This window comes from Camelus dromedarius, chromosome 31 (assembly GCF_036321535.1).
Source record: "Camelus dromedarius isolate mCamDro1 chromosome 31, mCamDro1.pat, whole genome shotgun sequence".
NCBI lineage: Eukaryota > Metazoa > Chordata > Mammalia > Artiodactyla > Camelidae > Camelus > Camelus dromedarius.
Window position 1 is genome coordinate 18,850,130 of NC_087466.1, and position 60,948 is coordinate 18,911,077.

The following is a 60,948-nucleotide window of genomic DNA, read 5'->3' on the forward strand; positions in this document are numbered from 1 at the left end:
AGGCTTACACCCTCCCAGAAGGCAACTGGAGGTCATCTGTGCAGTCGGAACCACCAGAGAGAAAACCTCCAGATTCTGACAGGTAGGAGCCCCCAGCCTAAAAGCTGCCTGGCCACCCACTGACTCACCAGTTGATGACCATGTTCCTGCCATGCTTGCTGATCCTAGCAGTCATCCTAAAGGACATCCAGACCTTTGGGAAAGCGTCCCACGTGAAGAGAGAGCTCAAAACAAACGAATGGAATAGAAGGAGGAAGAGGAGGAGGGGAAGGAGACGAGTAAAGAGAAAAACAACGTGGGCAGCAGCAAACGATAACTTCAAATAAACTCAAAATAATATTCTTGGAGCAATGAGACTATCACATCCATGAAATTAGATGAGATGCTCTCTATATGAAGAAGTAAGACTCATAAAATAAAGACTTCTGAGGAAAAAAAAATTTAATGTGGTATAAGTTTTAAGTTTGGTAAAATGTCCCTAAAAGTAGGTCAAAGAGACAAAGATTGGAAAAAAAAAATTAGAGGGTTGACTCAGCAAGTCCATCATCTAATAGAAGTTCCAGACAGAAAGAACAGGAAAAAAAAATGAAAGGGAGGAAATAATCAATTAGATGATAGAACAAAATGTCCCTCATATGAGGACGTGAACCTCCAGGTTTAAAGAGCTAGCAGAGTACCCAATCTCACCAATTTTAAGAGAATTCCCACAAAGGCACATAATCATAGAATTCAGAACACCAATAATAAAAGCTCCCAGAGAGGAAAACAGGTCACAGAGAAAGGATCCAGTATAAGAACGACTTTGGATGCTTCCAAAGCAATGTCAGAAGCTACAGGAGAGTGGGAACAATACCTTTCAAATTCAAAGGGGAAATGATTTCCAACCTATATATTTCTCTACCTAGCCAAACTATCAAACAAGTGTGCAAGTGAAATAAAATTGCTTTGAGATGTGCAAAGTCTCAAAAAATTCTGTCTCATGACCTTTCTGCAGATGCTACTGGAGGATGTGCTCCTATGAAACAAGGAAGTACACTAAGAAAGACAAAGACAAGGGATCAAGGAAACAGTTTTATATTTGACACAAGAGAAATGAAGCAAATTTCCAAGATGATAAAGAGAGGTCCCAGGACAAGAGCTATGCCTTGAACCTAGACAACAATCAGTTCAGATTGTTAGGGCAAAGACTTTCAGTGCGAAAAATTGAGGCTGATAAGCCCTGACAGGGTTGACCCTATGAAAATTATATTGAGAGAGATTTAACAAAACTATTGGATGGTATGGGAAAACAAACCATAGATTCAAAGAAAGCTAAGTGGGAGAAAAGTAAGGCAATTGTTAACTCCAGGAGAAACAAAAGGTTGAACAATAAAGGAAAAGAAATCATAGTGCGCAGCTTGGCTTGGGAGCACACAAAGTTTTTGTGGCCAAAATAAGAAAAACATTGAGTATGAATTTAACAAAATCAGATTTAACTACATTGGTAGAATGGTGGAGGAAAGAGGTGCATGAGAAAATAAAGTAAAATCATTCTAACATTATAAGTCAATATCTGAAACTGATGAGTCTAGAATATACATATATATGAGTATTTTTTAAGATTTGGAGATAAATACTAAGAATAATAACTTAAAAAATTGAAAGTGGTTACCTCTGGGGAGGAATTGGGTAGGGCTGTAAAACCAGTTCTGGTCAGTAAATAAGGGATGTGGGTGTATATGGTCCAGGTAGGGGACTGCTATTTTTAATAAGCCTCCTAACATGATTTAATTTTTTAAACTCTATAGATTATTTTGATTAAAAAAATTTTAAAAATCATAATTTTACAAATTCAGTTTTAAGTTTTATTTTATTTTTTGCTTGACACTGTTTCTTGTGTCCCATATCTTTCTCTTACTTGAATTTATTTTTTGTTTTGCTGGAGAACAACCTCCAGTCATTCTTTCAAACATGGTCTAATGAGTGAAGTGGCCATTTAGCCTTTTATTCTCCAAGATTTATGGAGGTATTATTTACATATAGTAGAATTTACCCTTTTTAGGTATACATTTTTATGAATTTTGAGATACTTAACAGTCATATAATCACCACCACCATAATCCAGAGAGTATTTTTATCACCCCAAATTGTTCCCTTGTTCCTCTTTGTGGTTAGTCCTCTCCCGTCCAGCTCCTGGCAACCACCAACCTAGTTTCTTTTCCTATCATTTTGCCTTTTCTAGATGTCATACAAATAAAAACAAACAATATATGGCTTTTTAAATCTGGTTTCTTTTACTTAGCATAATGGTTTTGAGAGTCATTTACGGGAATCTTTGAAATCCAGAGATATAGTCATCATCGGTCATCAGTGCTACTCACCAAATATTTCTAGCTGACTGTTTTCCAGTCATATGATGGGATTGTACTTCCCAGCTTCCTTGTACTTGGGTGGGGCCATGTGATTAGTTCTGGCCCCTGAGTTGTGAGTCCATGTCACTTCTGGGTCAGACCATTTAATTGACCCCATTTAGCTCTCTCTTCCTCCTGCCACAGTGATGGGCAGCATTTGCCATGGTGGCTGTTCTGTCAGCCTGAATCTGGGAGTGACTCTGACCAGCAGAGCCCACTCCCAACCTGTAACAGACAATCGCCAATAGACAGGTTGCTTGAACCAGAAGCACACCTTTGTGGTTTTAAGCCATCGAGATGTGGGTGTGGTTTGTTACCACAGCACAATCAGCTTATGTTGACCCACATAGAAGGTTTGCTTTTTTGCACCAGGAAATTTTCTTTTATTGCTACTTTAATTACTTACTCTCTCCAATTTTCCCTCTCTCCTTTACTTTCTTCTTCTTTTCTGGAACTGTTAGGCAGGTGCTGGAACTTTTGGAAGAATCCTCCATGTCACTTAAGTTCCCTTTGTCCTTTTGGCAGTTTTCTGGGAGAAAGTCTCAGATTCATCTTTTAGTTGACAACTGTGTTTTCTAGGCTTATTTATTTAGCTGTTCAACTCAGCTTTTTAAAAAATCATTATTTTATATTTATATTTATTTTCCAGGGCTCTGTTTATTTTCCATAGTGAGTTGTTGCTTAATGTGTGCAGAATCTTCCATATTCTTTCTAGGCTATTAATTATTTTTACAGTCTTCTCTTTTTTCTGTTAACTTTTCCCCCTCACTTGTTCTTAGGCAGCTTTCTTCCAGAGTGCTGCCTTCCTTAATTGTTTGCTGAATTTTGCTGATCTGTAATACTTTGTATTTGGGAACTGCTATTTGCCTGGTTGCTCATTTGATTACCATGGGGCGCTGCTTCTGATTTTTGGAGAGCAGATGGTTAGCCTATGAGAGTCTGTGTTCTTGTGGTTTGTTGGATGTGGAAGCTCTTTGTCTCTCATGGGAGTTGTTGGCCCTCCTGGGGCAGTGTCCTCCATGTCCCTCTGTGCACTACTCAGTAGGAATGAAGATGGTGGGGACAGCAGGTTGTCAGCCTCTGCAAGCATTTCCAAGCATTTTCCTCCTTCTAGCCATTGATTGTGAGCTTGGAGCAACTTCCAGATCTCATCCTTGGTGGTCCTCTGCTTCCTGCACTTGTAACTGTGCTTTTTCTCAAGTCTTGTTTCTCCCTTAATACAATCTTTAGGAACTTAGGTGAGGATTAAATAAAGCATGTTGGTGGACAGCTGCATGTAAATCAATGAAATCAGAACACCCCCTCACACCATATACAAAAATAAACTCCAAATGGCTTAAAGACTTAAATATAAGACACGACAACATAAAACTCCTAGAAGAGACCATAGACAAAACATTCTCTGATATAAATCCTAGGAACGTTTTCTTTAGGCCAGTCTCCCAAGGCAACAGAAATAAAAGAAAAAATAAACAAATCGGACCTAATCAAACTTATAAGATTTGCTCAGCAAAGGAAACCATAAACAAAATGAAAAAACCCATGGACTGGGAGAAAATATTTGCAAACAATGTGACCAACAAGGGATTAATTTCCAAAACATACAAATAGCTCATACAATTCAATAATGAAAAAACCCAAACAACGCAATCAAAAAATGGGGAGAAGACCTAAATAGACATTTCCCAAAGAAGACATACAGATGACCAATAGGCTCATGAAAAGATGCTCAACATCGCTAATTACTAGAGAAATGCAAATCAAAACAACGAGATAGCACCACACATGAGTCAGAATGGCTACCATTAAAAAGTCTACAACTAACAAATGCTGCAGAGGGTGTGGAGAAAAGGGAACCCTCCTACACTGTTGGTGGCAATGTAAATTGGTGCAGCCACTATGGAAAACAGTATGAAAGTCCCTTAAAAAACTAAAACTAGACTTACCATATGATCCAGTAATCCCACTCCTGGGCATATATCTGGAAAAGATGAAAATGCTAATTCAAAAAGACACATGCACCCCAGTGTTCATAGCAGCACCATTTATAATAGCCAAGACATGAAGCCATAGAAGCAACTTAAATGTCCATCAACAGATGAATGGATAAAGAAGTTGTGTATATAAATACAATGGAATACTACTCAGCCATAAAAAAAGAAAACGCGATTTGCAGCAACATAGATGGAACTAGAAGTTATCATACTAAGTGAAGTAAGTCAGATAGAGAAAGACAAATATATGATATCACTTTTATGTGGAATCTTAAAAAATAATACAAAGGAACTTATTTACAAAACAGAAGTAGATTCACAAACATAGAAAGCAAATGTATGGTACCAAAGGGGAAGGAGTGGGGATAAATTAAGAGTTTGGGATTAGCAGATACAAACTACTATATATAAAGTAGATAACCAACAAGGTCCTGCTGTATAGCACAGGGACCTATGTTCAATATTTTGCAACAAGCTACAATGGAAAAGAATATGAAAAAGAATATATATGTCTACGTACAACTGAGTCACTTGCTCTACACCAGAAACTAACAAAACACTATAAATCAACAATACTTCAACAAAGAATAAAATAATAAAATAAAAAACAAAGCATGTCTGTATGGCTTAGAGGTTGCCAGTTTGCAACACCAGCCTTAAGAGTTTATCTCCTCCCAGGAAATTACTGTTTATTTTTTTAATTAAAAAAAAAGTATACATTCTTCCACATAGATGTCTTTTATGTGAAGAAACCAAAGAGAAATAAAGAATACACTTCAAAAAATATACATATACAAATAATAGTCTCTTTTGGAAATTAGAAAATACAGGTAAGCATAAAGAAGAAAAAATTCACCCACCCAGAGATAAGCAGTGCTAACATTATGGTCCACTTCCTGACATACACACATAAATATATGAGTTTTTTAAGAAATTGTTATCAAACTACTGAGAATTTTTAGAAGTTGTTTTTTCACCCAACACCATCTCATGGACATCTTTCCATGTCAGTAAACATGCATTTCCATCATTTAATACATAGTGTTCCATTATATTCGGGACTAAAATATATTCAATGAATTCCCTCTTGTTAGACATTACGTTGTTTCTAATGTTCACTCTTTATAAATGATGTTGTAATCATCATCCTTGTACACATAGCCTCAGGATAAAATTATAGAAATAGAATTGCTGTGTGAAATGTGTCCAGGCATTTAAGAGTTTACTAAGGACAACAGTCTTCAGACAAAGGAAGGCAACTCAAAGGGTGGACTTTCAGACACTTGCAACCAGATTTGAGAGCAGTGGTTTGGGCCAGGGAGGAGATCTCAAACTCACTCCAGCTGCCATTCCATCTGGCCTTTACCTCCTTAGAGACATCTAGGGAAGGAGTTGGCGCAGACACTTTAGTAAAAGCCCTTTGTCCCTTTCACTCCCGACATGCTCCCCTTCAGGAGGCCCTTATCAGGAGGAAGGTAGGGTAGGGCGCTGAGCCCGCACCCAAATCCGGAAGTGAAACTGTCTTCAAAGCCGAGCACAGGAGCAGCTGTGAAGGACCCTGGAGGCCCTGCTGAGACTAGGGTGGGAGCTGCACTTAGGGGCCTCACTGGCCCTCTTGGTGCCCAGCCACCACCCCAGTTCCCCACATGGCCCCCACCCTAGGCTGGCTTTGAGTCCCCGACACTTTGACAGCTTTCTGTAAGTGTCAACTCTTAGACTGAACCATAGGAAATTGCTGTTTCCATAGGTCAAAAATGGTTGCGTATGGGGCAATTTCTAGGTGTCTCTGGTCTGGCTGATTCAATTCCTTCAGTCTGTAGTACATTTATTTAGTGCTCATTCTTTGCTAGGCACTGTGCTAAGCAGTTCGCAGTCTTTTTGTAATTGTCACAATTCGTTCCCCACTTGACAGAGAAGAAGACTATGGCTCAGCATTTGCCCTTTTGGAATTGTTCAGGGGCTAGCTCGCCCTCCTTACGATCTTAACAATAATGACAATATTTTGAGTCGTAGTTAAAGGAGCTGGTGGCTGGCTCTGCTACTTACTAGTGTGATCTCCTTAATAAGCTTAACTAAAGTGTCAGTTTCCACCTCTGTGGATGTGACAAGTGTTCGTGATCTTGCTTTCGCGTTAGAAAAATCCCTTTACTATTCAGCGACTCAGTCTTCTCACCAATAAAATGGGGACTAAACCCACAGCGCCCAGCAACATCTGGGAAGAGCTGTTAGAACACATTTCCGGGCCCAGCAGGAGAAAGCCGGGCCTGGGAAGGGGGAAGAAGCGCCACCCCCACCCACCACGTGGAGGGCCCGCCTGGCCTGCAGCAAGGCTGCAGAGGATTCCCCGGAGCGCGGGGCGGGGTGGGGTCGGCACAGCCCGCTCGGCCAACGCCTCTCCTAGGCCGAGACACTAGCGAGCGGCACCACCTGGCCACCAAGTCCCGCATCACCCTGGAGGGAAGGGGGCGGCGGGGGCGAACGGGGGGCGGGGCCTGGGCGGGGCCTCCGACTACCCCTCCCCCCTTTTTTTGTCCGCCCAGATATGGAAAGGAGCCCCTGCGCCTTTAAGAGGCCGACGCGGGCACCCGATTGGTCGAGACGCGCGGGTGACGTCACGCCGGGGCTGGCGCCGAGGCGGCCCCGTCGGTCCGCGCCCTCCCCCTCCCGCCCCGCCGCGAGCTCGCGGACAGTCGGCGCGCGGGCCGGGCCGGGCCGGCGCCTAGTCAGCGTAGCTCCTCGCGTCACCCTGAGCTCCGGGGGATGCCCCCGGCGGGGCCCCCCCATGGCCGCCGACGTCTTTATGTGCTCCCCGCGCCGGCCCCGCAGCCGGGGCCGCGCGGTGCTGCTGAAGCCCCAGGTGCCGGAGGACGACGACGACTCGGACACGGATGAGCCGTCTCCGCCGCCCGCCTCCGGCGCGGCCACCCCGGCCCGGGGCCACGCGAGCGCCGCGCCACAGCCGCCCCGGGCCGGGTCGGGCCGCGAGGAGCCTCCGCGCCGCCAGCAGATCATCCACAGCGGCCACTTCATGGTGTCGTCGCCGCACCGCGAGCACCCGCCCAAGAAGGGCTACGATTTCGACACGGTCAACAAGCAGACGTGCCAGACCTACAGCTTCGGCAAGACGAGCTCCTGCCACCTGTCCATCGACGCTTCGCTCACCAAGCTCTTCGAGTGCATGACCCTGGCCTACAGGTAGGGACCGGGCCGGCCCCACCTCTCGAGTGGGGCTCTCTTGGACAAAACAGGCGTGGAGGGCTGGGCCGCCTGGGCACCTCTTGGCTTCACGCGTTACCGCTGGGTCTTCCCCCTTCGGGTCTTACCCTTTCGGGAAGGTTTATGGGTCTGGGGTCCCCAGTGGAGGTGAGAGGGGAGGGGGCCCTGGCCTCTTCCCTGTCAGCAGAGCTTGGGTTCTTCCGGCTTCACGTTCCCCATCCAGGCCCTCCCCTCCAATGTTCCGAGGCCACCGATTTCGATCAAGAAAAAGGTGTAAATACAGGCTGCACCTTGTGTTTCTCGCCTTTACCTACTTCTTTCCCCCAAACGCTTTGTGTGTTTTCAGCAATAGCGCCTAGTGGTTAGGACCACCTGTCCAGGGGTGGCTTAAAGCACTGGTTTCCGTATTTAATGGTTGTGGAAAATCTTGGAGTCTGTTTCTTCCTTTATAAAGAGAGGATGACAGTAGTATCTGCCTCCACTGGCTGCTGTGGGGATGGAACGAGGTAGATTAAGTGCTTATTCCAGTGCCTGGCACATAATTAGTTGCTCCATACATTTTAGCTGCTTTTCTTATTGCCCCAGCAGAGGAAGGCTGGGTCCCCTCACATCCCCTTTATTGGGAAGCCCTCCCCCTACTTGGGAGGGGCCCTAGGTGCCTCCTAGGAAGACTTGGAGCCACAGCTGTTGGAGGCACAGTCGGTCCTCCTGGCAAGTTGGAGGATTCTCAGGCTGGCCCTGAAACACTATATGGAGATGTCAGTGTTCAGGGCAGGCATCCCAGACACCATCCTGACCTGTGGATTCAGCTCTAGGCTGAGATCTCTTTTTTTCTAAGTCACAGAAATGCCTGATCCTAACACGTTAAAATGTGTTTCCACTCTGCCTTTCTCAGTGTGTTTGTTGGGTCTTTGCCTCAGATAACTTCTCCCTCAGCAACAGAACTTCTTTGGACTAGCTGCGATGCAGAGCAGCCCAGCTCTGCACAAAGCTCATGATAGGATCACCGAAGAAGAGTGCAGGTTGTTGCATTAGTAACTGGGCTGGCTGGGGCCCTCTTAGGTCTACTCAGCAGGCAGCCCAGGGAAAGTTTCCTAGGAGACTCCAGAAACAGTGTAAAGCAGAGTAGGAACTCCCCCTCCCCCCCACACACACCCCTTTTTTTTGGAGAGCAGTGAGCCCCAGATATATCCAGGTTAAAACGTTACACATTTACCTGAAGTTGAAACACTAAATATACGTGGCTCCGGGTGGCATTTTCCCCCTCTGGAATAAGTGATCAGTCAACTTGTTCCTTTGTTATGTTCCCGAAACGCACCCCTACTTCCCCTCCTCTGCCCCCATTTCCTCTCTTATGGTTTGTTTGCCACATGGCTGCAGTACAGTACCCAGAGCTCCCCTCCCACTCCCCTTGCCTGGCACATTGGTTAGGCTCTGCTCTGATTCTCTGGTCTTGCCAGTTTGAGCTGGCACTGAGCGTGTGAAGTTTTTGGTTTTTTTTGGTTTTTTTTTTGTTTTTTTTTTCAGAAAACCAAATGGTCTTGAGATTGCAGCCCTCTGCCCTCTTTTAGCCCTGCTTACTCAGTCTCACATTTTGAGCACTTCATTGAAATCAGTCAAGTAGGTTGCAGCATATGCTACAGTGTGAGAAAGCCCTTTCAAACAAAGTAGAGGTGAAAGACGGGAATGTGTTTTATTAAGAGAACTTAATCCTCTTCTTTATTTTAATATAAACTTCTCCATGTACAGGGAATGGATAATTGAGTAGCAGGAGGCATGGGCTAGAAAGTTCTCACCTAAGCTCTGCTAAAGGAAACTAAACCAGTCTCCCCTTTGCCCTCAGTATGGATAACCTAAAGGCTTATTATTAAATAACACCAAAGAATTTGATTAATGGTACTTTTTTTCACTTCTTTCAAGAATATTTTGGCAACAGGCCATTGCTCATTTAACTTTCTTGATTGCAAAATGCATTAGTTTGGTTTGGGGCTCACCTTGCTCTTCAAGACCTTCAGTCCCACTGGCTCTCCTGCTTTGCTGTTGTTTCCTGTACCCAAGTGCTATGACTGCAGGTCCCGGATGTGTGTCCACCTAGTAGTTTCTCACAAAGATGCTCTTTGTCTGTGTGAGGCTGATTCGGATGATCTGGGAGTTTAGTTGGCGGTGTGGAACTTTGGTACAGATTGGCAGAGGAATGACTCAAAACCAGTTGCCTGTGGCCCAGAAAGCAGCATGGGAAGAGGAGTGAGTTCCTTATCTCAGCTGTCCTGTTGTGACTGCTAGCTGGCTTTCAGAGAAGTAGGGTTGGAATATGGGGAGCAGGGAGGGGAGAAGACTTAATCCTCAAAGGTGACCTAACTTCCTTTTCAGTGGGGTGTGAGCCTTCACTGCTATTTTCCAGCTTTTCTCCTCCTCCCAGGGCTGAGAGGAAGGCCAGCGGGGCCTCCTCTTCTGGGTGACTGTTTCTGGCCTAGGCTCTTTCTAACTCCAACTTCCTGTCTGTCCCCTGGCCTCTTCGTTCTAGCCGCCTAACTCTCCCTGGTACACTCTGTGCCTTTTTTTTTTTTTTTTTTTTGGTTTGGTTTCCTGTTAACTGCTGCCTCCCAGCTGTTTCCAGATGAGGTTCAACAGCTCTTTGGGGGAGGAACTAAGTGCAGGGGAAGTTGTGGTTGTTTTTCCCCAGTCGTGTGAAGTGGTCTAAGGATTCTGAATATGTGATCTGTTCCTGAACTTGCAGAATCTTGAACTCCTGAAGGTCTCTGGCAAGACTGACTTTGGGTGGGGGGGCAGGGTCCTTGAGGAATCTGGACTAGGTGTGAGTGTGCCCCACGGCCCACCTGGGTAAGTGGCATTGCAGATGGGATTCCAGCTGCATGCAGCTGGCCTTAAGTCCGTGTCCTCCCTGCTCTGTGAGGCTACGAAGCCCTCTAGTGAACTGTCTTGATTTGGTCTTGCAACGGGTGCTCCATGACTGGGACGTTTGGGGAAGAAGTGACCTTTCCCTGGGGCAGCACTGAGGGGATAGAAGACCGCAAAGAGGTTCCCGGCCTTTACCGAAGCTTCCTGTCTGCCGCTGTGGAATGGGGAGGGTGGAACGCCTCTGCAGGGTGGACGTGAGGGTAACAGACGGTATTTGTGAATGTCTGGTACCTGGCAGATAGGAGGCAAGAGGAGCTTTAACAGACGGAAGCCAGGCCTGCGTCTTCACTCAGCTGACTTTTGTGAGGAGCCTGAGGTTCCCGTCTGCAAACTGAAGGAAATAATGTGTCTGACTGGGGTCTTTAATGTAGCTTTTTGATACCAGCTTGACAAGTGCTAAGTGGACGCGTTCTTGGTTTGCCCAGACTCTCTAAGGCCCCACAATGGAGCTATGTGCTCCAGAATGTAGTTCATGGTTCTTGCCCTGTTAACGTTTTAAGGAATGTCACACATGTAAATCACCCACACAGATTCTGAACACATCCAGGAGATGGCTTTTTGTGTTTAGTTTTGGTTTCACTTCTCTACCTTTGTATGTAACTCTTTATTGGGGAGTCTTGGTGTGAATGTCTAGGGGTGGGCAAGAGATGGTCTTTTTTTGTATTTAGAGATAAGCAATAGCTTTCTGGACAGTGGGTTTCTGCTTAAGTAGATCTTTGAGGGGACCTTTTAATTTGGACCTGTAAGACAGCCTTGGGATACAAGTTTCTAGAATGTAGCTGTGTAGACATATGTACAGTAACCCTCTGTTCCTGACCCAGGGTGGGGGTCTCTGCCAGACTTAAGGGATAGTATGGATTAAAAGTTTGGAGCACCTTGTCCTCCAAATTTTAAGTTTCCAGTAGAGGAACTTTCTAATTCTAGGCATGGTAACTAATTGCAAATGGGAACCATTCACACAAATGACTAGAGTGGGAGGGTATGGCTCAAGTGGTAGAGTGCTTACCTAGCATGCATGAGGTCCTGGGTTCAATCCCCGGTACCTCCTCTGAAAATAAATAAACTTAATTACCTCCCCTTGCTTAAAAAAAAAAGAAGGATCACACATAAATGGCTCAGTTGGTTTTATCCCTCTGCAGCCATGCCGAGGAGAAGCAGCCTCTTCTCTTGTACTTTCTTTAGTCTTTAATCATTGTACAGTGTTGGTGCTCCGAGACGGGAGTGAGGGTGGCAGAGATGAGAAAGACGGCCTCTGTCCCCCAGGAGCTCGCCAACTTGAGTGGGGGGCAGATAAACAGACATCTGTAGGACACCCAGGAAGGGCTGCGATAGGCAGCATGAACCAGGTGTAACGGCAGGACTGGCAGGACCGGCAGGACCAGGGGGCACCCGAGCCAGATGCCTGCGTGTTCACATGGTCCGTGTCAATGTGGACGGCTTCCCCGAACATCAGGCCTTCATACTTCTCTCCCCTTCCCCATGTTGCTGTCAAAAAGTACGGATTCCGTTCCCCAGCAGGAAGCCCCAGGGTCCCTCTCATCTGTCTTCTCCCCCCTAGTAGTCCACGACCAGATTTCCTTTTGATGTAGAGGCTGATTGGCTGGTTGCCATATTGATGGCAGGCTGAAGAAGGGTGATCAAATTGGGAGGAGCCCTTGGGCAAGAGGAGAGAAAAGAACTCACACTAACTGAGCAACTGCTACGTCCTGGATTCTCTCTACATTATCTTAAGTCACAGGAACCCCCCACCCCCCCACCAGGGGATGGTGGAATTTTTATTTTTCAAATTTAAAAAAAAAAGAAAGGAAAGAAAACCTGAGGGTAGAAGTTAATTTGTCTTGTTGCTGAGAGGTGAGGCAGTTTGTCCAAGGTGGAGTCTCTGGAGCTGAAAAGTCACCTCCCTTATTTGCTCACAGAAGCCGGCGGTTCTGTAAGAGGAGGTGGATGTGCTGGTTCCTCCAGGAACCATGGTGGGAAAATGGAAGCCTTTAGGCTGCTCCATGGCTCTCCTCGCACTGCCCTTCCCCGCTGGTGAAACCCCACCGTTCCTCCAGGACTCAACTCAAGAGCCCGTTGCCCTGTGGCCCTTCCCAGAGGCAGTGAACACCACGGCCCTCTGCAGGCCCATGACCCTCACTGCCTCTGCCTGGTGTCCTTACGTAGCCCTGACCTACCAGAATTCCTGCTGCCTTCACCTTGGACTTGCCCACGGAATCTAACAGTGCCTGGCAAATCCTGGGTGATTAGGAAATACACATGGGATTGAAAAGGGCATCTCAGGGACCTAGAAGCCGCACCATAACCTTGCCTCTGGAGAGCCGTGTTTCTCTTCAGCTGTGAAGACAAAGACAACCTCCGGGGATCGGTGCTTCAGGGGTGCCGGAGCGGAGGGGGACAGGAGGCTGAGCGCTCTTGCTGGGTGGTGTTTGTGTGGTGGCCCACACGGATTGGTGCAATAGGCGGATGAACGGCCCCGCGCAGTGTCCACGCCCTACTCCCCAGAACCTGTGACTACGTTAGGTTACATGGCAGAGAGAGGAATTATGGTTGCCGATCAGCTGCTTTTAAAACAGGGAGGCTATTTTGGATTATCTAGGTGGGCTCGGTGTAATCACCAGGGTCCTTAAAAGTAGAAGAGGAACCGGAGAGGGACAGCAGGAGAAGACGTGGCCTGATGCTGCTGGCTGTGGACATGGAGGAAGGGGCCGTGAGGGAGGGAGGGTGGCTGCCTCCGAAAGCGGGAAGAGGCGAGGAAACAGCCTCTCCCCTGGAGTCCTCAGAGGGAACCCAGCCCTGCTGACATCTTGATTTTAGCCCCGAGAGACCCACTTCAGACTTCTGACCTCCAGAGCTGTGAGATAGTAAATGTGTGTTGTTTTAAGCTACTAATTTTGCGGCCATATGTTACAGCAGCAGTAGGAAACTAATACAGGTTGGTTTCAAGTTTCCTAAGGTAATGTTTTTGAGCACACAACTCAGGTACAGAAGTCTTTCTTAACGCATCTTCCCCAACAGGAGTGCACAGCAGCCCGCCCTGAGTGTATCAGGCACCACTTCAGGGGATCAGTGACAGGAGGGCCCTCATTATAGAGGAAAATCTGTAAGGTGGGTCTTACCCTGGTTCCCTAGTACAATTCCTAGAACAGGGTGGAGTAGAAAGTTAATAGTACTTGTCTTTAAGTAAAGATTCATATATGGCTGATGAAGAATTCAGAGTGTGAGCGCCCCTTCCCCAGAGCTGAGTTACTTCTTGAGTATAACATCCACAGTTCAGACAGCAAATGTCTTATGTGGTGTTTTCCATCTTGTTGGAATTCTGTGTGTGGTTAGAATTCCAGACCACAGGCCTGGAGTTTTAGGCAGAGCCCATGTGTCTGTGTGGATCAGCGACCCTCTCGTGCTGGCCCAGGTAATGGGTTTGTTGCAAGGACCAGGAGGGGTGCTGGGACTCCCCTGAAGCCCCAGGATTCCCAGCACCGCCGGAGTCCAGAGGAGACTGGAGCTGGGGTCCAGCCGCTCGGGCCGCAGGGGGAGCTTGCCTTGCCTTCAGGTCCCCGCCGTCAGGTGACTCAGCTCCTCTCCCAGGCTCTGCTTTTCTTTGGGATCTTACTTCTCCTGCTGCCTGCTCGTCTCCGCTTCAAAGCTTCTGCTCCTGGGAGCGTCTGCATCTGCCTGGCTGGAGCTTGCCCGTGGCTTTCACACACGGACCTGCTTCGAGCTGCCTGTTACCATCAGTGCTCTTTGCCAACTGTCTAATTAAATTAGCCCCGTAGCCTCCAATTCAAATATCTGAGAAGGAGAGCAGCAGGCTCCTCCCTCTCTGAGCAGAACCCCGGGGACCCCAGAGCATGAGTCTAGCCGTGGTCTTTGGACTAGATGCCCTTTCCTTCCAGAAGCATTCGTCAGGCCTCTGTTGTGTGCCAGGCACTGTTGTAGCCCTTGGGGACACAGTAGTAAACAAGGCAGATTTGTTATCTCCCTTCATGGCATTTATATTCTTTTTTTTTCCGTTCAGTTTTATTGAGCTGTAAGTGACGTTTAAGGCCTAAAGCACAATGACTTGACTTACAAGTGCTGTAAAGTCACGTGTTTATAGTCAGTGGGGAATCGGTAGGCACATCCGATTTGTGTGGTTAGTGCCGTGGAGAACGTCAGACACAGTGGAAGATGGAAGGTAATGGGGGTGAGGGAGGGTGGGCAGAGAAGTCTTCCGAGGAGGTGACATTTCAGGGTGAACTGAAACCGGAGTGGTGAGTGGGAGCCAGACTTGGATCATTATTCCAGGCGGTGGAAGAGCCTGAGGCAGAGGCCCAAGATGGAGTGGCTTTGGCACACTCTTGGGCCAGGAAGAGCCACCTGGCCAGAACGCAGAGGGCAGGCTAAGTGGTAGGAATGGTAGGAGTGAGGGGGAGCCGGCTTCTTTGGGTGACTGAGGGGACGCTCCAGCCTCAAGGTTGCCAGGTGGGGACCTGTCGATAGGAGGGCATCAGGAGAAGCGGGGTAACCACTGGGAGGCGGTGGCGCCCTTCTCGACCGAGGATGGGAGCGGTGGAGGTGATGAGAAGTGGACGGATGCAAGGTGGGTTTGGGGTTGGGGCTTGCTGATGGATTGGACAGGGGACATGTAAGAAAGAGAAGAATCAACAATGACCTGGGGCTTTGGCCTGAGCTGTGGGGCCGGGACCGAATCAAGGATGCTGAGGCCAGGTCAGTGGCGTGGCTGGCACGTGTTGCGCTGGGGACACTGCTGTGTTGTGCTGTGCGCAAAATTTGGGTGTGGTGGCTGTAGGAGGGCGGCCTCCCCAGGAACGGGCCGACAGGGGCCGGGAGTGCCCAGGGAGCAGTTCTCCACTTGGCCCTGGCCATCCAGGCACCCGGGGTTCTCTCGTCCCTGCTGCTCCATCGCGCCTGGCTGGCTGCTGTTGTGTGTGGGATGGGGGTTTCTGGCGTTTTGAGCTTGTATTTGGGATGTAGTGGTTTTTTCTGTGAAATAAATGCCATCCTATCCTGAGTGACATTTTTACTCACGTGGGTCTGGTTGTGGCTGAGGACTGCTGCCTGGTCTTGAATGCCCTAAGAGGAACCTTCTCCGTATCTAGTGTGCTTAATGTGTTCGGGGTTAGGCTGCACCATCCGAAGAACCTTTTAGAAGGAGGCCGTGTAGAAGGACTTACTCGGTAGCTCCAAAAGGGCATCCAGGATCAAAAATAATTCCAGAAGCAGAATTCCTTGTCGTCAGCTTTTGAGTTTCAGAAGTGGAAGGAAGAGGGAGTGAGGCCAAAGGGTAAAGGCTCATCGAGGGACAGCGGAGAGAGCCAGGCTGCTGGTGGGAGCAGAGATTTGGGGGGGTTAGTTGCACTGGAGAGGGGAACCCTGGGGATTTTGGTAGCACGGCTTCACTGTTGAGGAATATTCTGCGCGTAGGAGGATCTGTTTTGAAAGCTGGTTGCGACTCCTTTCTTCTGTGGCTTGTGGGCATGGGCAGGAAGGTGGCCTCTTTGGGTCTGCCACCATGGGATAAACAGTCATCAAAACAAAAAGTAGCTTCTTATGTTGAAAGTAGGAGAATTAACCTAGTTTCCGGATCGTCACCCAGTATTCTGGCTTTTTAAAAAACAATGTAAGAAACCCCTTCATATGCTCAGGTGGTAACTGGCCCATTTGCAAGTGGAATACCTACCTGCCCAGAGAGCTTGCTACTAAGCTTTCTAGAGAGTTAATTTATAAGTCCTTCTTTTTTTTTTTTTTATTAAAATGAAACACTTTCAACGAATTCTTAAAACAGTAGATGATTGTATTAGCTTGCTGTTTTAAACAGCTATTTTCCAGCTGAACAGTAGCGTCTTGTAAATTGCCTTCTTTGTTCTTTAAAGTATGAAGCGAATCTTCTTCCGCCTTGGAGCAAGACTCTTTCTTCCACTCATACAGACAAGTTGTCGTTGTTAACAGCTTTATCAAGGTATACTTTATGTACCATCAGATGCGTCATTGTAAGTGTACAGTTCGTTGATTTTCGTTGTTGTGCAATCATGATCACAGTCCAGTTTGAGAACATTCTGTCACCCCACTAAGATCCCTCGCACCCTTTTATGTTTAATCCCAGTTCCCACCTTAGCCCCAGACAACTGTTAATCTGCTTTCTGTGTCTATAATCTGCTAGTCTGTGCCTTTCCTGGACATTTTATATAAATGGAATCATATTGTACGTGGCCTTTTGTGTCTGGCTTTTCTCACTTGGCATAATGTTTGCAAGATTCATCCATGTTGTAGTACATACTCACATTTTGTTCCTTTTTATTTCTGGTCGGTATTCTGTTGCCACAATATACCACATTTTGTTTATTTGTTCATTGGCAGGCAGGTTTCTGAGGGACGGCTAATACCTTCATTATTTGAATGTTGACTTTCCATTTTCTGTAATCAAGTTCTCTTGTAGGTTCAGGTGGGAATTCTCTTTCAAAGTGAGAACAGAAAATGGCAGTGGAAGTGGTGGAAAGACGATGGACTAGGCGCCACTGGGCAGCGGGGCCACTGGTTGGCAGCATTTCCTTAGCCCCCCGTAAGTTGGGGTGTCTTTGTAAAAAAAAAAAATTGAGGGGGTGGCTTAGATTAGAATCAGATTTGATTACCAACCTTATTTTTCCTCCATGGACTTTTTGTTTTTGAGAAATACAGCCTTAAAAACAAGTTTCATTGAGCAATAAAGAAGAACAAACTACTGCTGTATGCAGCAACGTGGATGAATCTCAGAAACATTACTCCTAGTGAAATGAGTGTTATCCAAAAGGTTACATACCGATTCCACTTACATGAAGTTCTAGCACAGACGAAGCTAATCTATGGTGGAAGAAAATCAGATCAGCTCTTGCCTATGAGGGTGGTTGAAGAGAAGGCTGACTGGGGAGACGCGCAAGAGAACCTCCTAGGAGGATGGTCTTGTTTTATAACAAGAGGGGATTGTGTATGCATTTGTCAGAATTCGCTGAATGGCACACTTGAGATGTGTGCATTTTATCATTTGTAAATCTCACCAAAAAAAGAGCCATTAACAGATACTGAACTCAGGGACGAAGTGTCTTGGTGTTGGCATCTTAACTTTGAAATGCTTTAAAGCGGTGGCTCTCAAGCTTTTGGTCTCAGAATGCCTTTGCACTCTTAAATATTGAGAACCCCAAAGAGGTTTTGTTTCTGTGAGTTATATTGATGTTTACTATTAGAAATGAAAACTGAGAAAAATTAAAAATATTCATTAAAGCGCTTTAAAAGATAAAACACCCCATATGATATCACTAATATGTGGAATCTAAAAAAAAAAAAGACAAATGAACTTATTTATAAAACAGAAACAATTGGGAGTTCGAGATTTGTAACTACTGACTGGGATATATAAAATAGATACACAAGTTTATACTACATCACACAGGGAACTATATTTGATATCTTGTGGTAGCCTACAGTGAAAAAGAATATGAAAATATGTGTTTTCACGTATGACTGAAGCATTGTGCTGTACACCAGAAATTGACACAACATTGTAAACTAGCTATACTTCAATTAATAAATAAATAAATACACAGAAGTAAACAAAAAATTAATGATTGCTTTTGCATAATTCTAAAAAAATACACCCCATTACATATTAACATAAATAATTTTTTTAATAAAATAACAGTTTTCAAAGACAATGATAAGAGTGACATTGTTTTACACATTTGCATGTCTCTTAGTTAATGCTTAGAAGACGCTGGATGCTCATGTCTGCTTTTGCATTTATCTGTGTCCATATCCCAGGGAAGCCTCACCATACAGTGCTGAGAGAATGAAGTCAAAAGGCAAATAACCTCTTAGTATTGTTTAGAAAATAGCTTTGATATCCTGGACCCAGAAAGGGTCTCAGCGTCCTCAGGGGTCTTCAGATCACACTTTGAGAACCACAGCTTAAACAAAATAAGATGGGTTGATGGCTGGATGGATAGATCAGTAATACAGTAACACCTCAGAGTGTTAGCTGGAGCGTTCAGATGGTAGGGGCATGGGTCTCCACTGCGCAGTTCTTTCAGTTTTTCTGTATTTTTGAAATTGTTCATAATGTTAGAAAAATGAGAAAAAAAATTGCATCATTTAGAGTGGCCACCTGGCTTTATCATGAACAAATACATATGTTTAAAAATAATTAGAAACAGCTTTTGGAATGAGGTGCTGACATGTGCTACAACACAGATGAACCTTGGAAACGTTTTGCTAAATGAAAGAAGCCGGTCACAAAGCACCATGTATTGTGATTCTGTTTATATGAAATGTCCAGATTAGGCAAACCCATCAAATAGAAAGTAGAGGAGTGGTTACTGGGGGAGGAGGAGTGGAGAGCCACGGCTGATGGGTCGGGGTATTTTGAGGGGGTGATTATCTTTTTAGATTACCATAAAATGGTTGCACAGTATTGTGAATGTACTGGACACCGATGAACACTTTTAAAAGGTGAATATCATGGTGTGTAAGTTATGTCTCAATAAAGGTGTTTTTTGTTTTTTTTTTAAGTCCAGGTGTTCAGCATTATCTGTGGGGACTCTTACTTGGAAAGCACTGGATGATATGATCGTAAAGATCCTAAATATGTTAGTGTCTAGAAATTCCGTGATTCTGTGTCTTCCATCTCTTTGGTGTGCAGTAAATGAGAGAATGATTGGTAAAGTGACCTTCCCTGAGCATTTCCCCTAGATTAAAATTGACTTAGGAAAATTGTCTCTCCAGCTCGCCTAATAGCTTGCCAAACCACTCTAAGGTTATCCTGGCAAGACCTTTTTTTCTTTTAACATTGTCTGGGTCGGGGGTCATAAACTCAGATGCCTGCAAGGGCCAGGAAGTAAAGTGGGTCATCGGTAAGGCACAGAGGACATTTGCTATCTTTTGTTTTCTGATTTTTCTTGTTGTTGTTTTGTTTTCTTATCTGATTTTTGATAAAGTCATGGTTACAGAGAAACGTTTCTTTATTATGGAAACCATGCAAACATAAACTGCAATTGACTCGGCCTCCAGGATGGAGAGGCAACAGGGAGTGGTGGGGTCTGTGGTGAACCGGACAGCATTTGCCTGATCTAAACGGGGCAGCCATCACTCAGCTCCAGGTTACTCTTGCTATTTGGAAATGTGAGCCCAGTGTTACAAGATCTGGTATATTTGAAAACTGGAAGAAATCTGAATTTGTCTGTGAGCTCTGCCTTTGCATTTTAGTTCAATTTCTACATAATGTCTGAGTACAGGTGTTAGGAATTCTGGGGGAATGAGTTTAATCTAGGTTGCATCTAGTCTAGAAGTGAGTCTTGGCCCAAGAGGGGAAGGAGTGTGTTGTGCTGTCTGCCATGGGTCAGGCCTGGCACGAGAGAAATCTCGTTAGGTGTTCTCACCTGTAGATGTACCTTTGTGCTCTGTTTAACGTCACAGGAACATAGTCTTCTGAATGTAAAGTCTAAGGTTGTCTGCCTGGTAAATCCCAGAGGTATGCATGCTCCTCACGGACAGTTACTCTGAGTTGTGAGAAACTAGGGCAATTATTTTAAATAATCTTGACGTGGCGGTGGAGGGTTGAGTCTCCGTTTTGTGGAGTTCTTAGTCTGTAGGCTCTGACTGTTGGCCTTTATTCACCACCATACTTGACTGAGGTGGGCTGTTTTCACGGGGTGGTTCAGGGGTGGAGGAAAGGAATAATTATTTGACTTAACTCCAGACAGTTGACTTGGTTGTAGTTGAAACAAAATTATAACTTTAAGGTAGGCTGAGGAGGCCTCTCTCTTGGCCCTTGTTAAAATTTCTAACCTACACATTTGACATTACAGTATGTGCCTCTGGCTTTGCTTCCCCAGTTGAGTGTGTGTGTGTGTATTTGAAATGGTTGGGAAAGGAGTGGGCTTGCTCACTTTGGAACCCTCCCTCCAACACACACTCACACACCCTCGTACAGCCACCTTGCAGACGTTCTTAGAGTTTCCAGCTCTTGGATTTTCTGCCCGTATTTGATCTGATCTATAACAGTGTTGGCAAATAGCATTATGGTTCTTAAATGCCATGACTTTGCTTCTAAGCCAGACTGAAATAGGACTTGTACTTCTCAGGGGTGCAGTGCTTCCTCTGCTGAGCACGCTCCCTGAAAAGTTGAGGAATTATTCTTCTAAGCTTAGGACCTTACTTTTGGGAATTTGACTGTATTTCCAGGCCTCCTTCCAGGAAAAAAAAAAATCCCAGCACGAGAGATAACCACGGCCAATTCCCTGATGTTTATCCTTCCAGACCTTGAGGGGTTTTTTGTTTTTCTTTTCTTTTCCTTTTTATTTTTTTTATTTTTGGCATAGTGAATGTATTTTGTTTTTCTGTTTAATAGATTATGAACACCTTTCCAAGCCCCAAATTCTCATCTGCAGTATTTTCTAGTGGCTGAGTAGTATTTCATTAAGTGGATGTACTATTATTTATTGAGTCCCTCTCTGTTGATTGTTGGGAATATTTCACGATATTTTGGTGTAACCCCTAAGGTGTTTCTGGGCCCCTGTTGCATTTATCTGTTACCATGGCCCTGTTTTCTCTGAGAATGTCCCTCTGCCTACTCCTCGTCTCTGACAGGAAGAACCTTTCAGAGCAGGACTCTTGAAAACAGGCAGCCACACTAGGCACCCCACCAGGCTTGTCACACCTCCCACCTGCACCTATACGGTGTGTCCGGAGGATGGTGGTGAGCGGGTGTGCAGCCCGAGTTCTGTGCCTCAGGCTGCAGACAGGCAGGCCAGCTGCGTTGCAGCGTGCCCGAGGCCTGAGCTTGCCGGTCCAGACCCCAAGGCCAGGGCTCCGCACGGGTGCCAGCAGGTGGCTGCTGTAGCTTGGCTTTTTGTGTTCCAAGGGCAGGGAGAGCATCGGGCTCTGTGCAAGGCTGTGTCTGCCGAGCTCACGTGCGACGTGGTGCCGCAGGAACGCGTGTTCCTGCGAGTTCCCAAACAGAACCCTGCTGTGACTTGGTACATGGAAGGAAGAGCTGACTCACCTCTCTAGAAAACAGTTTAAATGCTTTGTCCACATCGAGCCTGGAGATCTGATCTCTGGCTTCTTGGCAGCCTCGCTCGTCATTGTGATTAGTTGTGGGGTTTCTGTGGTTCCATCTCTCTGACCACCCACACTGGTGACAGAGTGTGTGCCGGAGGGGCTGACTGAAGACAGGAGGACTTTGGTAATGTTTTAAATGCTGGCTCAGGTCGCTGTGACTCCGCAGGCCCAGTGGAGAGGGTAGGCCGCCCCCTGTGGCATCCGTGCCCACCAGCTCCATTCTCGCCCAGAACTCCTTCCTGTGGCCTCCATCTCCCAGCCCAGCGGCGCTGACCCCAGCCTCCTAGGTCTCTCCAAGGCTGGTCCCTTATTTATTGCACCAGTTTCTATTTCCCTTTAGCTTCAAAATTCATGATCTTTTCCCCCCATGGGAAGCCTTGGCCGAGGACTCTGTTCCATAGGAAAAAAGCCTTCTCAGGAAACCAAAGAGCCCAGTTAATCAGCTCAGCCTCTGGCTTGTCCTTGGTGATGTCCTTGCCAGCACCTGAGAGCCAGCAGGCAGGTGGTGCTGGGGAAACTCACCTGTGGTGGGCGCAGCCTCTTCCAGATGCTTCTCAGAGCAGCCTGCCGGAAATCTACTGATTACAGTGGAGCTGGCTTGGCCTGTGTGTAGCAGCTGCTTTTTGCCCAGTAACTTTGTTTGCTTATCTGTTTCTGTGCTGATTGCTGGCTCCTTGGAGGTGGGTGTGTTTGTGCAGTGCTTGAGGTGGCTGCCACCGATCGGTAAAGTGTGGGTGAAGTCAGCAGGGCAGGGTGTGGTGTGAAAAATATGGTCATCTTCTGCTCTCTCCCACTCCCAGCTCTTCCCTGCGGGGAGAATTTCTGACTCCTGCCCTCGAGGGCCCAGGGTAGCAGCTTTCAGGCTCCTGTAAAGCTGAGAGCAGCCCCCTCAGCTTGGGAGCTCTCACTGAGGTCCTGGGTGTGCTGCCTTCCCTAACTGACTGGATCAGCAACCCAGTAGCATGTAGAACAACTTGACAACAGCCCTGTGTTCTTTGTTGGCTGGGGTCACTGGAAATACATCAGTAAGTGAGACTTAAATGTGTACTGGGAGCCCCGGCTCCCAGGTGGGAGATCCATGGCTGCAAAGCTGCCAGCTCCACTGATGTGTCACCATTGAGTGGCAGCTGGCCTGCCTCTGTTGCGTCACATGAGTTGGCTGATGTGGGTTTGTGTGTGTAACTTTTTTTCCCCTCTTTCTAGCATGGTGTCTCCGAGTCATGGAGCCCAGGGGTGGGAGTGAGGAGAGGAGTGCAGGGTTTGTTGGGCTGCCGCAGTCTCTGGACAAAGCCATCATTGTTCAGAATGAAGCACCAGTTGGTTTGGTTTGAATCACTCCATCACTCCGGTGCTCAGAAACTGACTGTTTTTTTCCCACAACAGCAGTGATCCTGGGGGAGGTGGGACAAGGACGGCTGCCCCAGAGAGGAACCTGCTTTGCTTTGCCCTCTCTGCTCATAGCACCTTACGCAGTTAGTTAACCATCCAGAGCAGTCATCTCCTGATCAGAGGGCACCCCAGGCCTCTCTGACCCCAGCTGGGTCTGGCCTGCTGTGGCCTCCTGGAATGGAGCTTTTAGGAGTCAGGCTGCTTGCTTGCGGCCTCGGTCTCCCTTGGCACCCGCCTGTCCCGTGTGGAAGACCACCTCCCCTACCTGCTGTGCTGCTGCGCAGCTGGCCTCCCCGCTGGCCTCTAGCCCGCCGTCCATCCCCCTGGTGTATGATGCTTCAGGCCGCGGAGTTAATCTGAAGAGCGAGTAATTCCTCTGGCTGGACTCCCAAGCACAGTCCCTCAAGACTGACCCTCAGTGTTTGGGTTCTTTCTGATGCTGCTTAGGTCACGTTGTCTTACTCTGCCCCTCGTTCAGTTTCATATTTGTGTGGTCAGAGTAGTCATATCCAGCTGTCTTGGTGGAGAGCCCAGCCTCTCGGGTGAGGACAGCAGGAACTCATGTGGGGCCGAGGTGGCTCACACAGTGGTGAGAAGACTGAGACTCTATAGGAGGAACGCAGAGTAGGAAAACCAGTTTTTTCTTTGTTGTTTTTTTTTTTTTTTCTTTAATGACCCTGGCCCCAGATAGCCAGGTTAAAGGGCTTTTTCTCAAAGATGGAGCTGCAAAGGCAAGAGGAAATTCTACATAGTGGACAGAGCTGGATGGATGGGAGGGTGGTGATGTAAAATGACCTTATCCACGGGGTTAGTTCTTCCTCAGAGATAGTCGTCGGGACCCCCTCCTTGGCGTGGTTGGAGCACAGAGGAATCTATCAATGGATCTAAATTACTTCTTTAGTTCAGTCCTTTGAATTTTGTGGCATTAAAGTTGGGTGGGTTGCTATTAAAGTATGTTGGCAAAAGTGACTCATTTATCTGCCCTTCTCTTACGGACTAGAGCTTCCTTTGGTATAAGCCAGTTTTCCAGATCACCGTTGTTTATTTTGTTAATCATCTCTTTGGTAAAATTAGCCACTTTTAATGGGAAATGGAAATCCCTCCCCAAAGCGTAATAATCTTCACTGCTTTCTTGCACATGTTGAGTCTAACATAACTTGGTTATTTAGAAACCTATTTCTGAATGTTGTTTATTGTATTATTAGCACCATGATAACTTCCTGATGTTCTTACACTGATGAGGTATGTTAGCTTCCCTACTCAGCCATCTCAGGAGCTCGTGTGAGTTCAGTTTTCAAATCTTTAATGATTGTTTCCTGCAGGCTGTTGGCTGCCACTTGCTCTGCAGTGAGTTCGCCGTTTAAGCTCCCTTTTTGTCTGGTGCCTCCCGTTTTCTATTGGTTTGCATAACTTGCTAAATTGAGTGTAAAATGAGAGTAATTAACTTAGTGCGGGTTTAGAGACTCTCCTCTGAGTCAAGTGCGCAGACCTTTATTACCCATCTTGAATTACTTTTACTTACTTCGGCATAACTAAATCAAGCTCCAGATAGTTGTGAGATAATGCTATGCACATAAACTTCCTTTACAGAATAATTTTAAGCCATGATTATCCAGTTATATCACTGAAATTTGTTGACCAGATTGATTTGTTTGTATGAAAGAAATTATGTGGAAATCTTAAGAAAATTAAGCTCTTGAGAAAATTACATTGTATTCTCATTTCTGAAATGTGGCAGATTAAAAAAAAAAAACCTCCAAATCAACATGGAAAATAAACTGTGTCCCCTGGCTAATTAAATATAACTTTCGATTAATTATCAGAAGGAAATTCACGTTTTCCCCTTTTCAAAATGGAAATAGTTTTATGGAGGTTCCTCTCCAGTCCTCCTTCTTGTATAGAAGTGCATACTCATTGTCAAGTGGAGAATTCAGACATTTCAGAAAGATGGAAAGAAAAGAGGAGAGTCCTCTGAAACATTCTTCATGGATTTATTTACTCTGTTTTGTCACTGTGCCCTTTTTGCTTTTTTTTCTGTGCCCATGTAGGTAAAAATAAACCTGTACCATCATTTTCAGTTGTCTTTTGAAGACAATAAATTCCAATAGATTCTTTAATAAATAAATTCTTTAATAGTTTATGCTTTTTGTGTCCTATAAATTCTTTAGTAAATATAATAAATTCTTTAATAGTTTATGCTTTGTGTGTCCTATTTAATAATCTTGCCAAACTCAAGGCCTCTGAGATTTTTTTCCTATATTTTCTTCAAGAAGTTTTATAATTTTAGCTCTTACATTTAGGACTATGCTCCATTTTGAGTTAATTTTTGCATATGGTGTGAGGTAAGGGTTGTGATTCGGTTTAAGTAGTACTTTGATGAATGTTCTTATTTATAGCTCTTCTCATTCCACTTTCTTAATTATTTTCTAAAGATAAACTCTTAAAAGAAAATTGCAAGATCAAAGAGCATTCACACTGAAATCTTTAGTGTATGTTGCCAGACTGGTTTTCAGAAGTTGTAGAAAAGACACCCTCCAGAATGGGAGTAAATATTTTCAAATCATGTATCTAATAAGGGTTGTGTATCTAGAACATATAAAGAACTCTAAAATTCAAAAATAGAGACAACCCAATTAACAACAGGCAAAGGACTTGAATAGACTTCTCTCCAAAGATACACAGAGGACCAAGAAACATATGAAAAGATGTTCAACACCGTTGATCATTAGTGACACGAAAATCAAAGCCACACTCAGACGCTGCTTCACACCCACTGGGATGTGATAAATGTTGGCAAGGAAGTGGAGAGATTGGAACCTTCTGCAGTGCTGGTGGGAGTGTGAAAATAGTGCAGCCGCTGTGGAAAACAGCCTAGTATTTCCTAAAAAAATTAACCATAGAGGTACCATTTGCCCCAGCAATCACACTCCTAGGTACGTACCCAAGATAAATGAGAGCACATGTCCATACAAAAACTTGTGCACAAATGTTCTTAGCATCATTATTCATGGTAACCAAAAGGTGGGAACAACTCAAATGCCCATCAATTAATGAATAGACAAAATATCTATATAATGGAATATTAGCCATGAAATGGAATGAAATATTGCTCCAACATGGAAGAACCTTGAAAACATGCCAAGTGGGAGAAGCCAGTCACAGAGAACCACACAGTATATGATTCCAGTCACATGAGTTGCCCAGAAGGAGCACATATATAGAAACAGAAAGTGGATTAGCAGTTGTTTAGTTTTGGGAGGCGATGACTCAGGGTTACGGCATGTTTTTTGAGGTAGTGAAAATGTTCTAAATTTGTGGTGATAAGTTGCACAACTGTGCAAGTATACAAAACCCATTGAATTGTACACTTTAAATGAGTGAACTGTTATGGTGAACTGTATAATGTGAATTATATTCCAATAAATCTGTTACCTCTCAAAAAAGAAAAAATTGTACCAACTAATATTACCACCAGTAGTGTATAAGAGAGCCTGTTCCCCCACGTCCTCTGCGGTTCTGGGTTGTCCTGACTGTAATTTTAAAATTTAAATCAGTTCTATTGAGGTTTAATATGTAAACAATAAAATTCACGCTTTAAAATGTACAATTATATAGTTTTGATAAATGTGTACACATGTGTAACCACTATAGTCCAGATACAGGACACTTCCATCCCCCAAGAGGTGCCCTGCACCCCTCCCAGGCGTTCCTCCCCATTGCCCTCTCACTGTAGATTAAATTTGTCTTGTGTCCTGTTTAAATGGAACCATATAGTATATACTTTTTGCCTGACTTATTATGTTCGGCATGTTTGGGGGACTCATCCATGTTGCTGCATGTGTCAGTATTAGTATTCTGTTGCATGGATATACCACACCTTGTTTTATCCATTCACCTATTGACAGACGTTTGCCTTGTCTTCATTTCATTGTTTTCAGCTTTATTGTGAATAAAGCTGCTATGAATTTTTATGTATAAGCCTTGATGTGGACGTATGTTTTCATTTCTCTCGGTTAAATGCTGGGTTGTATGTAAGTGTATGTTTAACTTTGTAAGAAACTGCCAAACTGTTTCCCAAAGTGGATGTACCATTACAAAACTTTTTGTACCGTTATTACTGTACATTCAAAAATCTTTGTTAATCTGATAGCCAAAAAAAAAAAAAAAGGCATCTCTGGTGCTTTAATTTACATTTCTTTGATCTCTAGTGTTTTTCGTTTCCTGAATTTGACTACCTATTTTATATTTGTGAATTTTCTTTTAGTTCTTCTGATTTGTTCTTTCTTTTTTAAGTTGGGATGTGATCTTTTTCCAATTTTTTCTGCCAACTTTTTATTATAAAGAATTGTAATAAATATAATAAATTTATTTTTTAATTAAAAAAATTTAAATTAATTTTTTTTAAATTTAAAAATTACTTATTATAAAGAATTTATTATAAAGAATTGAAATGATAGTGCAGTCATCACCTCTCTAACCACCACCTATACCGCCCACATTTGTTACCTTTTGCCATATTTGCTTTATGTATCTGTCTCTCTTCCTTTCAGATGGTTCAGGAAAAAAATGTTCGAGACATCATGCCATTTTATTCCCAGAAATAAAGGCATTCCCTTTCGTAACCATTATGTCATTTTCATACCAAAGAAAATATTAATTCATATAATATACAGTCTATATTAAAATTTCTCCAGTTTTCCTCAAAATGTCCTGTGGTTTTTATGAATCAGAACTCAGTCGAGGCTTATACTTCGCATTTGGTTTTCATCTCTTTAAGTCTCTTCTGATCTAGAAAAATCGTTCTGCCTTTTCCCTCTTGGCACTGGCTTTTGAAAGTGATCAGTCCAGTTGTCTTGAAAAGTGTCCCACATTCTGTCCTTGTTTTTTGTTGTTTAACATGTTCCCCTGGGCCCTGCATTTCCTGTGAACCACTTGTAGGCCCAGAAGGCCTGATTACATGGAGGGTCAGCCTTTTTGGTGAATGAGCTTCCCACTCAAAGACACACAATGTTAGCAGTGCTAAATCTGATCAGAGCTGCCGGATCTCTTCCTTGTAAATTATGTTTTTCTCTCTGCAATTATCAAGTGATTTGGGGAGCTTAACTGATTTTATAGAACTCCTAGGGCAGTAACTTTTTTTCAGTCTCTCCCTCAGTTTGTCACTTATCTTCTAACTTTGCTTGTTGATTTTTTTTATTTAGAAGAGATTTTTCACTTTTATGTGTTTAAACGACCAATAAGGGATATCTTTCCAAAACTTCTCTTTTCTAAGCCCTATTCTCTCCTCCTTCTCTTCTTCCCTCTCTTTCTCTCCCCTCTTTCTTGTTCTGCTTTACTTCAAAAACTAGTATGACAAGCTAGCCCTTCCTCCTGTTCTGTCATCTTTTTGGACTATAGATTCAGAAAATTCCACCGAACCCAGTTGTGAGATACGGACACACTGACTTTCCCATAGCTCTGTCTTCTTTCCCCAGGAATATAAGTGCTGTGGCAGATCCCAGCCCGCTGGTGGGGGTGGGGGGCAGCAACAAGCTTGAGGCTGGTCCTTAAGGCTGCAAACAATCAGTGCTCTTATCTTAACTCCTGTCACCAAAGCTAAGGATGGAAGAGGGAGGGGACCAGAAACCAAAATGTCTGATATTTTGAGAAAGACCTCTTTATTCATCCTGCTTGAAACCCTTTTCTCTACATTTCCTTTCCCTGGTTAACTTCTCCCCATCCTGGAGACTCGGCTCTGGCATCCTACTTGAGGAACCCATCCTGGACCCACTGATGCCGTTGAGCGCGCCACCATGTGCTTCCATACACTTCACACATGTCCTCGCTCCCTCGAAGGAAGGCATTTCTGTCCTCCCTGTTAGCTTGTGAGGTCTGGTCCAAGGGCAAGAGCCCAGGACCGGCTTTGTCTCCCGGTCCTCCTTGCAGAGAGCCTGACACATCGCAGGCTCTTGGTAAACGTTGCCGGGAGGCTTCACTTCCTGGCCCGCAGATGACTCCCTCCACACAGTCAGGGATGCACTTGCTTCCTGGTCGTGAAAGCAAGGTGGGCTCGCAGGCTCTTTTTTATTGAAACACGTTCCTGTCTGTACCTTAGAAAGAGCTGAGGAGTTACAGCTCTGGCCTTTTCCTTCTTAATTGTTCCAACTGCCTTCTCATCATTTCTCACTTGGTGTCTTTCATTATTCTTTATTTTTCTAGAGTCATAGAATTGTGGGCTTTGAACTGAAGGAGTCTTGGCCGTCAGTGGCATTACCAAATATATGAGCCCACAGGCCTGTCCGCTTTCCCCCGGAGCACCTGCAGGGTTAGAACTGCACCCTTGGCCTTCCTCTCCCCCTCCCGCCCTCTCCCAGGTACCCCCTTGCTAGCCTGGCTGCATGGTGCTCGGCCAAGGCCACTGCTGTGAAGGGCGCCTAAGGGCTGAGGTCGGAGGTGAGTAACCAGCCCCTGGAGGCATTTTCTCGTTGAGGAGGCCGGGAGTGCAGGGGATGGGAGGCTTCAGTTTTGTTGAAGAGCTGTTCGGCTTTTCTGCCTGCTGCCACTAGTTCATGGTGGAGAGTGAAATGGTGCTGATAAAAAGAGAAGGACACTGTATCTGTGCCGTCCATATGCTGGGATTCGGTCGCGTTTTCATTGAAGAACCATGTATCTGATCTCTACCTGGTAGCTTTCTCTTGCTCTCCAGGACCTTTGCTCATCACCCAGCCTTCACAGTCATTCTCTCTCTGTCCCCTGAGGTGAGTCGTGGGAGGGTTCACTGCTGTAGCCTTTAATTGTGCTTTGTCACAGCCCAGGGTCAGAACAGCTCTGAACACCATGGGGAATGTCTGCTGGAAGCGTGAGTCCATTTATTGAGAACCTTGTGTCCCAGACCCTGTTAGTTCGTTCTAAGTACCTTCTTTATTTGATTCTTATCACAGCTCTGTGAAATGGGTTGTTTTTCTTTTTCCCAAAGAAAGTGAAGTTCACCAAAGGCCAGATGTGTGCCCAAGGCTGTGTAACTGGCAGGTGGGGACACCAGGAACAGGTAACAGAGTGTTTAGGGGAGCATCTTTCTGAGTAAAAGCTTCTGCTGTGCTTCAGAGTCAGCCCTTCTCGGGAGCACATGGTGAAGCACCGTGAAGGTGGCCTGGCCTGAGATTCTGTTGAAAGACGAATTTTTATGACATCAGGACAGACACAGAAGACAGGATCAGATTTCCTCAGTGAAATCCAGAATTTTGACTTCAGAGGAATCAGATGTTATCCTTCTTTCTTATGCCAAAAAAGTTTGTAGGAGGCCCTTGTAGGAATAAGATTCTGAAACTTTACAGTTAAAAAATCACTTTAAATGGTTGGCATCAAGTCCATTCATAAGTACCTCTCCCCTATCCCGCCCCACCCCCAAAGCACACTGGTCCCCGAAGATCCGTGGAATAAGGAGCACAAAGCTCTCTGCCTGTCGTACCACAGGCTCCTGCCCACCCACTTGTTGACTTTGTGAACATGGAGGGAAAATCTCAGCCTTCCACAGACTTCAGTTTTGAGAAAATAAAATATTCATCACTTTCTGTGTTGACTTTTTCCCCTGCTCTGTGTTTGTTTAATTATTTGCGCCTGAGATATTCTCCTTTTATTTTTGCCTGTTTTCCCGGGAGGCCTGGAAGCTGGGGTAAATGAAAGAGATAAGTTACCCTGACCTTGATTTTTATAGCACTGTGGTAACTAAAGGTGTGTTTACCCTCTCATGGAGCCATAAAAAACATACTTCTCTTTTTCAGCGTTTGCAGCAGCAGTTCAGATGGGAAATAACTGTGTGGCAGGGTTCATAATATATACAAGTCTGAGGTTAGAATTGGGATATGGTAATAAATAGAAACTTCTTTTTCCCTTCCACCAGTGTGTTTAAGTTTGGTTTTATGAGGAATGAGTTGTTGCTTCTGACAGAAAGGGCATAGTGAAAATGAGTGTATTGGAAAGAAAAAATGCAGGTGTTTTGAATGCGATAAAGATGTGAAATGTGCATAAGCATAGGAGACGGTCAGCAGAGGAGCCGCGCGTCTCGGCGGGGTCGTGTGGAGGTGCACAGCGTGTTTAAAACAGAGACGGACCTGCCTGTTACCTCCCTTGTCGCCCGCTCTCCTGCTCACCCACGAAGCCTCTGCCGCGCGGAATGTTAACAGCTCGCATGGGAGGAAGATAGAGGTTTGGGGTGGCAGCTGATTCTCAGCAGCGGATGGGAAGGAAATTCTCTGTAGCAGGCAAAGAAAAAACAGATCTTACTTTGGAATTTCGATTATGTGCGGAGGGTTGTTCAAAGTTTTTTTTATTTGTCTATATGCTTTTTAAAATCCTCCTCCTCAGAGATAAGCCAGAAGTCTGTGGTCACGGTGAGGTGTTATAGATCTTTCTAGTCGCTCTTTTGCTTAATGGTAGCCGGTGTTACCCCAGCACCCCCCTACTACGGGTGCCTCTCCGTTGTATTCTTTAGGGCCAGCCTCTCCCTTTCTGGGACAGAAGGGAGATAGTTTTCACGCTGGCGTTCACTCAGCACGTGCTGTGTGGTGGCACTGTGCCGGGCTCTGGCGGACAAATCAGATGGGGTTCTTCCCTCCTCGTGGAAGATGCAGTCTGGTTGTGGAGACCCCCAGACCCACACGCAGTGGTGGCAGATCGTGGTGGGTGCAGGGTGTGGTGAGGTCAGAGCGGACTCACTTCCACCGAGTGCTGTCCCGGGGAGACAGAGGAAGGTGAATGGGGAGAACCCATTCGGGGGGCGAATTCTCTTCAACAAGACACGTGTTATCCGGGTGGTTCTGCCCTGCCAGGTCGGGGAAGGCCAGAGGGGGAGCCCAGAGAGGACGGCTGGAGGGACCTTGGCTGCCGGCCCTGTGTAGATGGCGCCCCTTCCACCTTGCTTCTGTCGCAGCCACCACGGACTCCCGACCCAGCACGCGTGTGGTCGTGTGCCTGCCCTTCATTCCCTGGAGAACCTGAACTGCATGAGCACAGGGACCTGGTTTTGTTCGCTGCTATGTCCGTGCACCTAGAACAGGGCTAAGTAACCAGGATAGTGTCATGAAGAAAGCAGCGTGTCAGCCACGTTAATCTGGCGACAGCATTCATGCTGTGCGTGGCCCACGTGCAGCCTGAGGAGGGTCCAGTTCTTATCATCAACCATTTTACACAGGACGTTATGGTAGGTGCTACCTAGCATTTACTACTGGCTCCAGCTTCTGGCCCCAGAAAGGTTAGAATTTGATACATGTACCCATACCAACTTCAGTTAATTTGCCAGGAAGTCACTGTGACCCTAGTTGTATTGTCAAAGTTACTGTCAAAGGTTTGGGGTTTCAAATTCAACAGAGAACAGATTCCATGGGTTTTCTGTTTTCTTTTTTCCCCAACTATATCAGCAACCATTTTTTTTTAATTTCTTTTTTTCCTTTTTCAGTTTTATTAGGTAGAATTATTACAGTTCGACTGCAAATACATATTATATTGCATATAAATACTTATATACAGTGTACTGCATTTTTTTTTAGTTTACATATATGTACTGATTATTGCTTCTAAGAACAGATTAGAGCTTTAGCTTTTTAAACTTACATAGTTATCAAAGAAATAAAGCCAACTGTAAAATAAGAATCAACAGAATGTGGTAATCCAATCATAAAGGACAGTCAAATGTGCTGACACATATTCAGGAAATCAATCATCTTAGTTATAAATAATAAGTAGTTCATTTGTTCTTGCTATTATTTTTTAGATTCCTCATAAAAATGATGTCATATGGCATTTTTCTTTCTCTTTCCGGCCCACTTCACTTAGAATGACAATCTTCAGGTCCCTCCATATTGCTGCAAATGGCATTATTTTTATTATTTTTTATGGCTGAGTAGTGTTCCATTGTATATATGTATCACATCTTCTTTATCCGGTCATCTGTTGGTGGACATTTGGGTTGTTTCCATGTCTTGGCTATTGTAAATGGTGCTGCTATGAACATTGGTGTGCATGTGTCTCTTTGAATTTTATTTTTCTCCATGGGCTTTATTTAATAGTCAAAGTTGACTTTTAGAAAAGGAGCCGGTGCTTTTTAAAGCCTATTTATAGGTCTTGGCTACCTGGAGAGTGTTACCTTATCCTTTGAAATGCATCAGACAGTTTCAGATTTCTCTGCCTTTTAAGTAGGTTATGTAGCTGGCAGTGCCTTGAAAATGGCTAATAATGGTGATAATAACAAACTTATTTCTCACCAGTCTTCATAGGAACCCAGGAACATTAGCAGGCATGATCTATTCCTATTACATCTCTGACGGCCAGTTTCTTGACTCCAGGTGTGTGCTTTGGCCAGAGACCTCTGTTAATTTACTTCCTCTTTGCACCAGGTGTCTGCAGTGGGGTGGAGTTTTTTATTCTTTATATAAAAATCGTAACCTTAGTGAATACTTGAACCTACTAATTACCTTTTCCCATAGGTGGATAAAAGTACGAGGGAAAGGCTGTATTCTTTGAGGGTAGTCAGTTATTCCTGGTACTGAATATAATGCAAACGTCTCACTTACATCTGTGGCTTGGCTACGCTGATCAGGGTGAGGGTGGCAGTTACCATATCAGCTAGGTGGGGCTGTACTGAGTACAATAAAATGTGAATAGTGCTTGTGTTTGGGTGTGTAACTATGTGATTTTGTTTTGTTTTGCTTTTTAAGTATTATGATTAGAAATGTGAGGGGCATATAGAATAGCAGACCAGACAGCTTCAGATTTCTTTTTAAATAGGTTAAGTTGCTTGAATAAGTAGAGAAACATTCACCTAGCTAGGATGGAGATGACCCTACCCACAGTAACGTATTTATTAAGTGCAACTCCAGTCAAATAGCAAAATTGTTTTCTTTTGAGATTTGACAATGTGATTGTAAGGTTGGAACATGGAGGAATAAATAGGCAAGGATTCTAAAATTTGTTTTAAAAAATGATGGGAACCATTGCTACCTAGATGTAAAGTGTGTATCGCAAATTTGTAACTGTTAAATCACTGTAATACTAGCACAGGATTCGACATGAATCCGTGGTATGAGGCCCCAGTATGTTATAATTTAATCTATGTTAATAGAAGTGTCATAAATTAGTGAGGGAAGATGTGATAATCAGATAGTGAGCTGGATTTATTTTGGTGAGCAGCGTAAAAAACTAAGTTGATTTTTTTCCCTGGATGAATCCGAGTTACATGTAAAAAGTGCAACCATTTAAAACATATGTGCAAAACACCAAAAGAACCAGGGTATTCAGAAGTGGTCCCAAGTCTTACATATGAGAATGTGGTGTATGATGAAGATGGTATTTTAGTCTAACAGGGGAAAGATGGATTGTTGAGTAAATAGGTGGGAACTGCTGACTGAGCAGGATCCCAGTATCTTCATAACACCATAACAACTTCCAGATGGAGCGAAGAACTGAATGTAAAACATGAAGCTGTGAAAGAACTAGAAGAAAACATAGATAAGTGTTTTCAAAGTCTTAGGGGTGGAAAAACTCTTTTCAGTATGACACGAAAGACGGAAATGCAGAAGACAGGACTTTGAGAAGGGAAGGGTGTCACCCAGTGATGGAGCACATGCATAACACACAGGAGGTCCTGGGTTCAATCCCCAGTACCTCCAATAAAAAATAAGTAAACAAATAAGTAAGTAAACCTAACTACCTACCCCTCCCCAATTTTTTTTAAAAAAGGAGAAAGGACCTTAAAATCTTGATTGCATTAATAAAAATTCCAACTACAATAGTAATAACAAAAACCCACTATACGTTAAAAAGTTAAGTAGAGTGAAAAAGCAAAACAAAAGCCCCTGTAAATAGTCAAGGCAAAGATGATAGCCCGCTCGGGCACACTGACTCTGCTGTGTGTGTTGCAGACATTCCCACCAAATTAAGAGCTCTCTGACAACAGAAAAAGAGCAGAAGACATGCAGACAATTAGCATAAAAAATCCAGTGGCTAATGAACATAAAAAGATACTAAACTAAAAAGTTAGTGAACGAAAATTTTGCTTGTAAGATTAGCAAACATTAATAATAACTAATATGAGTAATGGTTTGGGGAAATAGGCACTGTTCACTGCCATTAAGAATGTAAAGTAGTATAAGCTATGAAAGATTCTTTGACTGTAACAGAATTATAAGTGTACACATACCCTCTGGTTCAGCTTTCCAGTTTCTAGGCATTTATCTCACAGAAACACTCATGCAGCTACACAGACATGGAAGTAGCGTATGTTTATCGCCGCATTGTTTATAACAGTGAAAAACAGAAATAGCCTGTGTCCTTTAACATAAACAAATGCCTATTATGGAGAAGTAGTTAAGTGGATTGTGATAAATATATATAATGGAATATTCTGTAACCAGTAAAGGTGCTATACAACTATATTTATTGGCATCATGAATGCCTGTGACATGTCAGTGGAAAATGGGTTATAGAACAAAGTAACAATCCCATGTATTTAAATACTAGTTTTATTCATGTTTTTATCTGAGTATATATACACATGTATACATAGGTACTTAATCAGATAAATACATATTTCAAGGGCTTAGGGCCACCTGCAGGGTTCGAGGGAACAGTCCGGAAGACTTCTGTCACTTCTAACACCATCTGCAGGTTCCCAGAGCCATCCCCAGGTTCTGTAGTCACTAGGACTCACAGAACTCACTGAAAGCTGTTACACTTTTCCCTGCTTTTCTCAAGGACATGATTCAAATTAAATCAGCCAAGGGAAGAGACGCATAGGACAGAGTCCAGGAAGGGTCCCGGCGTGGTCGTCCTCTCCCAGTGGACAGTGTTCGCTCCCTCTGGCCACAGTGTGTGACAGTGCCCAGGGAGCTGACAGTGCCCAGGGAGCACTGCCCGCCAGGGGCGCCCACCTGAGTCTCAGGTGTTCAGAGTCTCTGTGGAGCTGGATCACTTACTGCCCGTGTGGCTGACCTCTAGTCTCCAGCTCCTCCCAGAGGTGGCTGATTGCTTTAGCCATCGGTCCCTCTGGAGATTGAAACTGATGCCCCTTGGTCCAGAGCCCCCTTCGTAAATCACACTGTGAGGCTGTCCTGGGGCCAAAGCTCCAGGCAAATGGAGATACTCCTGTCAGACGGGACATTCCAGGGGCCTAGAGGTCACCCCCCAGAAGCTGAGGGCAAAGGCGAGGGTAAAGTTGGAGAAGGTTATTTCTTTACTGCACGGTGCTATCACCAGCATGTGAACGGCGGTTATTCCTAGGTGGTGGAATTGCAAGTGACTTTGCTTTTGTTCTTTGTACTGTTCTGTATTGTTTGAATTTTCTTTCGGTGTGGGTATGTAATGTATTTAAAAATCAGTAAGACTAAAAGAAGCTTAAAAAGAGATTAAAATGAAAAGTAACTTAATCTCTGGATGGGGTGGGTGGGCAGGCAGGGAAGCGATAAAAGAAACTCTAAAGACGAGTAGATATGGCTACACAAAAAGATAACCTACTGATTCAAAGACATGCTATAGAAAGAAGTAAAAGCCAAAAACCCCAGGGGAAACGTTTGCAGAAATATCACAGAGTGTTAATATCTTTAGAATTATAGTATTACCAATGTAAAATTATAAAAAAAACAACAACTAACATTTCAACTAGATCTGTCGTCTAGGCACCAGCAGTGTTCTAGAGCTGGCTTCCTGGTGTTGAGATTGTGCCGCAGCTGGGAAGGCTGGGCTGAGGGCACATGTGCCTCTGTACTATTTTTGTGACCTCTTGTGAGTCTATAATTATTTCAAAATAAAAAGTTTTTTAAAAGACAAAAGACACGAAAAGACAGCTCATAAAGTAAGAGAGACACATGGCTAATGCACAGATTTTTTTTTAATTATTAACAAGTGGAGCGAATTGAAGTGAGACACCGCTTTTTCCTGTTGTAAGTCTGGTCCCGTCCTCAGTCTGGAGGAGTCGGGAACAGCCTGGGTTCTGGATTTAAGTTGACTCTGCTGGCAAATAAACACATGATTATGGCTTTGACTGGTGCCCTGCCCCAGTATCCATGCTCCTGCCTGGATGTCTGGTTATGGCTAGAATCTGACAGGGAACTCCAGGCTTTAAAACTCAGCAGCACACCTAAGGTCAGCTTCAGTGTTAGGCTCGGTGCCCTGGAGTCCCTCCGTGCCAGGCCCAGTGCTGTCACACCTATTCTGGCTCTGCTGGGTGTAATGTGGACATTGTCACCATTCTCTCGAATGTGGGCTCAAACAGCTCCATCACCCATGCAGAAGTGGAAACCATTGCTTGAAAGTGGTGTAAGCGTGGTGGTGTCTGTCCCCGGTGGGAGGCCAGAACACAGCCACTGTCCTCCACCGTCGGGGAGTGGAGTCTGCACACCCCCGGCCCAATCTAGCCGGGTTTCAGCTCCGTCACGGTGTTCTCAATTTTGATGGTCATGGAAATGATCAATCCCTGCTTCTTACACGGAACGGATCAGTCCTCACAAACGTGGTCACACTCCTCAGCAGACACATACCTAGACCCACTAGCACACCCACACCCGCAAGAGTGCTCTCTCACACATATAGCCCATGAGTACCATGCACACTGCAGCCAGCCCATACACCGCACACACCGCACACGCCACACACCGGTCATGCGTGCACACATGTCTTCTCACCTTGTCAGGAGGACGGACCTGGAATGAGGACCTCGGGAGCCTGTACCCTGCCTTGCTGCCATCGCCCTCCCAGCCTGCTTCTCCAATAGGACTTTCTTTGAATGTATTTCAAAAAAAAAAAAAAAAAAGATCCCAGGTGCCCAGGAGGAGTATGAGTTTGGGTGCAGGAGAGAGGACCTACGCCTGGGCGCAGGAGCAGGGCATGAAAACCTCCCAGGCTTTCTCTGGGCGGAGGCCCTGCCTGGGCAGGTGGCCCGGGGTGGAGGGCCCATGGCTCCAGGGCGATTCTGCTAAATGCGGCGCCTTCCTCCTGCCATGCCTCTCGCAGGGGCTGCTCCCCACGCCTTGGCTCCTCAATGAACCTTTGTCTGTCTGGAGCCTGTTAGTTTTGGCTCCTAGCAGCCTGTGGAACCAGGCCCAGCTCCCAGGAAAAGCCAATAGAGACCGCTCTTTTGAAGAAAAAGAACTGGAGTCCTGGAAGAGAGACCAGTCTGAACATTATTCATCCACTCACTCATTACAGAAACCACTTAATAACCATTGTCCTCATATTTGGATCTGGTGCACAAAAATGACTTGTGCACAGATTTTATATCTGCTCATGTGATTAATTGTCTTCCCTCAATTAACTAGACACCCTATAAGGTCTTGGACTGTACCTGGTCTTTTTCGCTTTCTTATTTTGAAAAACTAATACATTCCTTTGTTATATTTCAACAGTATAAAATGGTAAATAGTGAAAACGAACTCTCCAGCTGAGCCCCCTTGATTCTCCGATTCAGCTCTCCGAAGGGAAATCACTGTTACCGGTGTCTTGTGTATCTTTCATGAGATTGACTGGTTGTCTCCCTCCCTGCCCCTCCCTCCCTTCCCGTGTGTGTGTCTGTGTGCAAATCTCCCTGTTGGAAACACAAATGGTGGGCATCCCGTGCACGGTGCACCTTGTTTTTTCTCACTTAATATGTCTTGCCGATCTTGCCTGCACATCAGCACGTGTAAACGTGGTGGTTTCCTTTGATGAGCATCCAGGTTGTTTCCAGCCTTTTGCTGTCGCAAACAGCGCTGCAGTTTGATGTCTTTGTGCCCATGTGCAAATGGGTCTGTAGAATCAGCTCCTAACAGTGGAACCGAGAGTCAGAGGGATGTGCCTTTGAAATGTTGATAGACAGCTGTCTGCTTGCCCTGCAACAAAGTTCACAGTTGTTTCTGCCCATCGTTCTGTCCCCAGTGCCAGCGGAGTGACCAGACCTCTCCCCCTCACCTGGCAAATAGAACAGGAGTCGGTTCACAGCAGCACTATTCACGATGGCTCAAAAGTAAACAACTCAAGTGTCCTCAGCAGATGAAACAACAAACAAAATGTGGCCTTTCCAGCCAATGGAATATGACTCAGCCAGAAAAAGGAGTGAGGCACTGATACAGGCTGCTGTGTGGGTGACCCCTGAAGCGGCTGTGCTGAGTGAAAGGAGCCAGACATAAAAGGCCACGTATTTTATCATTCTGTTTATACAAAATGTCTAGAAGAAACCAGTCCATAGAGACAGAAAGTAGATTAGTGGTTTCCAGAGGCCAGGGGAGGAAGCAATGGGGAGTGACTTCTACTGGGCACAGGGCTTGCTTTTGGGGTGATGAGAACGGAACTGCAGGTAGGTGGCAGGGATGGTTGTGCAGCGTTGTGAGTGTACTCTGTGCCTGCAGTGGACACTGGAAAATGGTCAAAATGGTAACTTCTATGTTATATGGATTTTACTACAATAAAAAGGATTCCGCAGATGCTGACTGAAGTATTTCCTTTATTGTAGATCAAGCTGAGGATGTGGCTTGTAAGGGAACCCCAGATTGTCATTCCAGGCAGCTCCAGGTAGCCGCGGACTAGGAGAGTCCTCCCCAACCCCGAGCTCTCTCTGTGGGAGCAGAACAGGGGCGGTGTGGGCCCCCAAGAGGAAAGGAGAGGGCCTGGACCCCGCAGCCCCACGCCAGTCTGTGGCCCACCCACTCCACCTGGCTGGGAGGGAGAAACGGGAGGGTAGGAATGTTTTGCTCGTAGGTTTCCAGGAAGCACCAGGAATAGCCAAGAAACAAGCAAATACAGTTGCATGCCCAGATGAATGGACTCCACCCCCATCTGGGCCCCACCGTGTTAGAACCCAGAGCCCTCGCCTTTCTTAGAATGGTTTGACTGGGAGTTAGGAGCTAACCCTACCTGGGACCCACAGAACCCCAAACCCCCGCCCCAATCCCACCCTACCCTCTTTTTAATTCCAGCTCCTGTCTGTGCAGGGCTCACACTTTAATTTCCACTCCAAGGCAGTCTCTTGCCAGACCTCAAAAGAATTCGGTTTGCAAGTTGAGTCCAGCAGCAGTTTTGAGAGAGACCTTTGTTGTGCTGTAGACTTCCTGCTTCGTGTCACGAACTTGTCTTCTAGGAAGGGCGCCTGTGGCAGGGTGTGTGATGGGTTTTCTTTATGGAAAAGTTTAGCACTCACTTAGTAATTCCGTATTTAAACACACCTCCCACTTGCCAGGCACCGTGCTGGGATGAGTCAGACCCAGACCCTGGCCTTCTCAGAGTCAGGCTGGGAGAGTGGGGGGTGTGGATCGGGTCATTGTTCTGCTGGGGAAGCCCAGAGGGCCTTAGGAGCATGTTGGAGGTGGGTGTCGGGGTGAGGCCAGAGGAGGGCTTTTCATTTGTTGGGAAGCCGGTAGTCTCAGAAATTTTGGCAGTGTGTTTCTGGTTATACTTTAAAGAAGGAATATGGTGTCCCCCTGATTCAGACTAAGAAGCTCCCCAGTCAGCCACGTGTCGGGGGCGAGTTGCGTTGGGCAGGTGGAAGGGAGAGGAGATGCTGTGCTGGGGACACTGCTCTGGGGAGCTCCGCCACCCGCTGCGAGTTCCCACTTAGAACTTCTTAGTTCTAACCTTCCCAGTATGTTCCATGGGAAGCTAGACTTCAGGTACCTCCACAGAGAGTTGTCGGCGGATGTCTGCACAGGGAAGGCCTCCGCTTCTCCTCACTGCGGCCTGACAGTGACATCAGCACATCAGAGGCTCCGAGAAGCGCACCAGTAAGGAAACTGGAACGTGCCCCGCACTTTCCTAACAGCTGTGTGTGCCGTCCTTTCTTCCCTGGAATCCCCGGGTACCAGAGGGCTGCGTGTGCTGCCTTTTCAGACCTTGTCTCCACGCTTCTGTGAGGAAGGGGCAGTCCAGCGCCCCAGAGAGTCTCCGACTCCCTCCTTTCACCCCCTCCCCTCCTGCGGGCTGTTTAGGTTTTGGTTTTGGTTTCGGACCTGCTTCTTTGTGTTGGTTGAGCGCCGCCTGTTGGCTGTATCACAGAAGCCTGGGATGCCGGGTGACAGCTGGACATGAACGTCAAGCAAGAGGGAAGCAGCCCAGCAGCTGAGGAGGAGGAAGACGAGACCCCAGCCCATACCCTGTCAGATCTGGTTCCGAGCCCCCGGGTCTCCTCTCTCTCCACATCCCCCCCCACCCCGGCATGGTGGGTAATCATGCTGTTGCTGTCACCTGGAAGGCGGTCTTGTGCTCACACTGGCCGCTTTGTGTTCAGTGTCGAGCAGCAGTGAGGGTGGGTTTATATCTAAACCAGTGGTTGGTTCCTAACGGGACGTGGCAGCACCAATGGCTCTCCTCCCAGGAGTCGTCATTTGCCGTCCCATCCCTCCTCCTGCTCTGTCCTCCGCAGCCCTCTCTGCAGGTAGAGAAGCCGGGGCAGGATTCTGGTCCTGCTGTGCAGACAGAGAAGGGGCTGTTTGAATCCTGGCCTTCCACCTGAGGAAGCTGTCAGTTACACCTTAAGGGCATAAAAAGATGGGGACAGTTTTCTGTTTTGTTTTTTCCTGGAACCCCCCACCTGGCCAGACATGGGGTTGCTGGAAGATGTGGCGGAGGAGGGGAAAGAGGGTCGGTTTTGCCCAGAGGTGGGACCTGACGTTCTCTGGTGAACGCTCTGCTCTCTAGCCTGGCCTGGAAGCACGTCCCCGCTCCCCTCGCCGCCTCCCCCACCTCCCCGGTCTCCAGCCGTACCGGGTGCTTTCCCTGCCTTCGCTCGGCCTGTTTTGCCAGCATAGGCCTCTCCTTCTCTCCTTGGTGTCGATAAAATTTCCTTATTCTCTAGACCTTAGCTTAGACGTCACCTCCTCCAGAAAGGCTCTCATGACTCCTCAGACAGGGTTGGTCATGGTGGCCGTGTTCCCACAGCCCTTTGCTCTTGTTTGAGACACTCAGCACATAGGCAGGACTGACACGCTGTATGAGGGCCAGAACCTCATCTGCCTCGTCCGTCCCTTTCCTTCGCTTCCAGTGGGGGTACAACACACAGTAGACACTTCACACTTGTTGAATGAGTAATGGACCCAGGCCCTGCCTTCCCAGCATTGAAGCAGGGGCTGCATGGGGTCAGGGCTGCCCTTTGCCCAGGTCTGTGTTTGCTGATACCGTGAGCGGGCACCTGGGTGTCAGCTTTTCCTCCTGGGGAGGAGGAGGAGCCCATGGCAGTGGTGCAAACACAGAAGCAGACACTGCAGGTCAGGGGGTGTTGACCCGGGCCTTTCGGTAATAACTTAAATCCGGATCATTGAGGTGGTTATTAGTATCTTATGTGTATGTTTTACTTTAGGGTTTGCGTGTCCTGTATGTCTAAGAATGTGTGTACCTTTAGTCCTTATTAAGATACCCTGGAGGCGGTGGTGGTACCGTGATTCCACACAGGAAACTGGCATGTCCGAGCAGTTGGGTGACCATAAACGCCCACAGGCAGTGTGCGACCGGGCTGCAGCGGCTCCGGGACACCGGGCCACGGGCCGGGGGGGCGGAGGGAGAACGGAGGGAGAGGTGCCTTTGGACTGGGGAGAGGAGGGGGAAGAGGGTGTGGGGCTGGCTCAACAGCCCTGACCCTTTGAGCTGAGGCGGCTGCTGTCTGTCTGTCCCTCAGGGGCTTAGGGGATTTGCTGTGACATTTTCTCTGTGGGGGTCATGGCCTTCTGGCCTATAATCCAGAGCCTGGCCCGGTGCTGACTTGGGCTGGGGGAGGCATGAGGTTTGCCAGGTGCGCAGCCAGGGGCTTCTGCTTTATACACCAGGTGTTCAAGTTCAGGTAATGTTTATCACTCGGGCGCTGTCTTCGAAGACCCCGGCTGTTGTGAGACTGCTGGCATGTCTCTGCTTGTCCCGTGGGATTTCCGAGTGGGTTTGGAGAAGCGCGGGGCTGTGGCCTGCGGTGATGTAGAGCCCACAGAACCCTTTGGTGTGGACCAGAAATAGTGCCTCGCCCATCTCAAGCCAGCTGCTCAGAGGTGGCTCCTGGCACAACCCTTGGGAAGCTCAGCAGTCTGAGAAGGCTGTGCCCCACGCAACAGGCCTTGCCTGCTGTTAGCTTTGTTTGTAAGAGCCCTTCAACTCATTCCATGAAGAATTACTCCGGGAGCCCCTGCTCTGTGCCAAGCTCTGTGCTGGGTGCTTAGGGAGAGGATGGCTGAGGGGCCCTCCCCTAGAGAGGCTGCGGTCTAACGGCGGGAGGTGTAGGTCTGGGCATGGCTGCTCAGGGTGTGGATGAGCACTGTCCTCGAGGTTTGAACAGTGCTCAGGGGTCCTGAGGGCATTGGCGGCAGCCTGGGAGAGGCGGTGCTGGCTCAGAGGAGGTGGTGTTGGAGTATCATTTTGAAGGATGAGCAGGTGGCCAGGGGCAGAGGGAGCTCCGTGAAGAGTAAGGACCAGGAGTCAGGAGCGGGTCCCGCAGGTTCTAAGGCCACTGGGACACTTGTGTGCCTGGACTGTAAGTGCCTTGTGGGGACTGGTGACAAAAGAGGTGGCCGAGACCAAGTTCAAGGAATTCAGTGGTCAGCAGACTTCTTTCTCTCCCTCCAACTTTATTGAGATCAAGTTGACATATAACGTGTAAGTTTAAGATGTACAACATAATGATTTACTACACGTATGTAATGCAAAATCAACAGATTTGTTTACTTTTAGTTATGGAAAATTTAAAAAATACTCAAAAGTAGAAACAGACTAGGATGGTGAACCCCTGTATCATCACCTGGCTCCGACAGTTACCAACCCAGTCCTGTTTCCTCCGTTCCCGCCCCGGCGCCCTGCCGCCGCCTCCGACCCCATATCACTGGAGAAATCCCAGAGTGCCTTGTGTGTTCTCTCCGTCCTAGCGTGTAGCTTGCAGTGAATTAACCCAGAATTTTGAGTCCTGGGTTCAGGTGGCACTTTTAGATTCCATTTCTTCTTAGGGAAACCACTGAGTGTCCCCTCTTCATTTTACCTTTCAGTGGGAAGTTGGTGTCTCCAAAGTGGAAGAATTTCAAGGGCCTGAAGCTCCAGTGGAGAGACAAGATCCGGCTCAACAACGCCATCTGGCGGGCGTGGTACATGCAGTGTAAGTGCCGCGGGGCTGGGGCCAGAGACCCTCCCTTCTGCCACCCGGAGGCTGTTGCACGTTGGGGCCTGGAGCCCGCAGCCCGCTCCTGGGATGGTGTGGTCAGACAGAAGCCTCTCTCGTGCAGTCTGCAGAGAGAGGAAAACCAAGACAAATCCGGGTGAACTGGACGCTTACTGCCATCAGCAGCATGTGGGCCCAGCCAGGCATCTGTCGTGAAGGTGCCCATGGTCTGCAGGAGGCGATAGCCGGTTGCTCCCACCCTCCTAAAATGATAAAAGGCCCAGTGACGTAAAGGCAGAGGAGGTGGGAGGGCTTAGGTCTTTGCCAGGGAGTCAGGACGGGTGTCTAGCCGAGAGGTGACACGTGGAGAACCAGGGAACAGTTCCCATTTTCTGCAGGTCTAGGAGGATGCAGGCCCAGCCCTTGTTCTGTGTCCAGCTGGCCTGGGTGCTGCTGGACCCAGTGACATCTGCAGGAGATGAGTGGGCTGGGGGTCCCTTGGCTCAGGCTGGTGTTTCTCTTGATCAGCCAGACTCTCTTTCTCGCCCACGTGTCACCAACAGTCTTTCCTTTGACCTGGACCCCTTTACTTCTCTGAAATCTTGTTTTCCAAGGGAAGGAGAAGAAAAGGTCACCTGGAAGGGCCCCACCTGAAGAGGGGGATGTGAGCAGAAGGGGTGGGGTTCCCGCAGGGGTCCCCATCACAGCGATGGCGTCTCATGCTCTCCCCACCCAGATTTGGAGAAGCGCAAGAACCCCGTGTGCCACTTTGTCACTCCGCTAGATGGCTCCGTGGAGGTGGACGAGCACCGCCGGCCAGAGGTACCTGGCACGAGACCCGCCCTCTCTCAGGAGTGACTCCCGAGGGCTGGGACCAAGAGCTGGGCTCCGCAGAGGGAGGCTGCAGGGCAGAGTGCGGGGCTGCACTGTCCTGGCAGCCGTGTGACCCCAAGAAGCGGCGGGCATGTGGGGGGCAGGTGGCCTCTGACACCCCGCAGAGGTTCCCCCCTTCTCAGACCAGACTGACCCAAGGACTGAGGGGTTCTCCAACCGGGACCTACCCTCTGCTTTAACATTGGTGTTTCTCTGGAAGTCAGCAGGGAAGGATATTGACTCCTTACAAGGCATCTGTAACAAAGAATAACCTCAAGAGCTTTATGTACCAAGAGGGAGAGGTTAAAGGAATAGTAAATGAAAAGAAAAGCGAGTTACACAACAGTGTTTTAGGTTAATTTTTTAAAGGGTGTATCTATGTGATCATACCTGCCTAGGAGATGTCTCAGAGGATATACGATAGCTTTTCCCTCGTGGGTACCTCTGGGGGTAGGATTAGGGCGAAGAGGAGCATCTTCACTTTCTGCCCTTCTGCATTGTTTTGGTTTTCTCCAAGCATGTCTTACTGTTACGATGAAAGGGGAAAACCTGGAAAGCAACCTAATGAAAGGCAGTTTGGAGCCGTGGGACTTGCTCTGGTTGTGATGGTATTCAGAGGCATCCCTTTTTTAGGTCTGGTAATAATATTGCATTGTTCACTGTGAGGATTCTTCACTGTCAGAGACACACAGTGAAGTATTTACAGGAAAAGTTATATGGCATTTATGATATCATATCTGGAACTTGCTTTAATATACCCCAGCCATAAAAAAAAAAAATAAAGGAATCCGAAAGCAAGGTGGGCTCTCTGAGGCTGTCGTGAATCCCTGGTCACCAGAATTCTTCAAGGACATCATGGAAGGACCCCTGCCTTGCACGGTGGGAAGGTTGAGTGAAATCTTGGAGATCACTTTCCACCCGAGACTTCTGTGACTGGCTGTTCCATTTTGCCCTTTGAAAACACAGCAGAGGCTCGGGGCATTGGAGAGCCTGCTGGTCTCTGTAGGTTCCTCCAGCGCCAGGAGGGAGGGCTCTCTGCTTCTCCCCTGCTGAGCACTGTCTGACCCCTGCTCCAGCCCAGACTCCAGGACCTGGGTCCCCAAAGCCCCCTGGGTTATCGCAGGCCGTGAAATGAAGGCACAGGAGAGGTGGGACTCACACTGAATGAAGCTGTAGGCCCAAGGCAGGGTTCTCGGAGCGGGTGGCCCGGGCCTGCCTGCTGGAGCCAGACGCTTGTGTGTTCACGGGGTGCGTTCTGCTGATGAAGCCCGCCATGCCTGCACTCTGACCCGCCTCTCTCCCACAGGCCATCACCACGGAAGGGAAGTACTGGAAGAGCCGCATCGAGATCGTGATCCGGGAGTATCACAAGTGGAGAACCTACTTTAAGAAAAGGGTACCCAGCCCGGGCCCCAGGGAGAGCACGCTCGGGAAGCCCTGTAGGGGAGGGGACGCGCGCTGCATTCAGAGCACTGGCCCTGAGGCTGTGGCCCGGAGCTGTCCCCCATGGAGCCCAGCGTTCTGGCCCAGCCCAAGTGGTGGCCTGCTTTGGTTGTGTGACCTTTGCTCTCAGTTTCTCCACCTGTGTTGTGAGCCGTGCTGTTCTAAAATGCTGGTTGGGAATTGCCTCTGGACCGTGCATCGCCCTTGGGATAGCAGGGGCAGGATCTCTTTCCCCTCCCGCCTCCCACAGAGAGAAGGCCTGGATGCTTCTGGAGGTCACCCACTTCCACGTGGGAGAGTCTGAGGGCCTCATCCCATCCCGGGGCCCTGAGTGACCACCTTGTCCCTCTCTCCTTTTCTGCACAGCTCCAGCAGCACAAGGATGAGGATCTCTCCAGCCTGGCCCAGGTGAGCGAGCATGGCCCTGAAGACCCTCATGGGACACTCCCACCCTCCTTTGACAAGAAACAGCAATGACTTGGGTGGCCCACAGAGCAGTGGAAAGTGATGGAGACACGGACACTCCCTGTGGCTAGAGGACGGACCGCCCCCTTCTCATGTGAAGGGCGTGAAGGAAAATAACCAGCTCCCTCTGCAGCAGGCTGGAGGGGGTTGCTCCCTGCATTTCGCCACCCCCTCGCCCCATCTGTTACCCGGCAGCCCCTGCTGCTCTGGGGATTGGGGTCACATAGTTCCCTGGTGTGACATGGTTGGAAGCTCAAAGTCACTGTCGCCCCTTTGACCTTTCCTTCCCCCTCTGTTGATGGTAGGACGATGACATGCTTTACTGGCACAAACACAGGGACGGATGGAAGACTCCGGTCCCCATGGAGGAGGACACACTGCTGGACACAGACATGCTCATGTCAGAATTTGCCGACACCCTCTTCTCCACGCTTTCTTCACACCCGCCAGTGGCCTGGCCCAACCCACGCGAAATAGGTAACCTGCCCTCAGACCCTGGATTTGAAACGTTTCCTTCTCGGCCAGGCCCAGGGGCCAGCTTCGCCTCAGGGCCATCTCTGAGGTGCTACGATCACTAGTTTAGGTTGAGCGGTGAAGAGAAGGATTGGCCAACCTCCTTGATACGTGAAGGCCCCATACACTGAGCCTCCCTGGGCCCCCATCAGGCCCGTGGTACCACTGCCAAAAAACAGAAGACAGTGGGGGGTTTGGTCTGAACCAGTTCCACATTTCTGATACTGTCCCCTCAGCAGTGCCTGGCGGAATGACAGGGCCTGTAACTCGTGCTCGAGGAAATCAGATGGGTTCTTGGGATGGCGCCTCACCTGGCAGTGAGCAGCCGTCTGGTTAACCCCTCAGAGAGGGGCCCACAGACTGAAAATTCGAACGGGATAGGGGAGGTCTCTGCTGTTCCCCGATGCTCAATTTACTTTTCCTGTGAAAACTCTCTTTCCTGCCTTCTGAGGGTGGAGAAGGCCCATGAGCCAACAAGAAACCCCAGCCAGCTGCCTGCGCTTCTCCTTGGAAGAATCTAGAATGTGAGCAGGGCCAGGAAGATGCTTTCCAGGCCCTCTGCATGTTCCTGCAGCACAGTCTGAGAAGGCAAAATAACTCTTGTCTCCTTTCTGATTCTTACAGCACATCTGGGAAATGCAGACATGATTCAGCCGGGGCTGATTCCTTTGCAGCCCAACCTGGACTTCATGGACACTTTTGAGCCTTTCCAGGGTGAGGACAGGGGGCAGGCAGAGAGCATGGCTGCCTGCGTCTCACTTTGCTCAGGACAGAGTGGAGGCGCTTCCCCAACCTAGAGGGAACTGTTAGAATGGGCCAGGGGGAGGACTTAGAATTTTCCCAGACCTGCTTTCGTTTGTCTGTTAGTTTTTGGTGGTAATTGCAGGGTCTGGGAAGTGTTTCTGGGCCATTGTTCTCTCTCAAGGAAGAGAGCGTCTCATTCTGTCTCAGAGCCTCAGGTGTGGCCCTGACCGTAAGCAGTTCTCCCTCTGGGCAGCAGAGGGCGCTGACGACACAGCTGCCTCCTGGCAGTTCCCTGCAGTTAGAACTGGTCCTAGAGCTCCCGCCATTGTAAGGACAGGTGCCACCCAGGCCTGGGAGTGTTTCAGTGCCCACACTGGTTGCCAGCATGTGCAGCTCCAATCAGAGGGCCTCTTTCTGCAGAGTTACCTCAGTGGAATGCCCTCTGGCGTGGCATTCCTCGGGCTAAAGTAGGGTTCAAAGCCCGATTTGTTTGTATCTTGATTCCAAGAAGTGTTGGGCACACAGAACTCACCGGCCCCCAACGTTGTCTTTCAGACCTCTTCTCTTCCAGCCGCTCCATTTTTGGCCCCGTGCCGCCTACACCCGCCTCAGCACCTGCAGCAGATCCCAACAGCCCGCCTGCGCAGGTAGGGAGAGTGCGAGGGAAGGAGCCCTGGGCTGGTCAGCAGACCTTCACAGCCATAATCAAAGTCAGAAGTGGAGTGCTGAGGGTCGCTAGATCTAGTGCTGACCTCACGTGTGACGCGCAGGGAAAGGATTCTGGCCCTCCTTGAGGGTGTCCTTAGGTACCCACGAGGCGGGAGACTGTCAGTAAACATATGCTTCCACCCGAGTCCCCATATTACCCATGTGCAGCAACCTCTGTTTGCACCAGTCAAGACAGGATTAGTGAGACAGCAAAGGAAAACATGAATCGCCAATAAAAAGTTCATGTATTTCTTTTGCTTTTTACTCAGCACTCAACGCAAGTTGGTTACCAGGTACTGGAGCCACAGATGGCTCTTTGCCCTTAAGAGACTCTCATGCTGGTGCCCAGATCCAGTCACTCACCCACCCGTGACCTGGCCCCCTCTCCCTCCATCAGACTCCGGGAAGACTTTCTTCTATAGAGACTGAGATCGGAACAATGGATTCCTTACAGGGTTTCCCTTTTAGGAAGAGGTGACCCCTGTCTAGAAGTTGATATGTGAAACTGTCCTGGCGGAGCCTGGTGAGCAGCTGCAATCCAGGCTGCCCCTGGTGTGTAACAGAAGATGGCAGGGGCTTTGGGGGGACCCCACTGGACTCCAGAAACAAGATATTCCCAGGCCGAGAGCCAAGTGTGTGCAGAGAGCCCCGGTGTTTGAGCCCTGTGTTATCACTGAGTTCCCAGGGGAAACAAGACCCGGGGAGACGCAGATCCATCTCCCCCAGATTAGCAGTCCCAGGGACGGGAGCTGTCACCTCTGTCCTTTTGCCCAGGGCGCCATCCCAGATGCCCAGCGTACAACGTTGGACTTTGTGGTGTGCAGCGCTAGGGCGCGTCTCGAGCTGGGTGACTCCAGCATTTGTTCCTCACTTCTTCTCTTCCTTTCCCAGGAGGCCATCCTGCCAACCCCGGCTCTCCCCAGCGTGAGCCTCCCTGATGGCTTCATCGCCGCCCCTGTGGCCACTGCCCTGGACCCCATGAGCGGGCAGGGCTGTGAACCCACCTCCCAGCCCGGAGACCCCTTTATCCAGCCCACAGACTTGGGTCCCTCCGCGCCGCCGCTGAGTGTCCCCCAGCCTTACCTCCCTGTGTTCACCGTGCCCTTGCTGCCTCCCAGCCCCGCCCCAGCACCTCTTTCCCCCGCCTTGCCACTAGGCCCTCCTCCTGCCTCTGCCCTGAACTCCCCAACTGCACCCGCCTTCCTGCAGCCACAGAAGTTTGCTGGAGTCAGCAAGCCACCCTCCGTCATCACCCACACGGCCTCTGCCACTCTCACCCACGATGCCTCTGCCACCACCTTCAGCCAGAGCCCGGGCCTTATCATCACAACCCGCTATCCCGCCCCCTCCACGTCGCCCTGTGGCCTGGCACTGTCGCCAGTCACCCGGCCTCCGACGGTTGGGCCTCCCCAACCCCGTCTAACTTTTGTGCACCCCAAGCCCGTATCCTTGCCTGTAGGGAGGCCCAAGCAGCCCCCCAAAATAGTGCCTGCTCCCAAGCCAGAGCCTCTGCCCGTGGTGTTGAAGAATGCTTGCATTGCCCCAGGTGAGTCAGGTGGAGGGTGGCCAGGGCGGGACAGTCCCCCGCACCCCCTTCCCCAGGGTATTTCCCGTCCCTGGGGCTTGTAGATTCATGATGCACACACACTGATGTGAAGCAGAAGGGTCATGGAATGCTGCATGCATATGCTCTATTTTCTATTCTGTGTTCTTTTAAAGTTAGTCTCAATCCAGTTTGAAAAAACATGGTCCTGGTCATCTTCCTGATAATAATCTGTCCCCTCCACGGAGAAGCTGCAAAAATGTAGCTTTGTCCCTCTGGCCCAGCAGTGAGGGGGCGATGTCTCAGTGGGAGCCCCCCATACAGCCTGGGTGGGCCCAGGTTTGGTGTGGGCATCAGGAGCAGTCCTGCAGCTGGGGCCTCCACCCTCACCGCCCCCTGTTCTGGCAGCTCCCTTTCCAGGACAGCCGCAGGCGGTGATTATGACATCAGGTCCTCTGAAGAGAGAAGGGATATTGGCTTCTACCGGGTCGCAGTCCAACGTGGTCATCACGCCTGCTGCCATCGCCAGGGTGAGGAGGCCCCGGACAGACCCTGAGCATCCTTATAACCCAGCGTGCCCTCACCCACATGACCGTGGCCAGGGGTGACCCCTCTCTCCTATGTCACCTCAGGCTCCTGGAGTCACAGACTTCCACAGCGGCATCCTGGTGACAGACCTCGGCCACGGCTCAGGCAGCCAGCCCACCCCCGTCTCGCGGCTCTTCTCTCCCAGTGCAGTGCAGGACTCCCTGGTGAAGGGCGAGCAGGTCCCACTGCACGGGGGCGTTCCTCAGGTCCCTGCCGCCGCCTCCAGTGAGTGTCCCCCCGGGTGGAACAGTTGGGACTCCGTAAGTGGAGTGAGTGGGCCCGCTCCTGGACTGGGGGTGCTGCCGTGGGTACCCGGGGTGGAGCCTGGGCTGCCAGGCCAGGCAGTGAGGTCTCATAAGCTGCTGGCGGCCCGGGCTAGGGACACGCTCAGCAAGGGGCAGGACAAACCTGCTGTGGAAAAACAGCAGGCGTGTGGCGGTGCAGGCAGCTCAGCCGCCAGCTCTGATCCAGAGAAGGGATGGAGGAGTCCTTGTCTCCAGTTTACGTGAGCCTAGGGTCGTAGCCATAGGAGCCCCGGCCCTGTCCAGCACCAGCACTGTTGTCCCCTGCCCGGTGCCGGTGCTGCGCCTCTGGGGCCCGTCCCTTCTTGCTTGGTCTCACGCCGGTGACACAGTCGGGGTAGGACCCATTTTTCCAGTGACATCTGAAGAGCCAAGAGGTCAGGGATGGAAGGTTTTTCCGAGGCTGGGGGTGGGGGTGGAGCCAGATGCCACATCAGGAAGGGGGACCAAAGTGCCATCTTGTCCCCGGTGAAACCACGACGGCTGATCCCAGAGCTCTTTGCAGCACTGGCCTCCCTCTGCCTCGGGGACACCAAGGAGGGGATCTCTACTTACAGGGGCCAGACAGAGGGACTTGTCCCAGGACAGATTTCGAGGAATAAGGCCCCTCGTCTGGAAAGATGAAGACACAGATTAGCTGTGAGCCAGGCCCTGAAATACCGTCGAGGGGCTCGGGTGAACGCCGCCTTGCCCACAGAGGTGTGGGACCCAGAAAGTTAGGGCATCCCAGGGGGCTTGCGAGCAGCGTGAGGCGAAGGGTCAAGCAGAGAGGGCCGGGGTCGAGGCCTCTGTGCCGTGCAGTGGGACCTGGTGGCATCTCCTGAGACTCAGGGCCTGGATTGCGCTGGCCTGGGCCCCTGGTTTTCTCTGTTGTGTTCTTGGGGGTAAAAGAGTGTTTTTTGTTTTTTTTTTTAATAAAAAAAAATGTTGGGTGGGTAAGATTGAAAAAATGTAGAATTTAAAGAACAACAAAAACAGAACAGACACCTGTGTCCTCAGCACCAGGGTGAGGAACTGGAGCCTTGCAGACACCAAGGAGCCCCTGGCTCCTCCAGGCTGCTTTGTGGGAGGCAGCCGGGAGGCAGGTCTCCTCTCGGCGCTCCCCCGCGACCTGTGACAGGCAGAGCTCAGGCAATGATTCCACTCCACACCCACCCCTCACCCCTGCCAGATATTGGCAGGATGTCTCTAGTTTTTGCTCTGGGGCCATTATGGGAGGTTCAGGGTGGGTGTCTGTGTCTTGGGACCTGCTGGGATGAGTTCTCTGCGAGGCTGGTGCAGCCCTGCCGAGCTCACACCTCCGGCCTGTCCCTAAGGTGGGGGGTCTCTGCTCTTCTCAGGTCGAGACTGCCCGAACTCAGGGCAGGCCTCTCCGTGTGCTTCAGAACACAGCCCCAGTCCTCAGTCTCCCCAGAACAACTGCTCAGGGAAATCTGCAGACCCCAAAAATGTGGCTGCTTTGAAGGTATCACTCGAGTCTTAATTCCCTTGGAAGGATGGGGAGACAAGAATACCAGGGGACCTCTGGGACAGCTGCGTCCCTTACCAGAGACACGGGAAAGACCCACGGGCTCCACGGGTGTCTCACCAGGCTGGGGCAGCGTCAGAAACAGATGTTTGCTGCTTTAACTTTGAGCTTGTAGGCTCCTCCCACTCCCCACCCACCACATAGCCCTGTGGTGACCGTGGGTCCTGAGCCCAAGAGACAGCACTGAGTCCTGTGGAGCCGGGGAGGGGAGGCAGCTGACCTGGGTCTGCAGAGGAGAGCTGTGAGGGCGGCGGGGAAGGGCCGATCGGCTGTGATCGGTCCTTGCTGTGCTCTGTTCTGCAGGGGTGGTTTTCTTGAGCCCTGTCCTGTCCCTCTCCTGGCTCCTGCTGGAGCCTTTTAGCTTTCTGTCACCCCACCTTCCACCTAGCTCTCTATGGCCACAGGGTCCTATTCTGGGCACCAGTTTGGGACAGGTAGGGAGAAGGGAGGGGGCCCTGTGTTGCAGTAACAGTCAGTTCCCCAGCAGAACCGGCAGATGAAGCACATTTCAGCTGAGCAGAAAAGGCGCTTCAACATCAAGATGGGCTTCGACACCCTGAACAGCTTGATCTCTAATAATACCAAGCTGGTAAGTGGCCTGGGGGGGTCGTGCGGGCAGGGGAGCCCACAGGACCGGCAGACGCACAGGGTCACCGTGGCTACCCTGACCCGGCCGCCCCTTTCAGACCAGCCACGCCATTACGCTGCAGAAGACCGTGGAGTACATCACCAAGCTGCAGCAGGAGCGCAGCCAGATGCAGGAGGAGGCCCGGCGGCTGCGGGAGGAAATCGAGGAGCTGAACGCCACCATCATGTGAGTCTTGGGCCTGGGGCTCCGCTCCAGGGGCCGGTCCCCTCCCTTGCCTGTCCCTGAGACGTGGCCGGGTCCTGTAGTTGCCTCCTTGCTCAGCCCGGCAGCTTTATGCCCTCCTACGCCCCAAGACCTGCCCGCTTGGCACCCAAGCTCCCCCAGCTCTTCTGTCATTTCAGCTCCTGCCAGCAGCTGCTCCCTGCCACAGGCGTCCCCGTCACCCGGCGCCAGTGTGATCACATGAGAGACATGTTTGATGAATATGTGAAAAGCCGGACCCTGCAGAATTGGAAGTTCTGGATTGTATCTTTGGGTTTTCTTTACTTGTCCCCCACCTCCCAACCAGTGCACTGGAACAGCGGGCGCTGACCCTCTGGTTCCTTTGGGAAGATTCTCTCTCAGTGGTTGTCATTAAGTTTGCCAAGACAGGTAGTGCTGGTTTCTACCTCAGGAGGGAGGGGCCTGGTGAGGCCCATAGGGTGAAGCAGGCTGTCCCTGGTGACCGACTGTTCAGGCCTGGGGCTCCCTGGGGACGCAGAGCAGGCCAGCTTTGTGCTCTGGGTCCTTGGAAGTAAAGACAGTGCCGGAGCTGCTTGCAGGAGCAACAGCGTGTGCGGTAGGATCTGGTCTAACGTGTCCTGGCACCAGCTCTGTCCCCGCAGCAGCAGGGAGTGTGGTGCCCCCACAAACCAGGACCCACAAAACAAATACAGAGCCTGGATTTGAAGGCAGATCCCTCCAGGCTGTTCTCTGCATTTATGCCACATGGCCTTGACTGCTGTAACAAGATGTGTATGCCTCCCTGCACTTGGCCTTCCGGGTGGCAGCAGGGCCCTTAGGGGGACAGCTCTGGCCTTGTCACTCCCCACCCAGCCTCCGCTGTGCCTCCGAACAGACACTCTGCACACGGGCAGGGTCGGCTACCACACCCCAGCCTTGGGTCTGCTGGGCTGAGGGGGGGGTCACACGGGAGGAGCGACTCCAGCATCGGCTCTGGCAGGGCAGGTGGTCTCTGTGTGCACTAAGGGGCGGGTTTTGAAAGAAGAGATGACAGACAGCAGCCCAGTTCCCCTGCTTTGCTCTGGTCCTGATTCCAGAGCGGTGGCAGGGAGGAGTCAGGACCTCTGATGGCAGGTTCCTTGTCAGCAGGCTGAGGCTGGGGGACCGTGGTCGCAGGCTGAGGCTGGGGGACCGTGGTCACAGCCTGAGCTCAGGAACAGTTAGGAGCTTTTAGGGGAATGGAAGGACACATGCCTGCGTCTCTGTCTGTCTGTGCAGTTACTTGCCAGTCCCCAGGGGAGCCAGTCACAGGCAGGCCTGTGACTGGACTTCACTCTCTCCGCGCTGGGTCTGTGTCTCCGGCCCCGTCCTCGCTCACCCTTTCTTTAACCCGAGTGCTGTGCAGTTCAGCGTCATCATCAAGCCGCTGTTTGAGTCTTTCAAGGGTGTGGTGTCCACCAGCAGCCTGGAGGAGCTGCACCGGACGGCGCTGTCCTGGCTGGACGAGCACTGCTCCCTGCCCATCCTCAGGCCAAGTGAGTGAGGGGCTGCATGGGGGCCATGGGGCGGCGGGGGCTTGGCCAACCCCTTCACACTAGTCCTGGAGCGAGGAGGGCCCTCAGCCGCAGGTAGTGCTGCAGAAAAACCCAGGGTCTGCGGACAGCCACGCAGCAGCCCAGGCAGGAGGGTGAGGCTGAGCCCCAGGCACCCCCCGAGGGCGGGGGCGCATCTCCCAGCGCCTGTCCTTGGCCCCCTCCCGGCAGATTTACTGAGAATCTACTGTTCGCCAGGCCCTGTACTGAGATGAGCCCCTGTGATAACTAACAGCTGTGCCCGTTTACTAAGGTCGTCAACACGTGATACTAGAACAGGGGGACAGGCAGGACCAGCCTGGGAGGCTCTGCCGGCCTGCAGGGTGGGGGACAGGGTTCCAGAGTTGTCCCAAAGGCCGAGGCGTAAGTGTGCAGACCTCAGCGGAGGGACTCCTGGTGTTAGGGCCTCCCCTGCCTCAGCGGGCGTGGGAATCACTGCACGGTGTCCGTGTGAAACCGTACGTTCTGTCCCTTGGGAGGCGGTGGCTGGCGTGTGTGCCGGGTCTGCAGGCCGACCCCCTCCTGTCTTGCAGCCGTGCTGAGCAGCCTGCGGCACCTGAGCACCACCACGTCCGTGCTGACGGACCCGTCCCAGCTGCCGCGGCAGGCGGCGGAGGCCGTCGCCAGGACTGGCAAGAGGTCCGGGGAGTCATAGCGAAGCTAGCGGGCACGTGGCTGCGCGTGACGCTGTGGAGCCCCTGCCTGCCTGCGGGGAGGGGCCTGCGCCCCAGGCCTCTCCTGACGCAGAGCTTCAGGGCCTCTCTCCAACAGGGCCGCTCAGGACGCCGCGCTCAGGTCTGAGGCAGGTTCGGGTCCTGCCGCCAGCAATAGCCCAGCTTTGGGAACCCCTTGCTGTGAACTCTGACTCAGCGACCTCAGTCACCAACCTCCGTGCACTCGGGGCAGCCCAGCCCAAGGGGAGTGCCGTTCCTGTCCTGTCCTGTCCTGCTGCCGGGATGTCGGGGCTGCTGCGCCAGCGCCAAGGGCAGAAGGGGCAGGAGGAGGCAGCGCCTGCTCCCGCGAGTTAGGAGACGTGAGGGCCCTTCCCGGCTCCTGTCTTGAGACTTACAGACGTTCCTCCTGTCACATCTTGGGCACTCGCTCACCCTGCCCGTGGGGCGGTTGGAAGGCAACCTTCCTCCCCCGACGCTGACCTTATAGCTAGATTGGGTGTCTGCTTAGGCTTTGCACGGGCGACTGCCTTCTCCCACTGCACGGGCTGCCAGGGAAACCCCGCAACACAGTGTGCAACACAGTGGGTGTGCATGCACGCGGAGGAGAGCAGAAGCACACGGCGGAGCTGCTGCAGGCTTGGAGAGCCCCTCGGGCGGTGCTTCCATCTCTTACGACTGCGTTCCACTTGGTGTCACAGCTGTGCTGATGTGAGCGTCGCCTGGCGGGGGCTCGGTGTGGTCCCTTCTCCCTCGTTCTCCACCTGCGTCCCAGCCGCAGTCGGGCCAGCGGCAGTTTTGATGGATGCTGCTCACCCTTCGGGTGCAGCGAGCGTTTGAAAGCCCAGGCTCTGTGGTGCTGCTGTCGGCCTGGTCGCCTTGTCCGGATTGCTTAGCCGGGAGCCCCAGACCGTGACAGTTCTCAGACCAAAGACGCCACCACGCCCAGCGTCTGCCCTGCCTTGTGTTTGGAGGCAGAAATTGAATGTTGCCAGCAGAAGTCCTCGGGGCTGTCTCTGGGCATCTCCCAGGTCAGACAGTAAAGAATTCCACCAGATTCAATCAGGTCGGGGGCAGCGGGCTGTTTCCCAACGTGGGAATTGCGCTTGGAAGGGTTCGGGGGTCGTGGCAGGAGGGGCAGTTCTGCAAGGGCAGCTCCAGGTGGAAGGACGCTCTCTAACACTCAGGAAGCCCAGCCAAGGGTACCTTCTCGTTGCAAATGTGCTTTTCACGTCCTGCTGTGAAGTTCAGAGGCCAGCAGGCTTCCCGTTCAACCCCTGTCCTCTCCACCCAGGCAGCACTGGGCAGGCCAGGGGTCCTGCTGGGCTATGCAGAGCACAAGAGCCACATGAAGGGGTACCATGGGCCACCTGCGGAAGTTCGGATCCCTTCCAAGGCTCCCACTAGTTCCTGGGGGCCTGTGGAAGGCGCCCCTGGGGGCAGCTAGCCCCACCTCAGCCTCGACTGACGAAGGATGGAGGCGGGTCCTCTCCCTGTCCAGGCCATGCCACCACGTCTGCCACAGGTCACAACCGGTCACCTGCTCTCTCGTCTGTGCTCCAGCCCCTCTGCCTCCCCAGAAAACGTGTTTACAGGCCTCCTGGATCACTCTCCTGGGGGCGAGCACAAGATGCGGCTGAGCCAGCCCTTAATTTCCACTGGGAAGTGGGGCGAGAACTCGGCCTTCCCCCAGGATGCACACAAAGTCACCCTTCAGAAGGGGAAGACCAGTGTGGTAAGAACTCCGCGAGGCTCGAAAGGGAAAAAGGAAAACCAGAGGCGATCCCAGCTGTGAGGGCTCGTGGAGGGCCCAGCGTTCGGCCCGCCCCAGTTCCTGTGCCTTCGCCACCTGCGCAGGTGGCCGCAGAGCTCGGCCCTGTCACGACCTCTCCAAAATCAGTAGCTTTCTCCCCACCCCTTGCTGGGAGTCTTTTTCTAAAAAACTCCTTGGGATATAAAATTGGCCTCTTGCTTTGGCCTACCTCTCCCTCTCTCCCTTTTGCTGACTTAACGTTTGTGATTCTGTTTTGTGAAATATTTAAGGCTGTTAGGACGTGTGAGGCTTTGACGGGTGTGTGCGTGCGTGCGTGTGTCCCAGCAGACAGTTAAGATGGATGTCTTGTTTAGAGTTACTTACTTAAATCCATTTCTCTCGGTGCTCACCATTATCACGGCTCTAGGGCCATAAAGCTATATCTCTTCCTACAGACACAATTGTTTCTTGCCCAGGAAGTTTTCTTGTTTTGGAATCTTGCCTGATAAGATGGGAGCCCAGCTTTGTCCTGTGTCCCGGGGTCGCAGGCCGGGACGTGGGGACCCGGGCGCTCTGCCAGCCGCCTGCAAGGGTGGTTTACTGATGTTCACTTTCCCCCTCCTGTCCCTGCTCCCGTAAAAGAAACTTCAAAATGCTGACACTTTGGAGGATAAGAAAACCAACCTGAAAAGAAAAGGGGAAAAAAAAAAGCCTGCGTGGCACATACGTCTCTGAAAGTGTTTCTGTGAAATCTTTCTGTGGCATCAGCTCCCTTCCCACTGCCGGTCGCTCTTTGACGATTAGTGGGAAATGCAGGGAGACCGGGGCTTTCTCAAGTTGGCTGGCTCATCCCTCCTCAGTCTCAGGCGGGTTACACACCAGCTGTCATCCACCAGGGGCCCTCGTCGGGCCAGAGCTTTCCGGCGGGTTTTCACAACGCGGGAAGCAGGCCCTGCTTCAGAAGCCACTGTTGCTGTGAGCATCGGGTCTCATGCAGGAGGGACTGGACGAAGTCCCCGCTGTGGTGTCCCTGGGGCCTGCGCGGGAGGAGGGCTGCCCCATGGCCCCCAACGTGTCCTCATGCACCTGGCTCCCTCTGCTTCCTGTCCTGGTGACCTGACCCCACCTCCCCTTCCTAGATAGAGGTCAGCCCTCAGGAGCTTTTTGCCCTGGCCGATAGAAATAGAAACTCAGAAACTTAGGGAACGTGGCGCTCCAAAGTGGTGCCCACCCCAGCCCCCTCTCAGCCTGGGTCTCTGCTCCTTGTGCCGGCTTTCAGCCTGTGTTGTGAGTCCCGAGGCTGCAGGCTTGTTGTCTTCAAGGTCACAGGTCTCACTGTGTCAGAGTGGAGCCGGGGCTGTCCCGGGGCCCATCTGTGCGCAGCCTGCACACTTGCTCAGGGCGGATCAGCCCGGCGCTGGATGACCTGCCCCACATCTGTTCTTTTATCCCACCCGGACTCCCGGGGGGCAGACCTGGAACATCGTCCCCACACCCCTCCCCTCCTGTGCGCACCTCGCTCCACCACGGTCTTCGTCCCACTGCCTGAGGCCCCCTAACAGCTGGGGTACGCCATGGCTCTTCTGTCTGGGGGCAAGAGTCGCCTTTCCCTAGAGACACCCCGCTTCCACCCAGTGCTTTGCCACGGGTGAACCCTGCCCGCCGCTTGTCGGAGCAGCTCTGCAAAGTGCTTCCTTTGGTGGTCTCGCCGAGGAAGAGAGCCGGGGAGCCCCGATGTGGGCGTGTGGGCAGCAGTGGGCCATGGGTTTTGGCTTGGTGCCCCGATGCCTCAAATATTAGAGGATTTTCACCACATCTGAGCACAGAGGACAGGAGAGCAAGGCTGGTGGGTACCATTCAGTGGTTGCCATGGCGGCGACCCGCTTGGTAGGCAGGTTTGGGGGACCTGAGGGGCTCCAGGCGCAGAGAGAAGCCACAGGACCCCAGGTGTGTCCGTGAGCATCACCTGCCCTTTTCCTTTTCCTTCTGAAGGCTTGGCTTCCCCAGCTCACCACACGGGAACTTTTCCTGTTGAATGTTGGCTTTGACTGGTGTGTGTGTGTGTGTGTGTGTGTGTGTGTGTGTGTGTGTGTTTACCTAATGGGATTTTTATTTTTGTGGAATTGGTTTTTAATTATGTAGCAGAATTCACCTCCAACTCCCAGTCAGACTTTTGGTTCCAGAGTCAACCCTGGGCATTGCTAATTTGGAGAATTCTCCACTGGGTTTCTGAACAGAGATGTATCGCTCTCAAGAGTTGAGGTTGTGGAGAGGGTTGGAAGAAACTGAAGTTTGAGACGATTCTGTAGTTTTACCTCCTGCAGTTAAAGGTCAGAAGGGCTCGGCCAGGGAGGCTTGACCCCTGGGCAGTGCTTCTGGCAAGGGAGCCGGAGGCAGCCTCTCCCCGCCACACCTGCTGCTGCTTCGTCCCCATCTGCTCACGCCGCTCCTCGTGCTGATTTTGTAATGCCACAGCCGAAACAGCACGTTCTTTTCCTTTTTGGGGTTTCGTTTTTTCTGTCGTGAGCTTCGGTGACTGTGTCAGGGCTCCTGAGGGAGACAGTCACCCCTCTTGGGCAGAAAGGCAAACCCCAAGAAGAGTCTTGCTCATCGGGGGCTCCCTCAGGCCTGCGCCGGCCCTTCATGCTCCACCTCGAGAAGCACGTTTCCACCAGCTGTGTTCAACACTACAATGCAGTTTAAAAACTATATTTGCATCCAAGACAATAAAAAGCCGTATTTTTTTTGAAAAGCCTGTGATGTGTGGTCTCTGCCACCCTGTCGAGCTGTGGAATTGCTGATAAAATGAGATCAGAGCAAAGTGATGCCCACGACTGACAGGCTTATCCCCGCCTTGGGGCGGGGGTGAGGAGAGAGGCCCGAGCGCCAGGCGCTCCGGAGCTGTGTCCCAGAAGACGGCGGTCCTGAAGGGAGGCCTCCACTGAAAGGCCAGTGTGACAGACCCTGCCCGCGAACTCACCAGGGCCTGAGGCCTCAGGCCTTTCCTGGTGGACAGAGTTCAGTGGTGCTGATGCAAACTGCCTGTGTCCACACGTGGAACTTGGGTAACCTGCAGCCTTTACAGGGTGGTCTTGAGGTTCTCTTGAAGTTAGTACCTCAGGTGCTCGGTAACCCGCAAGGCACCGCATTTAAGAAAGCCAGGTTATTACCAGCGTGGCCATGCCCACCCCAGCGCAGGGCCGGGCCTAGGTCGCGGTGGTGCCCTGAGGGGCGGTGGGCTCTTTGCTGACTCTGGACCCAGCACCGTAGACCGAAGGTGCTGGTGCGCTGTCCAGCAGGGGTGTCGCTTTGTTGTGCTGAGACCTGGATGATCTCTGTTTAATCTCAAAGCTTCTCTTT

At 49.6% G+C, this 60,948-nt stretch overlaps 1 protein-coding gene across 2 annotated transcripts; it reads left to right on the forward strand.

The window, feature by feature from the left end:
• The first annotated feature begins 7,062 nt into the window (after positions 1 to 7,062).
• Positions 7,063 to 60,340, forward strand: MLXIP (MLX interacting protein). 2 transcript variants are annotated; one of them, XM_064481252.1, is made up of 17 exons: positions 7,063 to 7,579; positions 43,945 to 44,051; positions 44,791 to 44,876; positions 46,234 to 46,323; positions 46,737 to 46,778; positions 47,141 to 47,312; positions 47,973 to 48,062; positions 48,648 to 48,739; positions 49,692 to 50,346; positions 50,752 to 50,873; positions 50,976 to 51,156; positions 52,574 to 52,698; positions 53,246 to 53,350; positions 53,448 to 53,575; positions 53,752 to 53,875; positions 54,978 to 55,107; positions 55,698 to 60,340. In XM_064481252.1, exons 1-17 carry the CDS (start codon positions 7,167 to 7,169, stop codon positions 55,817 to 55,819), a joined length of 2,784 nt encoding a protein of 927 aa, XP_064337322.1. In that variant the 5' UTR covers positions 7,063 to 7,166; the 3' UTR covers positions 55,820 to 60,340. The 2 variants fall into 2 exon arrangements, with proteins under 2 accessions (XP_064337322.1, XP_064337323.1); XM_064481253.1 differs by having other exon boundaries at positions 7,064 to 7,579; positions 53,249 to 53,350.
• The last annotated feature ends 608 nt before the right edge of the window (positions 60,341 to 60,948 follow it).

Bases quoted from the DNA above. Each gene is read 5' to 3' on its own strand.
- MLXIP (XM_064481252.1), top strand. From the start codon at position 7,167: ATGGCCGCCGACGTCTTTATGTGCTCCCCGCGCCGGCCCCGCAGCCGG. The intron at 46,779-47,140 runs GTGAGCGAGCAT...TGTTGATGGTAG, and splicing joins ATCTCTCCAGCCTGGCCCAG to GACGATGACATGCTTTACTG. The intron at 53,351-53,447 runs GTAAGTGGCCTG...CGCCCCTTTCAG, and splicing joins TCTCTAATAATACCAAGCTG to ACCAGCCACGCCATTACGCT.